The sequence below is a fragment of the Phyllostomus hastatus genome, unplaced genomic scaffold (assembly GCF_019186645.2).
Source record: "Phyllostomus hastatus isolate PE091 unplaced genomic scaffold, TTU_PhHast_1.1 phas_scaffold_442, whole genome shotgun sequence".
Taxonomy (NCBI): domain Eukaryota; kingdom Metazoa; phylum Chordata; class Mammalia; order Chiroptera; family Phyllostomidae; genus Phyllostomus; species Phyllostomus hastatus.
The window spans coordinates 3890868-3948731 of NW_025334030.1; the positions used below are offsets into that span (position 1 = coordinate 3890868).

Sequence of the window (57864 nt, forward strand, 5' to 3'; positions counted from 1 at the left end):
GAGAGGGGAAGGGAGGGAGAAAGAGAAATATTGATGTGAGAGAGAAACATCGATTGGTTGCCTCCTGTATGTGCCTTGACTGGGGACCCAAACTGAAACGCAGGCATGTGCCTTGACCAGGAATCGAATCGGCAACCTTTTGCTTTATGGGACGATGCCCAACCAGTTGAGCCACACTGGCCAGGGCTGTCTTCTCCCATGTTCTCAAGAGTGGTTACATTATACTGTGTCCTCTTTAAGAAGAGCCTCAGGCCCTGGCTGGTGTGGCTCAGGGGACTGAGAACCAGACTGCGAACCAAAGGGTTGCCGGTTCGATTCCCAGTCAGGACACATGCCTAGGTTGCAGGCCAGGTCCCCATTAGGGGGCACTTGAGAAGCAACCACACATTGATGTTTCTCTTCCTCTCTTCCCCTCGCTAAAACAAAACAAAACAAAACAAAACAAAACAAACAAAAAACTCCAGAGCATTAGAAGAAATTCCTGAGTCTCAGTACCAGAACTTATTATTTCACTTTTCCCAGGCAGTTGGCTTGTTCTTATTTTAAGGACAGTGTGAATTGGCAAGTGATCAAGTTACACACATGTGAGGGACTTAAGTATGTAGTGCTGTTTGCTTTTGTATCAGCCTTTTGTGAATGACTCCGTTTTGTGTGCTTGGCTTTTGTGTAGTTTTCTTCTACTTTTGCTTCTAGTTCTTGCTTTCTTGCTGTATTTTATGAGTACTTAAAAGTCACCTATATGCTTTTGTGGCATTGGGAGTAGGTTACAATAAACTCCCACTTAGGCTGATGTAGCTCAGTTGGTCAGAGTGTTGTCCTGTACACCAAAAGGTCACAGGTTTGATTCCTGGTCAGGGCACATGCCTAGGTTGTGGGTTTGATCCCCAGTTGGGTCATGTATGAGAAGCAGCTAATTGATATGTGTGTGTGTGTGTGTGCGCGTGTGTGTGTGTGTGTCGCTCTCTCTCTCTCTCTCCCCCCTCTCTCTACACCCCTGCCACCCTCCTCCATCTCTAGAAATCAACAAATGTGTACTTGGGTGAGAATTTAAATTAAATTAATTAAAATGAGAGAGTTTTCAAAAAATATAAATAAATGTTCCTTGTATCATGATGTAGGGCATCTTTGGCAGCACACTAGTCACCCCAGCTCTGAGATGTTTGAAGGGCCATTTGGTGAAACGGGCCTTCTTGTGACCTTGGCCTGCTTTAGTGGTTGATTAACTGACTCAGACCAGTATGTAAAGCACATGCAAATTCTCCAGTTGCCTCTTGGAGGGGGCTGGCCATGCATTCCTTAGCCTCATATTTTTGTTGGCTCAGGCTCCACCCTGTCCCACCCAAGTCTGTCCCACTGTCCCTTCTTTATCTAGCTGTTTTCCTGTGCTTTCCTGTATGCTATTGTCCCTGTGGTATTTGTCTTTTTCACTCTCTTCAGTTTTGTGTGCCCTCCTGTGCCCTACAAGTCCTGGACTGGGGTGGGGTTAGCGCCATCCCCTCTCCTGGTTCCCTCTCTTCTCCTGCCCTGCTGAGTTGCAGGTTTCTTCTGTTGATTGACAAGAGCATGTGCTGACCTAGAGCAGGGGGTAGGACTAGGGGCTGCAGGGCAGGCCCAGCCCTAAATCTCATAGCTGCAGAAAGGAATGAGCTCCCACACCCTCTGTCGCCTCCACAACCCTAGTGTTGGAAGGGAGCTAAGAGTTACAGCTGCAGAGTTTCTTCACTTAGGGGGCCCAAGTCACAGGGACCATCCTTCTGTGCAGCGTGTCTTGATGGACATCCTCAGAATCAAATTAGAGAGGAAACAGGAAAGTGCTTTGAGAAGGCTGCGGGTACTACACATGTACCAGAGATTAGTTTGTTGATACTTGTCTCTCTCACATTGCCTCTTGCCTTGTGAGAGATACAGAGGATACTCTGAAAATTCTGGTTGCAAAGAGAATTGATGAAAATCTCTTGTTTCCTTGTACGTAGGTGAAAATGTCAGTCTGCCTGGCCAGGCCTTGGGGGTTGAAGGGCTGCTTATCTGAGATCAAGGGTGAGATAGTCTCCATTCCCTACGGGATCTTCAAGGAGTGTGTCTCTGGCTGTGGGCGGAAAGCTGAGGTGGCAGGTGGGGAGGAGATCTAGAGCACTGTGGCTTATTCTAGACTTCATATCATATCCAAAACAGTGGAGTTGCTGCCCTCTGGTAGTGAATTCCTTGTCACTGAAGATATTCAAACAGAGGCTGGGTATGTATCTGTCAGAGTTATCGTGGAGGAGATTCCTGCTGTGGTTGGGAATTTGGGTCCTTCACAGGTAGGTGACCTATAATTACTTAGATAAATGAGAAAATACTCCCCATGAGGGTTACTTGCTATACTGCATTGGTGCTGAGTGTGAAGCAGATCCAGACAGTGGCCTGCATTGTCACTGTTCCACTTGGTTTCCCCAGCTCTGAAGGAGCTGTTTCAGGTATGGGTTAATTTAGCAAGTCAGTTGCCGAAAGAGGGATCAGAATATAGAAAATATCGGAGGGTAAGGACCCTTAGGCTGAGGACTCTGGCAGCTTCTGTTTGTTTGTTTGTTTGTTTGTTTGTTTGTGAATTTAGTCCTCTACTACCACAAACTATGCGGTTGAGTTTCCCACATTTGGGGAAGTCCCAGGGGGCGACATATCTGGAGTGTAATCGATAAGCCTCACCCTGGGAAAACCACCTTCATGATCATGGTATCTCCCCTGCCAGGTAAGTATGGCAGCTTCTCTGTTCATAACTGGGCTAGGAGAAGGGGAGGTCTTTGCTCTGGGAAGGTGGCATAGTGGTGGTGTGATGTGGGATGAAACCAGTGGGGAGATTTAATAGGCTAAGTGAGGTCTGTTTAAGAATTTGTGACTTCTGGTCAATTTGGCAGCATAGGTAAACATGGCTCGTCTCCTCTCACAACCACATCAAAATTACAACTAAAATATAGCGCAACTGTCACTCAGAACCATCAGAAATCAAGTTAAATGGAAGTCTGACAACTACAGAATTAAAGAAACCACATTCATCCAGACTGGTAGGAGGGGCACAGTTGTGGAACAGGCTGGTCCCATATCCATGTATGGTGGATAAAAATTTGGGAGGCATATCTTGGGAGTGAGGAGTCCCAGCCCCACACGAAGGCCCCCAGCCCAGGGTTCCGTTGCCAGGAAGATAAGCCCCCATAATTTCTGGCTGCAAAAACCAGTGGGGATTGAGTTGGTGGAAGAAACTTCTGGAGTCCCAAGCAGTTACTCTTAAAGAATCCACACACAGACTTACTCAGACTTACTACCTCTGATTAGCACTAGGGTAACAGTTTGAATGGCACCAGTGGCTACAGGGAGAAAGTGAAGTGTCTAGCCCTGGCTGGTGTGGGCCAAACATATATATGGCATGAATTTTCTGTGTGTGTGTGTGTGTGTGTGTGTGTAACATAAAAGTTGCCATCTTAACCATTTTTAATGTACAATTCAGCAGCATTAAGTATATTCACAGTGTTGTGCAACCATCACACTTACTTCAGAACTTCGTTCTAAGTAGAAACTCCATACCCATTAAACAATAACTCCTGTCCCTCTTTCCCCCCAGCCCCCTGAAAACCACTATTCTACTTTCTGTCTCTATGAATTTGTCAAGTTCTAGGTACCTCATATGAATCGACTCCTACAATATTTGTGTATTATAGCCTGAATTGTGTATCCCTTCAAATTCATGTGTTGAAGTTCTAGCCTCCAGTACCTCAGAATGTGACTCTGTTTGGAGATAGGGTCCTCACAGAGGTGATTGAGGTGAAATGAGGTCATAGAGATGGGTCCTAACCTGATATTACTGGTGTCCAATAAGAAAAGGAGGTTAGGACACATAACGCAGACTGAGGGATGAACATGTCAGGACACAGTGAGAAGGTGGCCTTTTGCAAGCAAGGAGAGCAGCCTCAGAAAAAAACAAACCTACTCACACCTTGATTTTGGACTTCCAGCCCTCAGAACTGACAAAATAAATTTCTGTTGTTTAAACCCTCCAATCTGTGGTATTTTGTTATGGCATCTTGAGCTGGCTGATACTTTAGTCTTTTTTGTAACTAGCTTTTTTTCAGTTAGGGTAGCATTTTCAATATTCATCCATGTTGTAGCATGTATTAGAATTTTTTTTTTAAGTGGCTGAGTGGGTAGACTACATTCAGTTTATCCATTCATTTGCTGATGGACACTTGGGTTGTTTCCACCTTTTAGGTATTGTGAGTAATGCTGCATTGACCATGGGTATACAAGGATCTGTTTGAGCCCAAACGAAGTATCTTTATTTAGTTATTTTAGGAATCTGGGTTTTTTCCCATTGGAGAACCAGTGTAACAAACTTAGGCTTATTGAAGATGAAATCAGTAACTAAGACTCTGCAGGGCCCACCCCCAGACAGCACCAATAGCTGTGCTTACCCTGACCCCAGTTCCTCCTGCCCCAAAAAGGACAGCCGTGTGAAGAACCCAGGGTCAGTTGAGGCTACTTTCCACAATTGCAGCCCCCTTCATCTACCCTCAATTGACACACACCCTCTGGATCAGCAGGCTGGGTTTAGGCCTAAGGAGGGAACAGTAAGTTTCTCAGGGTGGCAGGGAATCACAGGTACAACTCAACCTGCTCAAAATCCCAAGTTAGCAAAGGAAGACGAGGAAAATTGGCTTGCCCACCCACAGTCCTTCCCCCAGCCACCCCAGATGATATTGTCACATTCTTGATAAGTAACACTGTGATTCTGAGGTGCCAGTGGGGCTCCCCGTGGCTTCAACACCCCAGAGGAGATTACTGCAAAAGGCTCAGAGCCCAGGAGAGGGGGAAGGCATTTGCCCCACCGCCTGCTCTCTGTTAGCTAGCTGAGCTGCTGCCCTCAGCTTGTGCCTGGGGTGCATGTGAGTCCTCTTCCCTCTGGAATATCCATACTGGGAACCAGTCCTTCTGTCACAGAGAAATCAGTTCCAAGAGGCTCATTTTTCCCCAACCTGTGAGGAAGGAAGGCTACACTAGCTTCTTAGCTTCAAAGAAGCTCTTGAAATGTCACATCTGCCAGACACTGATGGCTAGGAGGATGAGGGTTTGCAGAATTGACCACCACAGCACCTGCTGGTTGATGCTTTCACTAATCTGCTGGAAGCACTCCTCTCGCTACCGCTGGTAGTTCTAGATCTGCTGCACTTGTTCCACCATTTGACATACTTGTAGCTGCAACTCACTCAGCTTGTTTTTGGCAGCAATTTCTGCACAGTCATTGGTGCGTTCACCCACCTGAATGTTTAGATGAACTCTCAACACGCCTCCAGCAAGAAGGGAGAACTTGGTGGAATTAAAGATAGATCTGATGGTGGCCAGGGGTGTAGGTTGTGAAAGTGAACCCGCCTTCAGAGCCATACTGACAGGCCAGAGTGACCTTGTCTTCTCAGTCCTTCACCTCCATGAACATGCCAAGCCTGGGGGTGGCTGGCTGGTACTTCTGCTGCTTGTCATACAGCTGCATGTGGTACTTTCTTATAACCATCGTCTTGTCTGGAATCTCCTCTTGAAAGCACTTCTTCTCTGTCTCCCTAATGTGGAAGTACAGCATGCCACCATGGGTCACTGGACCTCACAGGGAATCAAACAAGGTATCTTTAAAGCAAATGCAGTTAACCCTTTAAACAGTACTAGGCTCACCCTTTCCCTTCCTGCCTGGGTTGGGGTTCTGTGGTTTTCTCTGATGCTTCAGCCTGTGCCCATTCTCTGTCCCCGTGCCTCCCACACAGCTCTCCGCATCTTTCCCTGACATGCTGGTTCTTCTCCTCCCCTGATGGTGTTTGCTTGGACTTATGCGAAAAGTCATGGGTTTGTGAGTCAGACAATCCAGGTTCCAATGCAGCAACTTCATTCCTTGTCGGTGATATTAAACAGGTCACTTCAGCTCTCTGAACGTCAGTTGTCTTCTTATAAAATGGTAATGTGTGCCCACCTCTTGTCACATGTGAAGCACAGAGTGGACACATCATCTAATTCCTATCCTCTCCATGATGAGGTGCTACCTTCTCCTCTCACGTTGGCCCCTCTGCCCAGCCATGAACATGAATTAGAAGATTCAGTATTGGTGTGTTAGTCAGGATTCTCCTGAGAAGCAGAACCAATAAGATGTGTATTTATAGAGAGAGACTGTGGGGCCTGGAAAGTCTGAAATCCACAGGGGAAGTTGACAGACTGGAAATTTCAGCAAGAGTCGATGTGGCAGTTGGAAGGCAATCTGAGGCAGTTCTTTTCTCCTCATGGAAGCTCAGTGTTTTCAACTGATTGGATGAAACCCACCAGTCTAGTGGAGGGTGATCTGTTTTACTTAAAGTCAACTGTTTTAAATGCTAATCACATCTAAAAATGCCTTCACAGCAACATCCAGACTAATGTTTGGCCAAACAGTGGGACACCACAGCCTAGTCAAGCTGCCAGAAAATTAACCATTGCAATTGGTGACTTGTCAGTTCTCTTCAAGTTAATCTGTAGTTCCATTGTAATTCTAGTTAAAATCCAAGGAGGCTTTAAAAAAAACAATTGGCAGGCTGATTCCAAAGTTCATATGGTAGGAAAAAGTAACTAGAATAGTCAAAACAACTTTGAAAAAGATCAAAGTTGAAGGGTTCACACTAGCTGATTCCAAGACTTACTGAGAACTCATGGTGATGAAGACAGGACGGTATCACTGAAAGGACAGACACACAGATCAGTGGAACAGAATGTGATCTAGAAATGGATTCACACACATCAGTCAATTGATTTTCAAAAAAGTTCAAAGGCAATTCAGTGGAGAAAGGATAGTCTTTTCAACAAATGCTGATGAAACAATTGGGTATCCATATGCAAACATCTCAATTTGTTCCATATTTTGCAACATATTTTAAAAAATAGCACAAAATGGATCATACATCTAAATGTAAACCTACAACTATTACACTTTTAATTTTTTTTTTATTTAGATAGAGGGAAAGGGAGGGAGAAAGAGAGGGAGAGAAACATCAATGTGTGGTTGCCTCTCACATGGCCCCCACTGGGGACCTGGCCTGCAACCTAGGCATATGCTTTGACTGGGAATCAAACCAGCAACTCTTTGGTTCATAGCCCGAGATCAATCCACTGAGCTACACCGGCCAGGGCTTCAACTATTACACTTTTAGAAGAAAGCAGGGAGAAATCTTGTGACCTTGGGCTAGGAAAAGAATTCTTAGGTATGACATTGGAAGCATAATTCAAAAAAGAACATAAAAGATGTGATGAAAATTAAGAATTTTTGCTCTTTGAAAGACACTTAAGTAAATGAAAAGACAAAACACAGACTGGGAGAAAGTACTTACAAAGACACAGCTGAAAAAAGGCTTGTATCCAGCATATATAAAGAACTCTCAAAACTCAATAAAAGAAAACCCAGAAAAATGGGCAAAAGCTTTCAACAAGCAACACCAAAGATGCGGACGACAAATACGAGCATGGAAACTTTAGTCAATAGGAAGATGCAAATTAGAACTACAGTGAGATATCACTATACACTTATAAGAATAACTAAAATTTAAAAGACTGACCATACCAAGTGTTGACAAGGATGTGGAGGAACTAGTGGTGGGGAACATAAAATGGTACAATCTTAGAAAAAAGTTAGACACCTATAATGTGACCCAACCATTTGACTGCTAGATATTTACCCAAGAGGAATGAAGGCATATGACCATATATTTATTTGTATATGAATGTTTATAGCAGCTGATTGGTAAAAGCCCAAACTCGGAAACTAATGTCTCTCAACAGGTTAATTGATAACAAATTGTGGTACAGTAAGTCTTCACTTAATGTCGTCAGTAGGCTCTGTGACCTTAAGTGAAACAACATAATGAAACCAGTTTTACCATAGGCTAACTTTTTTTTTTTGTCAACACGGACTGGATATTTTACTATACTAAGAGATTAATAAGAATCCCTGGCCGTGGTGGGGAGCCAGCTGGAAATTGTGGGCAGCATTTTCTCTCAGACTTGGGACCTGATTTGAGCTGGGGTATTGAAGGAAACCCCCTCTGGTTTGACATATATAATGTCTTTCCCCTGCCGAGGCCTTGCTTGTGATATGGCAGCGCCAAAGTTTCCTTTCAGAACATCTTCTGCCACAAGTATCCATTGAATTAGAGTACCATAGGCTAATTGATATAAACAAGAGTTAGTTTACTGTGGCATCTCATCAATGTTATCAGGAAACAATGTTGAATGAAAGGACATTCATTCAAGGACCTGCTGTATATTCACACAATGGGATACCACTCAGAATAAAAAGGAATGAACTATTGGTACATGCTACAGCATGAATAATGTTAAAAACAGTCGTGCTGAGTAAAAGAAGACAGATAAAAAGGAATCATATGGACATGATTCCATTTGTATAAAAATCTAGGAAACGCAAACTAGTGTGTAGTAACTGCAGATCAGTGGTTGCCTGGGAAGGGGTAAAGGGAGGGACTGTGAAGGGACAAAAGGAAAATTTGGGAGTGAGGAATCTTATTTTTTTACTGTCTCCGATTAGATGTCAGTAAAGCTGTTCTAGAGGTAAGTCACGCACAAGATACCTAATCGATTCTTGTTCCTTTTCAGGGGTGCTTACTGTTACCCTCACAATGACACCTTCCCCAGGCCAGACAAGCTAGTGTCTGCTTTACCTCAGCTTTTTAGAACTGGCTCTCAGGGGTTGTCACATGCTCTTAGGAAAATCGCATCAAATAGCACATCAAGGAGGTGACAGAAGGTTCTGGAACTCCTGCGCCACTGGAAATGCATCTCTGTCCTTCCACCCTCTGGCTTACAGCATCAGATGTGTCTCTTAGCTCCTCCCCCCAGCCTGGCCAATCAACATTCTGTCTCTTCCAGAGGTCTGGGAAGTTTAACTGCTAGCCATTGATCTCAAAGATGAGACATTGAGGCTTTTCCTTAACTAACCATTATGACTTTACCCTCCTGACCTTTGGAGAGGGGCTGAAACATATGTCTGTGGTTCTCAAATAGGGTCCTTGTTGCTTGGCCCTACACACTCCCTCCTTCAGAAAACAGACAAGTCAAGGTCGTGGACTTGCTGCAGACTTTGGATTAAGTTAGTGTGAATACTGGGAAGACTCAGGTCCCAGACCTAACTCAAGAGACGTCCCACTTTCCCCCCCTGCTTCCTCCACCCTGTGACCCACGTCATGTGACTTCAGGGCTGCTGTAGGAGAAGCACCAGCCAGGGCTTTGCCTTCCAGAGCCTGGCGGCTGGCACAGCAGTGGCAGAGCAAGCCTCCTCTCGGCCTCACAGGGCTGGTGCTGCTTCCGCATCACGCTTGTCCAGTTGCCCTAGTGACTGTGTGACCCTTCTCCCCCGCCCATGCTGCCACCAGCCCTATAAATAGAGGCAAGGAGCAGCTGGGCTCTCTTGGCAGTCACCATGAGGGCGCTGGTTCTGCTCTGCTGCTTTGTGGCGTCGTTCCTGCTCCCAGGACAAGCAGGTATGACCCCACCCCTGTGGGCCAGGCCAGACTTTGCTCCCGTCTGTGGTGTGGTGGGCTCGAGTGGTAGCGGGAGAATGAGGCTTCCAGGATTCCTGGGGCTGATGGCCGATCTAGTTTCATTCTCATTCTCTTCTCCCCTGGGGCCCAGGAGAAAGAACTGGGTGTGGAGAGAACCTGAGAGCATTCAAGGGGCTCTTGGGGAGGCCAGAGGGGGCAGAAACAGTGAACTGAGCGGTACAGGAAGGGGTGAGTTCTGAGCTAGGGGCCAGAGAGAAGGTCTGGCCAGTAGATGATGGAGAAGAAGATCCCAGAAGTCAAGACTAGAGGAGCCTCCTAGCCAGACAAAAGATCCAGTCTTGGAGCTGGAGAGGCCCCTGGAAGTCACTGAGTTGACTCTCTCCCCTGGTGGAAAGCTGGCAGGGGGCCTGGCTTTGCATAATTGAGGACAGGGGACAGAGTGGGGGTCGTCTGGGGAGCAGTGGGATAGAGTGGGGATCAGCTTGGGATGGAATTGGGGAGAGAGTTGAGGAATAGCTTGGAAACAATTGGACAGTGTTCATAAAAGGAACAGGACTGTTCTGGGCTTGTCTGGGGCTTTGTTAGAAGTGGCTGGGGGCCTGTGTGCCATGGTTTTTCTCTGACATCTCAGCACTGTGTGGCAGAAGCAGCTCTGGTTACAACATGGGGGTTATTTATAGGTGTGGAGGGAATACCAGAGCATTTTGCCACCTCTCTGTTCCTTAGATTCCTGGGGCGGGTTCCCCTTGGGGATGCTTTGGTGGGGGGTGCTCTGGGGACCCCCACAGGAATCTGGGTCTCTGCCTTGTCTTCCTGTGATTCTGCAGTCCTTATCTGTCCAGGGACCATGGGGGCCAGAGCTCTAGCCTTTCTGATCTTTGAGGTTCTGTTTTTGAGGTCCTAGTCCCAGCCAGGAGAGCAGGTGGTGGGGGCATCAGAAGCCATTATCTCAGGAGTTAGAGACCAAGATGGGGGGCTCCAGCTTTGAATGTGCTGCCGGGCCCTGCCCTTGTCTGCCCTTGAGTTAATTTGGGCTCCATGGGGCTGCAGTGGCTGGAGTGTAGAGGATTCCAAGCGGCTGTCAGGTGGCTAAGTATGGAAACAGCCATGTAATTGGATCCTGAGTCCCGATCCACTGCTACCCTCTCCCCTTCGCAACCCCTCCCCTCCTCTGCCCAGCCCCAGCTGCCACCTCTCTCTGCTTCCACACGACAGGCCCAGGAACTTTTAGCCTTTTAGGGACATCCTTTATCTTTCCTTCCAACAAGAGGAACTGGATGCGTGGAAAGCTCCTCAGGCTTGCTGGAGGACTCTACGATGGGGAAAGGAGGGAGTCTGGTGCTTTGTGCAAAGATTCTCTCTCTGCATGCTCTTTCCTTCCTGGAGCCTGAGCTGCACCCTGGCCTGGGTTCCAGGGAGGGGTTGTCCACCAGTGGGCAAGGTTCCCTCCCTCCTCACCCTGCTCACACTTGGGCTGTGGGTTCTTACCCATATGGATCTGATTACTACTCAGTTGTAGGTTGTATACCCCAAAAGATGGCTTCCTCCTGCACCCACTGGGAGGTTCCAACCATAAGGGTGGTTTCCCTCCACCCCTATAATGACTGTCTTTCCTACTGGTTGATATTCTCTCAGAATTGTGCCACCTAATAAATGCCACTCTGCCCACAGGCAGCAGCTTTGCTCCTAGACTTCCACCTCACCACTGGGTCCTCATTTCCATGCCCATGTAGCTTGCCTTTCATTGGGTGGCAGGTGTTCTTTCTACCCTCCCATTCCTGCCTCCTGGGGGCAGGGGTGCCATACACAGTTGACTTCCTTCTTTTGTCCTCATGTTGCTCTCATGGCCCTCTAGGCAGGATTGATGGACTCCACAGCCTCCTCTTCTTATCCCCAAGTGAGGAACCCCCTCCTTATGTCAGGACACAGGTAGAGCCACCAGACACCTCCCAGCCTTCTGACCACAGTCCTCTGTAACCACTGTGGTCCTCCTCTTTGTCTTGTGGACCTGGCCTGGGAACAAGCCTCCTCAAGTACAGGGTAAAGCAACCTTGAGTTGATTTGCTCTGTCTCCTCATTGTCAAGGTAAAGCAACAAAAGCCAGAGAAATGAGATGTGTTCAAGATTAGACTACTAGTTGGTGACAGGCACACCCAGCCTATGGCTAGCCTCACCCTACCTGGGAGTGCCTGTCCTCCCTTGGCCTCCCTGAACTACTCTGCTCGTCGGGGCATGTGAAGGGTGGTAGAGAGGCTGCTCGAGGGTAGCTTCTTCCCTTAGGATGCAGGACAAGAATGATGCCATTGGTTCTTTGACTATTTGGAGGGTTGGGGTGGGGGGTGGGGGTTAGGAAAAAACTTTTCTTTGGGTTTAAGCCATTGGCTGAATTTGGGACATCTTTGTTCCCTGTTGTCTGCTGGATGCAAAGAGACACTGGGGGTGTTGTGAGTCTGTGCATCCCCTGTCCTCCAGCCCAGTCCCAGTTGCAGATGTGCAAGTCTGCTCTGGCCCCCACCCAGAGATCCCAGATGGTGAGAGGTTAGTGCATGTGGAGGCTGACCCACCCTTCCATGAGAGATGAGGGTGCATGGTGACCACCAGGAAGTGTGCCCTCCTAAGATCCCCTCCTCACCCACCTCAGTCTAGTTTCTGGAAAGAGGCCCATTTACATCTTCTCACCAGGGCTGTGCAGCAGCAGCTGCGATCAACCACGGGGGAAGCTGCTGGGAAAAAGTCATGAACTCAGGGGTCCTGAGAAAAGAGCAGATGCCAAAGACTTTCCAGCCCCTGTAAGCTGTGTCTCTAGCAGGTTCCTGATTCCTAGCCCAGTGTATCTTGGTGAGCATCTTGTTCACCATGTCCCTCACTAAGTTTGTGAAGTGCCCGTCTGGGATTTGGTAATGGATGCTCCCTCCCAGATGTGGATGCCTTGTTTGATGGCCTGTGAAATGGCATTTTGGAAGTGCTGATTTTGTTCCATGTCTGGGTGTGACAGTAAAGGTCACACAGCTAGTTCATGGTATAGCCAGAGCTGGAATTCAGGTTCTCTTATTTTTCATCCAGTGCTTTTAAAAGCTACTTACACCCTCAGAAGGAGGTCCCCATGAGGCTAGTAGCATTGAGCTGGCAATTTGGTGCTTACTTAGGTGTGGTGGGCTGGGACCCAGCCTAGTCCTTATGGACACAGAAGGACAGCTGTTCTTCCTCTGACCTGATCTGAGGGGCTGAGGACAGGGCTTAGGTGCTGTGCCTCCTGACCTGGAACAAGGGTGGTACCTAGGGGCATGAGAAGGGGTGCGGTACCTAGGGGTCTGCCACTGTAGGATGTGGGGTTTAACCCTTTCTCCTGGGCACCTCCCCTACTCCAAATCCAAACCCAGACCCACTTATTGCAAAACCCCTTCATTTAAGTATTGGCTGGAGTATGTGAAGCCCTTTCATTCAAACACTTTCCCACATTTCACCATTTACTCATTTATCCCAGACTTATTATGTGCCTACTATTTCTTGGGTGTCCTACTAGAGGAATTCAAATAGAAATCTTGTCCTTGGTGAGCTAACAGTTCAGTAGTAGAAACAGGATGTCTTCTGCTTTAAGGCTGTACATGTGAAGATCAGACATATGGCCCTGACTAGTGTGGCTCAGTGGATTGAGTGCCGGCTTGCAAAGCAAGGGGTTGCTGGTTTGATTCCCAGTCAGGGCACATGCCTGGACTGCAGGCCAGGTCCCCAGTTGGGGGCGCATGAGAGGCAACCACACATTGATGTTTCTCTTCCTCTTTCCTCCCTCCTTTCCTCTCTGAAAGTAAATAAATGAAGTCTTTTTTTTAAAGATTTCATTTATTTATTTTTAGAGAGGGAAGGAGGGAGAAAGAGAGAGAGAGAGAAATATCAATGTGTGGTTGCTGGGGGCCGTGGCCTGCAACCCAGGCAGGTGCCCTGACTGGGAATCGAACCTGCGATGCTTTGGTTCGCAGCCTGCACTCAATCCACTGAGCTATGCCAGCCAGGGCTAATAAATGAAATCTTAAAAAAAAATCAGACATATGGAGGTGTCAGAGAGAGGAACAGGTGAATTGAGGTGGGATGCAGGTGAGTGGGGAGGTTGTTTTTAACTGAGTGGATCAGGAAGTGTTTTATAGATGAGGGAATGTTTGAGTTGGATCCTGAAGAAAGTAAATTCAGACATGAAAAGATGGAAGGAAGAGAATTCCATGTAAGAGAAGGGGGTGAGCAAACTCATGGCATCAGGAAAGAGTGGAGCCCTGGGGAGAACAGGAAGGGACACGTTGTTCCACCTGGGATAAGGGCAGGCAGAGAGAAGAGAGGGTCATGGGGAATCTCTCTGGAGGGCTAGGTTGGGGCCAACGTGTCAAGGGCCTTGAGCACCGGACTGAGGACAAGGGCTTTGCTCTGTGGGTAGTGAGTAATCACTGAGGGCTTCAGAAGAATCCATCTGGCAGTTGTTTGTAGGGAGGAGTAGAACAAGGGAAGATCTATTAGACAGCCACGTCAGAAATGCATGTGTGAACTTGGGCGAGGGAGCAGGAGTGGAGAGGAGGGGCAGACATTACAGAGCTGGGTCAGAATCACTCCTCAATTTGGGAGCTAGATGGGAAGGAGCCCTTGTGGGTTTAGTGCAGGTTACATGATCTTGCCAGAAAAGGAAACCAGGAACATAAAAGAAAATAACAGATTTTTTAAAAGTTCAGTTTGGGTAGTTTTGAATTTTGTGTGCCAATTGGAGATATATAGTCAGGAAAGTGGGATTGGAACTGAGGAGGGAAGTCAGGCCCAGGGATCTGGAAGTGAGATTCGTTTGGGTAAAGATGAGGGTGAGGTTGTGAGACTGCTGAGGGAGCTACAGATTTGGGGAGGGGGAAGAGAAAGAAGATAAATGGCCTCCAGGAAGAGACAGTGACCTGGAAGCCAAGGGAAAGGATGTTTCCTAGAAGGGGTGGCCAACAGGATTTGATACCAGAGATGCTGAGGAAGAGATCATGGACATTATGAGGGGCCATGTGTATTTAGTGAGGACAGGGAGGAGGCAGCATGTTCAGAAGGTAAGACTGTTAACATTTTGAGTTTGGGACGGATAGAGGACAGTAAGAGTGAGCGGGGGTGGTTGAGAATTTTCTTTCTCATACTAGAGAAGACTAAGTGTGTTTGTGGGCCAGTGGAGAGGGGGTGAGGAAGTGACTGAAATGCCAGATGCTTGAGGAAGGTGGATGAGGTCTGAGGTAGATCTTAAGGGGCACATACCACAGCACTGTAGAGCCCTCAGAGGTTCCTGAGTAGCCCTGCTATCAGCCAGGGAGCTGAACTAGTAGGAATCCTGGTCTACACTGGGGATTGCTACAGAGGATCTGGAGGGCCTCAGAGGGGAGGGAACTAGACTGATCTTCCCAAGAACCCTGTGGGGTGGAAAGGGAGCTGGCTGCTCTGAGTTGTCAGGTATTGGACTCAGGGCCAAGATCAGAGCCTGGTTCCCAGAGTCTCTCCCCAGTACTGGAGAGACCCAGCGCCGGAGATGAAGTGAGTGAGTCAGCAATTTAGTCTCAGTGAATGTTAGTCTTGCTGTTGGTGAGCCGGCCCCTCAAGCCAGGTGCTGTAGAGAAGACAAAATCCAGGCTCCACCGCCTAAGGCATTCATTCAGCAGATGTCCACTGGGTCTACAATGGGTACCAACAGAGTACTGGGTTTGCACTCTGTCGGGATTAGTGGTTTCAGTGGAAGTTGCTGCAGAGGCACATGGCCCGAGTTTCCTGGGTAACAACCTCAGTTCTCATTCTTCCTTATGGAATGGATGGAAACTGCCCGGGCGCAGGTTCCCTGCTAGGTCTTTTCCTGGCAGGAAGGCCTCTACCTCCTCCCACCCCCATAGCCCATCAGCATGGCTCATTTTGGGATAAGAAGGGGACTGAGTGAGAGGAGCTAGTCGAGTCAGTGGGCTGGCTTGTGTTCTCTCACCACCTGCTCTGGGGGTTCAGGCCCCTTGAAGACTGCTCACATGCTTCTCAAGGGCCTTCTGAGACTTGAAAACTAGAAGTCTATCTTCGGACTCCTGCATTAGCTCTGTAGGGTCCTTTTCTTTTGGTGGTTCCCTTCCCTCCTCCCACACTGGCCCTGCACTGTCCCCCCTCCTAACATGTGCCATTGGCAAAGGTCCTGAAACTCATTCTAATAAGTGCCAATGGCTCAACACTTAGACTGTCATTTTCCCAAATTCCTTTTTGTTTTAAAGGAGTTAGAAGATTTTAGCTCAAGGAATGCACATCTAACAAGGAATTTCCCATTGCTTTGGTGGGTGAGGTCTCACCCAAAGTCCCTAGTCATAGCATTGTGAGGCAATATATAGTCCACTCCACCTGAGCACAGAGGGGCTGAACTATGGAGTGGGGCTTTCTCTACCTGTCCTGAAAGAGTGAGTGAATGAATGAACTGGAGCCATGGTGGACACAGCTGTAAGCCTGCCAAACTGGATTTGACCAGTGCTCTGCTCACTCCCAGCCCTGGTGTCCTCAGTAGGAGGCAAAGGGGGCAACATAATTTGTCAAATGGGATGGGTCACATTTAGCTGAGTTTTTGGAGCCATTTTCCTGGTGTGTGTCGCCTGTGCTGTCATCTCTCTCTGGGATCAGGAAGTCTTGTCCCATATTGGTTTCAGTTTTATACCTCTTTAGCCCCAAAGGTGGGTTTTTGCTCAGGATCAAGGTCCCAGGCACCCTTTTGCCTAAGGGACATGCCTGTCCTTGTCACTTTCTAGTGTTCTCTCACAGAGGGCTTTGGAGCAGGAGCAGCCTTTCCTGAGCTGCCCAACCTCAGGAAGGGGGGCTTGGGTGACAGAATTGGCTCCTGCCTTTTAAATTCCCCAAGCTATCGGAAGTCAGCCATTCATGGGGAAGCCAGCCTTCATGGGGCCTACAGCAGCCTCCTCTCCCCCAGCCTCCAGCTCTTCCTTAGCTGGTGTAAAGGGGAGGCTGCATGCTGGGTTGAGTTGGTGGGTGTGCCCAGAGGCCCGATTCTGAAGAAGACCATGAGGCTCTGGTGCTGGTGTCAGCTCCTGCCTGGCCATTCCAGAAGCCTGTTCCCCTGGGATCATGTCATTGAGATCACAGGAAATCAGAGTCTCCATGGCTTCATTCAGTTCCAAATCCTGGGGCCCAGAAGGATTTCAGGTAGGATGTTGGTCCAGCTGGGGCAGGCTCCCTGGGCTCATTGCAAGGGTGTGAAGGGATGACAAGAGGATTTCTCTTCTGACTCGGGTGGATGCCAGCCCCCTGCCCTACCTCTGCCTAGGTCTTTGTCCTTCACAACCTTGAAAGCGCTAGTCCTCTAGTCCTCTGACAGCTAAGACTGACAGAACGAGTGTGGGCTGGAAGGAGGGCTCAGCGCAGAGTCCTGGGGACGTGGGAGATGTAGCTGTCCCTTGGGAACCCACCCTGGGTTGAGAAACCAGGATGGAATCATGCTTGGGGTAAGGGGCAGTCTATGAACAGCAGGAGCCAACACAGATTGGGTAGCTGCAGGACCTTAGAGGGAGAAGAGTAGGGTTGATTAATCATACAAAGTGGGTGCTTGAAAGAGAGACAGGAAAGGTGAGGAGATGAGGGTCCCTCTCTGAAAGGCCCAGCTCTTCAGCCTGAGGCCATGCTATGCCCCTCATGAGGTCCTGGCCAGCCACACTGTGCAGGCAGGGACTACCGACATTTCTGCTCCCAGGAGCTGACCTATATGGGGAGATGACACGCACTGAAAAAAATGTAACTAACACCGCAGCAGCTCTGGTTAGAGTTCAGAGGAGGGCTGGAAGGTCGGCCTCTCAGAGGAGCAGGGTTCCCACTGGCCTGGGTTGAAGCGGATGGTCACTGGACTGTCAGCTCCAAGAGGATAGAAGCTGTGTGTTTGTTTTATTTACTCACCACTGCGTCACCAACACTTAGCATGCGCTTGGCTCATTGAAGGCCTTCAACCATGTAGATGAATGAGTAGATGATTTGTGCAGGCAGAGCTGTAAGAACATCTGAAAGGTGATCGAAGCCAGGAGTAGGGAAGCTCAGAGCATTGCACTGGAAGGGACAGGGTGAGATCAGCTCTGGCTAGAATGTGGGGCTCCTGTTTGGGGGCTGTCAATCTACCTTGATGGGTTGGGGCCCTTTGCAAAGCTCCTTCAATGCTGAGCCGAGTGACTCCCTAGAACCTCAGCATACCTATCCTGCTCCCCTTGTGGCTAGTCCCTCCCCCTTCTCTTTCCCAGATATTTTTGGATACTTCTAGAGCAGGGACTATATTCTGAGCTGAAACAGGTGCACACAAAGTCTGGCCTGGAGTTCTGTGCCCACAGGAAGTGGATTGTGCTGGGAGCTCAGCCCAGAACCAGGCCAGGGAAGAGTCCTGGGGTTTGGGAGCCCCCCTCCCCACTGCCACTTGGTTGCTGCCAAAACTGCAGCCCCTGGTCCTCCTCCAAGTGGCCATTCTGTTAGGACCTCAGCCAGCTCTGTTGTCTCCCATAGAATTTTCCCTAGATGGCAATAGGTAAAGGCTTGATGAAACTGTTGCCTTAAAAACTCTCTGATAGGATCTGATACCACAGCTGCCTTCCCTGGGCATCTGTATCTAGCAGAGAGGCTGCTGGCCACTTTGGTGGTTACTTGTTTTTGTTTTTGTTTTTTCCCTTGCATTTCCTCCTACCCTCTATTCCAAGTGTTAGGTAGTACAGTGTCACTTATTTCTCTAGTTTATCCCAGGAGGTCAGGATACCAGGAGTGTTCTCTGGGACCTGGGAAGGCTTCTGGAAAAATTAGGAAAGGGTCACAGTGTTCACTGTGGCCTGGGGGAGCCCACCCTGGCTTTGGATGTCCAGCAGAGTGAGCTTAGATACAAGCTGTGACAGGTGGTGAATACCTTTTTCTCCTGTCTTTTCCTCCCTCAGTTTCCTTACTGCATTGGGGGTTAGGCTGGAGGCCTCTCCACTCAGACCCCCTCACCTGAGCCTGCCCACGCAGGAGCAGAGCAGCCAGCCAGGGGTGGGGTGTGGCGGGCATACCGGGACTCAAGAACAGAACAAGTGCTGGCTTTGTCACACGTTTGCCACCAAACCCCTTACCATCTTTGCACCTGCTTGTTGGCCTGTAAAACAGTATAATAATACTTTGCCCTATTAACAGTGTGGGGTTCTTATGTGGCTAAGATAAGTAAATGGCTATGGGATGCTTAAGATATTTTTTGACATCAGATACTTTTTAAGGTTAAAAGGCCTGTGACTGTAAGTATAGGCTATCACTACGGTCAGTATTGCTGTGGCTTAAGATCTGCCACAGGTTTCCTCAAGTATCATGAAATATGAACAACTAGGGGAATCCATCTACATAACTGCTTCTCAGGACTGTTAAATCGTCAGGATTCTCTGTCCTCAAGGAGCTTACAAACCAGGAGGAGAGACAGGCCCTGCTCGTGATATGAGGAGGGAACCATATAAGGCAGCTGTAATCAAGGGCTAAAAATAAGTAGCCTAAGAGTGCAGAGAAATGGGGAGCCTCAGGCTGGTGAAAGCACCACCTGCTTAGTGTGAGGCGGGTTGGGAAGACTTTGTGGGACCAGGCTTAGGTGTTAGTTCCTACATTATTTTCTTGGGGCTGCCATAACAAATCACCACAAGCCAGGGGACTTACAACGACAGAAATTTATTCCCTCACAGTTGGGAGGCTGCAAGTCTGAAATGGTGTTGGAAGGGTCACACTCCCTCTGAAGGCTCCAGGGGAGGATACTTCTTTCCATTTCCAGCTTCTAGTAGATCCTGGCAGTCCTTGGCTTGCAGATGTGTCTCTATAATCTCTGTCCTCATGTGGCCTCTTCTCTGTGTGTCTCTGAGTCCTCTCCCCTTTTTATAAGGACACCAGTCATTGGACTTAGGATCCCCCCTAATTCAGTATGACGTCATCTTACCTAATTACATCAGCACAGGCCCAATTTCCAAATAAGGTCATTCTGAGGTTCTGGGTGTCTATGAATTTTGGGAGGAACGGTTCATTGGTGACAGTCCTTAGCCTTGGACCCAGACTGTTGAGCAGTTGCTGGCTCTGAATATTTAGTTCTTGTTTCTCTACTGGGTGGTAGTCTTCTACTGGGCACAGATGGCACCTGTTTCCTTGGTCGTCTCTTGCCCCATGGCCTATGCAATTGCCCCAGCACCTAATTTGGAGCTCTGCTGATACACCCAGGGCAAGTGTGTTGAATGAATGGATGGACAGCTGGCTGGGGGCAGGGAATTCCAGGAGCAGCCTCCTAGCTTAGTGGTGATGCTGAGGAGGACAGTGGGGAGAATTTTCCAGCTCCTTTTTGGGTGTGCTCAGGTGCAGACTGAGTTGGAATTGGCACGTCCTGAGGGCAGGGCTGTTTGCTTCCTGGCTGGTTGTGTGATGGAGAGAGCAGTAGGCTGAGAACCCAGAAACTCTTCCATGTGTGTCCCCATATCCAGCCCCTCACAGTCTCCTGCCCTAGGCACAGCGCACAGTGGGAGGGTCAGCAGTACACAGGTACCTCCTAATGCTCTGCAGAAGCCACTTGGAAAAAGAACTTCAGATGAATCCTCTACTGAGTCCATGAGAGGTTCGCATCTTGGCACCGTTGCCTTTCTGTGCTCTCTACCCAGCAGCAGGAGCCCCCAAATGGAATGGCAGGTATCTGGATCTCCTCATGGCAGAACTGGGGGTCCCCAACCTGGAGTTGGTGTTGAGGCATCTGTGGAAGCTGGTGGCTACAGCTCTGTTGCACTGTCTGTGGTTTGTCTCAGTTCTGAAGAACAGGGGTGGGAGACAGATGTCCAGGGGCTTCTAGCCTTTCCAGAAATGCTCATCAGTGAATCCAGTCTGCACTCCTTAGTCTGATGTACTACTCTCCTCTGTCCAGCATGTACCACCCTCCTGACTAATGTTTCCTGCATATACTTGGCTTGGCTCTTGCAGCCATTGACCCCAAATGTCCTACCCCGCTTCCCACCAGGAGCCTCTATGATGGGACCCTGGGTCCACATCTCTATGCAGAGTTGAGGCTCTGCTCTCTGTTGTCGGGAGAGCCAGGAGTACTCTTCATGCTGTCCACCTCCCCTCCAATTAAATGCTAATGTCTTTAAAGGGAAGATTTCTTTTTTAATCCTCAGCAGAGGACATTTTTTTCATTGCTCTTTTAGAGAGAGAGGAAGGGGGAAAGAAAAACATTGATGTGTGAGAGAAGCATCGATGTGAGAGAGAAGCATTAATCTGTTGCCTCTGATATGTGCCCAGACTGAGGATCAAACCCACAACCTAGGTATGTGCCCTGACCGGGAATCAAACCCACAGCCTTTCAGTTATGGGAAGCAGCTCCAACCAGCTGAGCCACACCTGTCAGGGCTAAAAGGAGGATCTTTTTTTTTTTTTAAAGATTTTATTTATTTATTTTTAGAGAGGGAAGGGAGAGAGAGAGAGAGAGAGAGAGAGAGAGAGAAACATCAATGTGCGGTTGCTGGGGGTTATGGCCTGCAACCCAGGCATGTACCCTGGCTGGGAATCGAACCTGGGACACTTTGGTCCCCAGCCCGCGCTCCATCCACTGAGCTACGCCAGCCAGGGCTTAAAAGGAGGATCTTAAATGTGGGAGTCCAGTTCATGGTTATCACAGCAGCCTTCTGAGCTGGTGAGGCAGTAACTTCTAACCCTTTGATTACATCACAAAGAAATAAACCCAAAGGGGTTAAGTGACTTAGCCCATGGGTACTTCTCTGGTTCTGAATTCTGGCCCTGAATCTCCTTACTCCCGGAAGGAACCCCCTGCCACTAAGGTGAGAGTTGACCTCGTATTTTGCCATCATCATCCATTCAGCCATCTCCAGTGGTGGTTCTAGATGCATAGATACAAAATTCCTGATAGGAAATGAAATAAGTAAGTTGTATAATTTATCAAGTATTTATGGAGAAAAAGAGACTAGGAAAGGGAGATGGGTAAGTCTAGTTAGAAGACAACATCACAGGTGGCCGGGGAAGGACTGGCAGAGAATGTTTTAGAGAAAAACAAGAATTAAAGACACTTAAAAAGCAGCTTCATTGAGATATAATTCACATGCCATATTATTCACCCTTTTAAATTTAATAATATTTATAATATTTAATATTGTACAATTCAATAATTTTTGTTGTATTCACAAATATATCTAACTATTAGCAAAGTCAATTTTAGGACATTTTCTTTTTTTTAAGATTTTATTTATTTTTAGAGAGAAGTGAAGGGAGGGAGAAAGAATGAAAGAAACAGTGATGTGTGTGAGAAACATCAATTGGTTGTCTCTTACACACTCCCAACTGGGGACCTGGCCCATAATCCAGACATGTGTCCAGACTGGGAATCAAACTGGTGATCTTTTGGTTTGCAGGATGACACCCAGCCCACTGAGCCACACCAGTCAGGGCAATTTTAGAACATTTTCATCATCTCAAAAAGCCCTGTACCCACTCAGCAGTCACTCCCCATTCCCCACTCCCACTACCACCTCCTGGCCCCTGGCCACCACTAATTTCTATAGATTTGCCTATTCTGGACATTTCATACAAATGGAATCATCAGCATGTGGCCTTTGGTGACTGGCTTCTTTCACTTAGCATAATGTCTTCAAGGTTCATCCATGGAGTACGTGTCAGTGCTCCATTTCTTTTTATGGATGAATAATATTCCATTGTATGTATATACTATGTTTTGTTTACCCATTCATCTCTTCATGGACATTCACATTGTTTCCATCTTTGGCTGTGTGAGTGGTGCGGCTGTGAATTTCAGTGTTCTTAGGAGATATGTTTTGGGGAGATTTTATCTTAACTTGAGAAATACCCTATACTTTTCTACTACTATACAGCTTTCAGAATTCCATCACATGACATCTCACCCTCCCACTATCTAGCACGTAGTAGGTACTCCCATCAATAGCAATGGGATGAAGGCACAACAGTCCTGGAGGTGGGCAGGGAGGGTATTTCTCTTTTCTGTTTTATTACTGATGAAACAGGCACAGAAAAGCTAAAATACTTGCTCAGGGTCCCACTACTGGTTAGGGGAATGAACTCAGACTTCTTACTCTGTTCTCCTCTTCCTTTCCCAGAGTTATAGGTCCCCAGGGCAGCTCCCCATGCTGCTCCACTGGGCAGCTCTTCCTGACTACCAGGGTTTTGCCTCATGGGCAGTTTCTGTGAGGGCCTCCACTTCAGAGAGATGTCCATTCCTGCCTATTTATACTCTCCTTCTGGAGTATCCCCTTGCAGGGTAGCAAGGCCAATTAGACACCAGACCTGTGATGTCCCTATCAGCCCCTGTTGGCCACCTGTGGTTTTGGAGTGGACCATAGCATGGGCTGGCAGGGGTGGGAGGCTGGGGAAGGCTTAGAACAGCTTCCTATAGGTGGGTACCACCCTTTGCAACCAGTAGATCTCTGGGCATGGGTACAGTTTTACTCCATAGTCAAGGCCCAAGGACAGTGTTTCTCAGATACTATAGCGTTTGAAAATCATTTGAGTGCTTGTTAAAAGGGCAGACTCCTGAGGCCCCACCCACCCTGAGTATGATTATGAGGGTTTGTGGAAGGGACCCAGGAATGGAACATTTTAAATTTCATTTTTTATTAATATGAGAGATTTTTAATTAATATTTTTATTTTTATTTAATTTATTTAAATTAAATATTTGATTTATTTAATTTATCAATTTATTATTTAATTTATTTATTTTCATTTTAATTAATATTTTAAATTTCATTTCAGTTTTTATTAATATGAGAGAGGGAGAGAGAGAGAAATATCAACTTATCCATTTACTTATGCATTAATTGGTTTCTTCCTGAATGTACCCTGACCAAAGATCAGACCCACAGCCTTGGCATATCTGGATGATGCTCTGACCAATTGAGCTACCTGGCCAGGGCAGAACATTTTATGTATTTTATTTCATCATTATTATTTTTTATCCTCACCCAAAAACATGCTTACTGATTTTAGAGAGAGGGGAAGGGATGAGGGAGAGAAATATCAATGCAAGAGAGAAACATCCATCAGTTGCCTCCTACATCTGCCCTGACAGGGGGACCAAACCCACAACCCAGGCATGTGCCCCAACCAGGAATTGAACTTGTGACCTTTTGGTTTATGGGACGGTGCTCCATCCAACTAGGGCCATGGCAGAACATTTTAAACCAAGCTCCTCTGCAATCTTTTTGCAAATGGCCTTGGGCTATGCCTTGAGCCATACCGTGAGAAGGGATGACCCAGGGCAGGAGGCTACAGGTGCTCTCAGGGCATCTAGCAGATAGTCCCTGTATAGGGATATTTACCAGGCCCATGCTGGACACCAGCTATCTCACTGGGGACAAGCTAGAGATGCTAGCCTCAAGGACCTTATTATTCATGGGGATACAGGTTAAAATAAAGGCTATCATACAGGGTGACTGGTGCTGTGGGAACACAGAGCAGAAGCACCTCAGAACTGAGGGATCAGGGGAGGCCTCACAGGTGATGGGCCTCAAAGCTGAGATCTGAAGTATGAGCCAGAATTAGCCAGGCCAAGGATGTGGGGCAAAGAAGAGCAGAGTGGTGTTGGCACTCAAGGAGGTTGATTAGAAATCCACACAAACTAAAAGGACTGCCTCTTTCTTTCCCTCCCTCCCTTCCTTTTTCCTCACTTGAGGATGTGCTTATTGATCTTAGAGAAAAAGGAAGGGAGAAAGAGAGAGAGATCGATCAATGTGGAGAAGCATCGATCGGTTGCCTCTTGCACATGCCCTGCTGGGGAACCAAACCCACAACCTAAGTATGTGCCCTGACTGGGAATCAAAGCTCCAACCTTTTGGTGCATGGGGTGATGTTTAACCAACTAAGCCACTTGGCCAGGGCTAAAAGGATTTCTTAAAGAATTCTGTAGGTGGTTGTCATGTGAATCTGGATGTTTAGCACTTTTCCTGGTTCTGTGGGGACATAAAGAGGCATTGGTTCAATCTCTAGTCCCAGAGGGATGACAGCCTAGAAAGGAAGCTAGGACATAAGCACACCTCCTGAAGGTCACAGCCACACAAGGCAGGGGCTGTGTCATTTGGCTCAGTGTGGGTGGTTATAGATACTGAGTCAGTTGAGGTCAGCAAGGGGACCTGTGTGACCTGGAGGGGTAAGAACCAGAAAGCATCACAAAAGGAAGAGGGGACAGGTAAGGTTGGAGAAGCAGGAGGGCATAATGCAGGTGGTGGTGTGGGCCATCAGAAGACCTACTGTGGATTGGATTGTGTCTAAAAGATACGTTGAAGTCCTAACCTCCAGAACCTCTATTAATTCCAATAATGTCACCTCTAATGTGACATTATTGGAAATAGGGTCATGACAGATATAGTGAGTTAATCTGCTGGTGTTCTTATAAGAAAAGGAGACGAGACATAGATTAGAAGCATAGGGAGAAGGCCATGCATGCTGGAGGTGGAGATTGGAGGAAACACACATTGACAAGCCAAGGATTGCTAAGAATGACTGAAAACTGGGAGAGGCAGGAAGGTGTCTTCCCTAGAGCCTTTTGGGGGAACTCGGCTCAGCTGACACCTTGATTTTGGATTTGTGGCACTCAGAACTATGAGAGAAAATATTTTTATTGCTTTAAGTCACCAGGTTGTGGTGCTTTGTTACAGCAGCCACAGGAAACTAATACATGGCCAGGCTCAGGCTTTTGCACAGGGATTTGGGGCTCTTTTCTAGCTTGGGGGTGAGGGACCCTTTAAGCATGTGGGCTGTTGGAGTACCTCAGATGCAACCTGGCAGTGGCCTCATAGAGCCCTTGGCACTGACCAGGAAGGGTCACCCTGGGGACAGCAAGTGCGGAATGTACACCTCATTCGGCCCCACCCTCTGGCCTGCCCTTGGCCCTAACCTTCCTCTTCCCAGGGGAGCACTGTGGGAACCAAAAAGGAGTAGATGCCTGCCCTGGCCTTCTGCATGGCCACCAGGCTGCCAAAGGAAAAGAGAGTTCCCTGGTGTTGAGAGCCTCTTCTAGTTCCAGCATTGAGGAGATGAGGGGGAGAACCCAGGCCCGAAGTAGCACTAAATCCACCTGAGAAGGATGCTACTCTCAGTTTAATTGCCTGTAACAATTCTCCCTTGGGGAGGGGATGTCCAGAGAGGGAGCCCTTGGAAGGGCTAGGACCCACTGCTTCCCTGGGAAAGAGTTGATCACATCCCTGTGGTTCAAGGGTTTAGACAACTTGGAAATACAAACTGGGAGCAAGTCTACTCCTAAGGGAGATATGGGATTTCCAGAATGTTCCACTACAGAGTAGCTTGGGTATTCTAGACATCTTTGCCTGTGGCATTTTCCAAGTCCTGGGGTCATAACTGATTTTAATGGATGGATTTGTTGGGAGGCTTTGAGAATTTGTCTCATTTACTGAGCAGCAGACAGGGAGGCAGTCTTCTCTCCTTTTTGTAATGACCTGCGGTCTGGAAGGCTCCTCTGGTCCAGGCTTCTTGTGGTCTCTGCCATCCTCACTTCAGATAGCTAAGTGCTTGGGAACCAACTGTCCTTTGTTTCCTGGTTATGAAGACAATGAACCTCTCCTTTCATTTTTCTGGTGATACCAGGAGTATTGCACACTAACAGTGAATGTGTGGCCTGATGAAGGTGACCTCTGGGTAGTTAAACCCCACCCTGGTCCTTCCTCAAATCTCTGTACAGAGCTCTCTTCAGGGACCTAGCCTGACATCAGGGCCCTCAGTGGGCATTCTTTATAGGAACATTCTTCATAGGAACAACTGGGGGAATGGATGGGTAATCCCAGGAATTCTGGGTTTCAGGGCTAAGGCAAGATGTGGACAGAAAGGATTAGAAATGTCAGGGAGAGAAGGGAGTCATGGCTGTTTGGAACCCTGCAGAACAGACCAGGGTGAGGGATCTGGAGACCTTGTGTTTTTGTCTGTGTTTGACCTCAACTTGCTAGGTAGCTTCTAGCAGGTTCTTTTCCTTCTTTGGGCCTTGGTCTCATTTGTGAAATGAAAGAATTGAGCTAGTTAGTTCTTAAGGTTTTCTTCCAGTTCTAGAAGTCTCTACCAAAAAAATAACTGTAGGACTAAATAACAAAATATTTGGGGTCAGAATGTCTGGACCCCAAAATGGAACCCATCTGTTGCAAATTTGGTGAAGACCTGTGGGAGAGAAGGTGGGAAGACTTGGTGTGTTGGTGCTTGGATAGCAGTTTTTCTGGAAGGGTTTATGGATGGGAGCACACAGGGTGGAATATTTGCTCTTGTTGCCCCAGCTTCTGCCCTTGACTTGACCTTCTTTGAGAAGACTTGAGGATGGGTAGCATCTCTGGTCTTTTGGGCAGTTGGGCATGAGATTTGCTAAGGACATCAAACCGCTGAGAGGGTATGGGGGAGGCTTGGTGCTGCTAAGTGGGGTAAAGAGGTGCCTGTGGCTGTGCAGGCCTATGTGTTAGGCCCCTCAAAGCCATGTAGACATTAGGCCTGATTTCAGCCGAGCAGGACAAGCATAGCTCTATTTGAATGGGAGCTAGAGCCACTCTCACTCTATCTCTGTGGTGCAGTCAAAGCTCTATTCTTGAGGCCCAAGTTGGTTCTGCACCCTGTGCTCACTTATCATAAGGACATGAGGCCATGCTGGCACTGCGAGTGGCCTCTCTCTAGTTGTGTTGCCACTTCTGAGAGTTGTGAAGGGCCCTCAGTCACTCTGCCTCCAGCCAGGGCTTCTCATCCATTCCCTCAGACATGCCTCTATGAGTGGGTGTGTTTAGATGACCCCTTGAGTGTGCATTTGCATTTGGGTGAAGTGCAGGGATCACCTTCTTCAGTGGCCAGATGAAAGAGGTCTAGGAGGTAGAGGGGAGAGGAGAAACCATGTGAGGCCTTAGAAGTTTCTGCATGAGTAAGGGCTGGCTGAAATCAGGAGTCAGTGACTGTGGGAGTTAACTTGGGGCTCAGCAGAACAAGATCTGGGCCTGGGAGTGTTGACAGCTAAGATTCATTCCTGTCCCAGGCCAGCTGGAACCTCATGCAGAGAATAGGGCTACCCCCATGGTGCCTACAGCTCCTTGTCTGAGCTGCTGTTGGCTGGGAGAAGGGGAGACAGCCCCAGGTAGAAAGACTTCTCTTTGTCTACTAACTGACCCCCCAGAAGCTGAGGGTCAAAGGAGTAGAGAGAAGGTGAGCCAGCTCAGCTTCTGTCCAAAGCTGTTTCTGTTTTGGCCCACTCAGTGACTGTGGGATTTGGCCTGGCATCTTTGCTCTTCTAGGAAATAATTATTATAATACTTGACAATTATAGAATGCTCTAAAACATCACTTGCTGTTTAAAATACTCCAAAGGGAATGACAAAGTAGGTGCTATTATCTGCATTTTCTGTGGGTGAGTGGAGTTGAATATAGGCAGAATGAGGAGCAACTCAAGGTCATATTACTCGTTAGTAAGAGAGTAAACAAGTAGGTCCCAGCTCTCCCGACTTTCAGCTGCATCCAGAGAGACCAGTTTGGCTCTGTGACAGGTGGCAAAGGAAAGCCCTGAGATGTTCTGGCCCAACCGGGAAGGTGTCAGGTCCATTTCCAAGCTTGAGAATCCAGCAGACTTCCTCCAGCTTTCCTGGGTTGGGAAGAGGTGGGCCTGGGCTCATTGTTCCCTCAACCTGCTAAGCCCATGACACCTTTGACCCGAGCCCAACTTTTACAGGGACATTAGGAACCAGACTTCTTTGGCTCCTAGTTGGGTCTCTCCCTGCCTGGTGCCCCAAAGTTAAACCATCAATGTCCTAGAGGTCATCTTCACAGATCCCAGGGGAATTCTCTTTCTTTGGGTGGGAGGTGGGAGGAAGCCAGCCACCTGCCTCAGTTTATCTCAAAATCTAGCCTGTATCTCTCTCTCCTTCCTTTCCTCTCCTGTCCAACTCAGCTTCTCTCAATGTAGGAAGTATGGTCTGCCGGCTCCTGTAAGGACTTTTGTTCCTTCAGGCTTATCTCCAGGAACACTGGGGGCTCCACAGGTTGTTCCTTTGATAACTGAGTCTCACTAAGGGGTTAGGGCTTCATGTCTCACTTCTTCCAAAGGTATTAGCCTTTTGAAAGTGATGTTCACTGAGTCATTAATCCCCTGGGCATCAGTATACACAGTGGTTGTGGGATTGTGGGCACTTCTCTCTCTGTACCTTCCAGATCAAGAATTCCCAGAAACTAGAGGTGGGACAGGGATCTGTCAATTCTCTGGACTTTGTAGGTTAAAAACAATTGTCTTGAAGTCTTAAGCAGTCCTTTTTAAAGGGAGGGAGGAGAGGATAAACTAAGAAGTCGCTGTCCTTCTAAGGCTGACGCACCCCCTCTTGTTTCTGGGGGCAGTGTCCTGTTGCTAGGGAAGGTTATAGGACTTGGAGTTGGTGGTTAAGCTGGGTTCTAGAACCAGCCTGCTGCTAACTAACTTAACTAGTCCTGTGGCTTTGGGACAATCACTTATCAGGGCTTTAGGATTCTCATCAGTGAAATCAAAGAAGTTGGTCTGTGAGGTGGTCCCCTTTGACCCCCAATCACATGACTCTCTTTGATTGCTGCCTTTATCATTGTGTTCTATCCCTGGATCAATAATTTTTGGGCTCAAGTTCAGCCAGGGACAAGCTGTTCAGGTGATATTAGTCTTGACTTTAGGAGCTTGGCCAGGAGGACAAAAAACCTTCTGAGAGTGGCTGCCTTGTTCACAGCAACTTCATCCTGTTGTCTGAAGAAGAAGAGGTAAAGGCTGACAGAATGATGAGAGAGAAGGTCTCAGGGGTCCTGGGAAAATGTGGGTAACCCTTATCTCTCGAAAGTATTTCCCTTCTAAGGTTCTTTTTGGCATTGGCATCTACAAAGCTGCCTGAAGGCTCATCTAAGTAGTGAAAGAAAAAGGGACCCTAAGTGGTGAGCATTAACTCTGTAATTAAGGTCAAGAAACAGTAAGATTCCTGAAGAGGCCAGTGACCATTTTTCCAGTCCAGGAGTGTTCAGAGATAAGATCTAGAGCATGCAAGGATTGGTGGGCTTGCTCCTGCTCTGTGAACACTGTTTCTGAAGTACTGTCAGCTGTACTTGAGGCACAGCTGATAAGATGTCCAAGTGTGGGAGGAGGATAGCCCAGTGACAGATGTGGGACTCCCTGGATGCCAAGACTGACCCTCTGGAACAGATATGTCCTCCCACATAGAATTAGAGTGTGATTGTTCCCCTGGGACTTTATTAATGGTGACTCATTTGCATAATTGTGTATAAGTAATGGCCAAAGGTATTTTACCTGCATTTGACTTTGGACTTGATAGTTTCAGTTCAAATGGATGAGAAGTCATGTGGAGGAATAACCTTGGAAGATCGTTAAAAGTATATGCTAAAGAGACTTGGACGGTTTGGAATTGAGTTTATACTCTGTTCCACCAAGTTGGAATCAATTCAGCACTTAGAGGTGAACTCAAAACAGGTCAATAAAACTCTATTCTGAGTAGACCTCTCTTCTCCCAATCTCAAGACAAACTCTCTGACAGTTGGTACTGAGGGCAGCTCAGGGCTGTGATTCTCAAATGTTGGTGTTCATTAGAATCACCTTGTGAACCACCAGATTCACACTGACACACCCCTGCAGATGGGGCATTTGTACTAGGAAAGCTCTCTGGTCTTAGATGCCACCTCCATGTGGGCCAGGGCACTTTGTTTTGTTTTTTTGGCCTGTGTTCCATCCCATTCCTGGAATGGCTTGTTGAACAAACAACTTGACCCTTCTGTGTCTGGTTCCTCATTTCAAGAGAGGTTAATAATCCTTGCTATCTCTGCCTCAGAAGACTGCTAGGAAGATGAAAGGAGAAAAACATGAAACAACTTTGGAAAGCATGAAGTTCTATGTGAAGGCAAGACATCATCTAGCTCAGTGCCTGGCACGTGTTGATTAAAGTGAAAAGATAATGTAAGGGGGGCTCCTTGGGATGTTGGAGAAAATGATCCAGAGGAGGTTACGGGGATTTTTAGGGGAAAGGTGGGGGAGGCAGGCTTAGTGGTCATCAACCACCTACCCTCTCCTTCAGTGGTGAGACAGACCCAAGGAGAGCTGCTGGGCAGGAAATACAAAATGGTGACTGAACCCCAGCTCTTTCATCATCCCTTGCCCCCTAGTCACTTCCATGGACCGCTCTCCCTTCATGGGACATGGTTTACAAACTACTTGGGAGCAGAAAGAACTCAGGCTGAGAGCCATGAATTTGGGCTGTGTCTCAACCCAACCCCTGACCTTGGGCAAGCCTTTAAAGCTCCCTGGCCAGAGCTTCCTCCTCTATAGTTGGATCTGCCAAGGCCTTTGGCTACTCTAAAATTATCTGAGCCCACTTGAGAAGTGCTTTGGAAGGAGTAAGAAGCTGGGAAAGTAATTAGGTGTTTTGTTGGTATAGGAGAGAACAGCCTGGGACCACTGCTGAGGCTATGGATGAGGGGAGCAGCTGAGGCTGACCCCCAAAGAAAGGTTGATGGTAGAGGGGGTGTTGGGAGAGAAAGCAGAACCAATGCATGCTGTGCTGTGTCTGGAGTACCAGCTTCTTAGGTGTATGGGCCTTCCCCTGGTCTCCAGTGCTGACTAGGGGCTTGCTATTCATGGACGCTGATGTAAGCATCTAGGCTTGTGTGGGGCTGGGGCGGTGGCTTTGGCAGCAGCACATACAGTACAGTACTACATGTCCTGGGATAGACCACAACTCATCTTACCAGACTCTTAATCTGTTCAGGGTGTCCTGGGTCTTCTGCACTCTCCCCCATATCCTCCTCCAGGGACCAACGTGGAGCCTCAGTGAGATGCAAGGGAGGTCGGGGAGGGAGGGAAGACACTGTTTGACTTCACAGAATTGAACTGAGTTTAATCAGAAGCTCTCAAAGCCTCTGACTGTGCCTTTCAGAGGAGAGATTGGGCCCAATGGCACAGCTGCTTCCTGGGGACTTACCTCTGGGGCCCAATGACACAGATTTTTTTCACTGACTTTGTGTCAAAGAAATTATTTTTAGCCCAAAAAGGAAGATCATAGGGCATGAAGCCATCATACTTGGTCTTTTTTACCCCAAATGGCTTAGCAGAAGGTCAAAGGCATCTTGGCACTAAGTCGTAAGAACTAGGGAAGAGGACAGATGTAAATATGTATACACACGTGCACATACTTAACTTCTATTTCTACCTAGGAGTGGAAATATACAACACTGTGAAGGTCATGGTAAACCCTCACAGTCTGGGATCCTTATCTCCTTTGGGAGCATGCAGCTCTCTCACCCTCCTCAGGATCAGAGGGTGTTTTAAGAATATTAGAAATACCACAGTCCTGGCTGGTGTTGCTCAGTGGACTGAGTGCAGACCTATGAACCAAAGGGTCACTGGTTCCATTCCCAGTCAGGGCACATGCCTGGGTTTCAGGCCAGGTCCCCAGTGTGGGGGTGGCTTGTGAGAGGCAACCACACATTGATGTTGCTCTCCCTCTCTTTCTCCTTCCCTTCCTCTCTCTCTAAAAATAAATAATCTAAAAAAAAAAAAAAGAAATGCCACAGGTAGTCGGACCCAGTCTGATTTACCCAGTATCATCACCATTGCCATCATTGTCACCCTCACCACTGCCACTATTATCACCACCATCATCATCATCACCACCATCACCACCACCACCACCACCACCACCATCACCTTCACCACCACCATTATCACCATCACCGTCATTATCACCATCATCACCATCATCACCACCATCACTACCACCACCATCATTATCATCATCATTAGTAGGCAGCACAGGAACCTGTGGAAAGGGCTGTATTCCCCAGAGGAGAAGCCTTGACTACTGCTGTTGGTCACGTTCCAAGACCTGGTTTATCCATCCAGTTTGGGAGCCCTCAGTGCTCACATGAACAGGGAGAGGCTGGGAGCAGAAGCCTCAGGGTCAGGATTATTTGGCTGAGCAGTGGTTTGCAGCTTTGGCTGAATATTAAAATTACCCAATAATTTTTTTGACTTAAAAAATTATTTTTATTGTTGTTTGAATATAGTTGTCTGCATTTACTCTCCACCACTCCCCACCTTCCCCACCTCCTTCTCCTGATTCCATCCTCCTTGGTTTTGTCCATGTGTCCTTTGTAGTTGTTTCTGAAAACCCTTTCCTCTTTTCCCCGCACTGTCCTTTCCCTGCTCCCCTCTGGTTAGTGTCAGATTGTTCTTAATTTCAATGTCTCTGGTTATATTTTGCTTGCTTGTTTGTTTTGTTGACTAGGTTCCACTTAAAGGTGAGATCATATGGTATTTGTCTTTCACCACCTGGCTTATTTCACTTAGCATAATGCTCTCCAGTTCCATCCATGCTGTCACAAAGGGTAGGAGCTCCTTTCTTTCTGCTGAAAAGTATGGAACGCTTCATGAATTTGCGTGTCATCCTTGTGCAGGAGCCATGCTAATCTTCTCTGTATTGTTCCAGTTTTAGTATATGTGCGCCAAAAAGAGCACTACCCAATAACTTTTTTGATAAAGTGTTGATGCTGGGGATATACCTTACTTCACTCAGAACCTTTGAGGAGTGGGAGAGAGATGAGTCCAAAAACCTGAGGGTTTCAGTGCTGAGAACATTGATTTAGAGGGAGTTTTATCAGGCTTTATAGAGCTTCTCTAACTGTAATGTGAAAGCAGATTGTTAGTTCTGGCTGGTGTGGCTCAGTGGACTGAGTGCTGGCCTGTGAACCAAGGGGTTTGCTGGTTCAACTCCTGGTCAGGGCACATGTCTGGCTTGTGGGCCAGGTCCTCCAGTGGGCGTGTGCAGGAGGCAACTACACACTGATGTTTCTCTCTTTCTCCCTCCCTTCCCCTTTCTCTAGAAATGAAAAAATAAAATCTTAAAAAAAACCCCAAACAGATTGTTAAAATGAGGATTCAAGTTCAGTGGGTGTGGGGCCTGAGAGTCAGCATCTCTACCATCCTCCCCTGGTGGTACTGATGCTTTGGGTGCTGCTCTCTGAGCATCTGGGTATAGAATCCCTCCAGGGTCAGGCAATCTCTTCTGCAACTCTGGAGTTAAATGGCCTCAGCTAGTTGCTATGTAATGTTGGGCAAGACATTTAGTGTCTGATTCCAGTGCTCTCATCTGTAAGATGGGGAGAAGAATAAAACTTGTTTTATAATAGCATGTAAGATTCAGTAAGTTAAGTAAGGTAAAGTAAATTAATGTTTTACATATAAAGTGCTTCAGCATTATACAGATGTCTCTCATTTGATGTTCATGTGTCTTGCTGCTTAAAGTATTTGCAGTTTCCTTGGGTTACAACAAGCTCCTGCAATAGTTTCTTTTTCCCAGAGGGTGATGGCGGGGGGATAGCTATGCAGGTAAAGGAATCAGGACATATAGGGGTTCAGGGGTTACCAAAGAAAACTTTAATGAGTAACATTCAGCTCCTTCACTAAAGGACCATGAATTCTTATTGTACCCAACTCTCACCTCTTCATAGCATTCTCCCTGGGTCAGGCAGGGTCTGAGCCCTGGGAGCACAGGGAAGATTAAACCTTGGTTCCTGCAGTCCAGGAGCCAGGAGGGGTCTGGAGTTTGAGCCTGGAGAGAAGATGTGTGCAGGGAGGGGCGAGATACCCATGGGGAGGAGCATCCCTATGCTTCCCTACGCACACTGTGGCATGGAAGGTCTGGACAAGGAGTATGTAGTTCTGGGTTCCGGTCACCCACTAGCCAGACACCTGGTGTCCTGAGTTAAGTCAAAGACTTCTCTGGACCTTCAGTCCTGAAATGTGTCTGACAGCAATGGGGGAGGTTTGCAAGTAGTCACATACGTGAAAGTGCTTGGGGAAGTATATCAATTTACAGGGCTCCTTTATAATATAAGGTGCTCAAACTTCCCATTCTTCTGAATTTGATAGGTTGCATCTGTGGGGACTATTGAGAATATATTTGTTCCTGGTGCCTGGAGGCTACCCCAGCTTTTGGGGCACAAGGTGCATGTGTACCCTGAGGCAGAAGGGTACCACCAAGAAGTGGCTTTTCTTTGTTGAGGCAGAGACAGGAAGACCAGGCTGTGGCCCAAGAGAGGCTTATCTGGCTCAGCAGAGAGGAGGGAGGTTGCTTCCTCAAAAGAATCCTTGTGAGTCCAGGGAGCCCAGGGATTGCCTCAGCTGCCCCAGGGCAGACAGCCCTGTGGTCCCTCATCGCTGTGAGCCAGCAGTGTTACCCAATCGCAAGCCTCCTCCTTAAACACGTCTCAGTCTGGTTGGAAGGGGGCAAAAGGGATAAGCTCAACCCTGTCTTCTGGCCCCATTTTCCAAATAAATTAAACTTGTCCCTTGACAGAAGTCTTAGCACAGACTAGGCCCCTACCTTGTTCTTTCTTGCTTTGTTCTCCCTGTGCCTCAGCTTCCTAGGTTTTATAAGGGGATCCCCTCAGAAGAGGTTGCCTAAGGCCACTGGGAAGCCCTGGCCCTTCTAGTTTTGGATATCTTTTTCTTGTCAGGCCACATCCCCCCTAATCTAAGGTAGCAAGGCCAGCAAATGCCTGCCCTTAAGGGGACAGTTGGATGTGTGACTTAATAAGGCTGAGAGCCACAAGTAATCCCCTAAGTACTCTGCTGTGTAACCTAAGATTATCTGGCATGCACACACCTGTTTGCACTCCTTTACTGATAGCAGTATAAAAAGCAGGCTGGTTAATGACTCTAGGAACTGACAGGGCATCTGTCCTATCTTGGAAAGATCTCCTAGTGAGCCAGGCTGCATGAGCCTGCATGCCCATGACAAGGCTGAGGAAGGAGTGGAAGGGTTCATCCAGTTTCCATCCCTACACAGTCACTGGGACCCAGCGGGAGGCTCAGTCAGGGTCAGGGGAGGAGCTGGGGGTGGGGGTCAGCTGCTCAGTCTCAATCCGGCAGTGACAGACAGTGGGTCTGTAACTCCCTCAGCCACGGCCTTGTAAGTTTTAGGAGGCTGGCAGAGTAACACTCCGGCTCCCGGCCTGCTGCTCAGGGCAGTTATGAAGACCAGGGAGGGAGATGCCACTGATACCAGGTTCACACCTCACTGCTGGAAGACAGGAGCTAGGTTGTTAGACTCTTTTGAGAAGCGAAGCGAGTGCCAACCCTGTGAAACTGACCAATCGTGTTCTAATCATTTAGAACTGCAAGTTTCTGCTTCGGGTGGCACAGAAGATGTTGGCAATTTGTTGGAGAATCATTTCTCTGCTGGAGATGCAAGTCTAGAGGAGAAGGAAAGGGCGCTTCTTGCAGAGGCGGCCCCTCAAGAGAAGAACCTGCTCCTTCACTCCCCAGATGGCAGGGAGGCTGAGAGCTCGGAAAAGACTGCCACAGGGGCCTCCACCGCTGCCCCCAGCCCAGGCTCTGATCCTGAAGCCAGCCTCTCCAATGCCTCAGCCTCAGCTGCCCCGGGGGACCCTGTGGAGCTACCAGGAGCAAACTCCTTCACTCCGGAAGGGGAGCGGGGAACTGGGGAAGAAGGGAGGCCAGAGCTCAGTTTGAGAGAGGGCCCAGCAGAGGAGGCAGAAGGACAGGCTGGGAGTGGCGTGGTCCCTGAGGAGGCCAAAGAGGTCCTAGGGGACAACCCTGTACGGGGAGCAGCTGTGGGCACTGCAGAGCCTGAAGGCACAGGGACCTTTCCTGTGGAGGTAGAGACAGCAGGCGAGGGCATCCCAGGGCCTGATCAGGGGCCAGAAAGGCCAGCTGGAGTCATGGACGTGGACATAAAAGCCAGGGAGGGGCCTGAGGACCAGGGGGAACCCAGCCCAGCTGTGGAGACAGGGGGCACCAAGGAGGACCATCCCCCAGAGGGCCAAGTGCCAGGGACGTTGGAGGAGGATTTAAAAGCTGTGTCTTCTGAGGAAGAGGGTGGTGGCCTCAGCAGAGGCGAGGAAGGAGGAGATCCATCCCAAGAAGAATCAGAAGAGGACAACGACCACGGGGCTAGTTCAGAGGAAGCAGGGGACACCTCCGAGGAAGCGGGGGAACACCAGGAAGCAGCAGGAACCCCAAGCCGTGGGGATGAGGGGGCCCAGCTGAGCTTCGATGAACTGAATCCAGGGCCTGAGGGGGACGAGGTCCCAGAGGCCGAGACAGAGGAGCCCATGGAGGGGCCTCAGGGTAGGGACACCAGAATTGCGTCAGTACTTGGGCAGCTGCATTCTTCCTGGAAGTCTTGTATGTAGGGTCAGGCAGGGACAGGGTGGAGTGGGAGAGCCCCAGCCAGCCTGGGTTTGCGGGGTGGAAGCCCAGTCTAGGGTATCTGGCCCAGCGGGTGGCTTTAGACTGCTCATGAGCTACTTCTTCCCAGTTTGGAGGGACTCAGTGACAGGCCACACCATGGAGGGCCCAGAGGAGCCTGGTCACTCTTGAGTTAGGCCCTCAGGAGTCTGCCCTTTAGGATCCATGATACAATTTAACGCCGACCAGTGCCTTGGGCTGGAGGATGAAAAACATGGTAGCAGGGTTTGAGGCCCTGTGCAGAGATGGGTGAGGGGTGCGGGCGGTGGGGCAGGAGCGCTCCTGGTGGAGAGATGTACAGGTGGGGGCATAGGTTGGGAGCCCTCCCCTGGGACCCCATTACTGGGCTGACACATGGGGCCTCCCCTTGAAGACTAGGCCATGCTAGGTGGGGTGAACTGGGACTGGGGTCAGGATTGCAATAAGAAATCTCTCTGGCTGTGACACTGATATCCTGCAGTTGTCCACCTAGGGCAGCAGCCGCTGCTGACCACAGGACTGGAGAATAGGGAAGGGGGAGGGCAGACCAAAGCCATCGGGCAACATTGGGGAGGTACTGAATCCCAGGTATGGCCAGGATGCCCATGGCCACTTCCACTGAGAATGGTGGTCTGGACCAAGAGCTGGGCATTTAGGAAGGAGAAACTGGGGTCAATCTTCACCCTCCAATGTGACTTTCCTGTGGTTTCCCTGCAGAGTTCGGTTTCCATACCTCTCATCAGCTGTTTACACCGTCCATAAGTGGAGGGCCTGCAGTTAGCCAGCCCCTCCCCTATCCCTGTTTTTCCTGTCCAGGGTCTTGGGTGGGACCTGATATGCTCCACAAGACATATAGATTCTTCTCTTTTTCCATCCCTGGTGGAATTAGTCTCCCTCTTTCCCACAGGCCCACGGCCAGGCCACTTCTGATTACTTAAAATCCTTTGTGCAGCCATTTGGGTAGAAATAGTCTCCCCGGAGACCTGCAGACAGTCCTGGGCATCTCTTGCTTGGTCAGAAGCAACAGTTGAAGCCCTCTTTCCCCAATGGCTCCTCTTGCGTGTGCTTCATGGCAGCCTTGTAAACCTGATCACATGCTCATTTGATCAGGTCAGTTTGCTTAGAACCCCTCTCTGGCTTTCAGTGCCACTAGGATGAAGTGTGGACTCCTGTGGTCCTCTCAGACCATGCATGCTAGCTCCTGTGGAGCGCTCTTGCCCCACCGCCCACACCCCTCACCCACTGAGGCCCAGCCACCCTTCCTGCTATGTCACTCCTGTCTCCTCTCCCTCTCATCGCCTAGTTAACTTCTCACACAATGGACCTCAGCTCACAGGTGGCCTCTCTGGGAAGTTTTCTGACCCCCCCACCCCATAAGACTTCTTAGGTACACTACTTAGGCCCTCAGAGCTTCTGGAATCTTCCCTCCCATGGTCCCATCACTGTTTATAATTACTGCATTACTTTTAAGATAATTTCTCCCCTCACCCCACTATACTGTAGGAAAACAGTGCAAGGTCAGGAGCTGTGTTTATTTTGGGCACTACTGTATTCCCAGCAAGATGCTTGGTGCTTGGCATATCACAAGTGCTTAATCAATATTTGCTGAATACATAAAATGGATCGTGGAGCTTCACAGAAGTTGAGTTTGGATTTTCATAGTCCTCCCTAGAGATGGAACTCCATTCAGTTAAACTTGGCAAGCCCTCTGTCAGCGCTTCTTCAAGGCCCCTCCTGTGCTGTCTGTGTTGAGAGGGGCTTAGAGCCCAGCTGGCTCTTAGCTTAGCTCTAACCCTGCTTTCTGCTTCCATCTCCAGAAGAGGCAGAGGATGTGAGTGAAGAAGCCCCACTGAGGGACCGCTCCCACATTGAGAAAACTCTGATGCTGGATGAGGACAAGCCAGCTGACGATTATTCTGGTAATCAGAGGAAGAAGGAGCCGGGCCTTGGGCTGGGGCTGGGAGAGCCTTCAGGGCTAGGGCTCTGAGGCCAGTGGACACCCCAGAGAGGAAAGCCCTGGAGGTAGGGGGCTTGGCAGAGGAGGCTCTGCAAGCAGTGTCCAAGGCCTAGGGGCTCTGGATTGGCAGGGAGGAGGAAAGGCAGTCCAACCAGAGGGACCAGGGAAAGGGTAAGAGGACAAATCCCAGTGCTGTGTCTGAGGATGGTGCCAGCCTCCGCACTGTGTCTGAGGAGCGGCATTAATAGAGTTTATCACATTTGCTTTGATTTTTTACAGTTTATAAACCCCTTTTATGCCCGATGTTTCATTTTACCCTCATAATGATCCAAGGCTTTCAGCAGAGCTTACTCTCTCCTCTTAGTTGAGTTAGTGAAAGCTCAGAGCAAGGCAGAACTTGCTATGGTGCACAGCTAGAGAGGCTACCCCAGGTGTGGGCTCTGACCCTCAGGCCCTCTTCCCCACTCTGTACCTCACACCCTGCTTCACACCCTTTGAGCTCCCAGCCTCGCCCCTGTGAGTCACTTCTCCCTGGAGTCATGCATGCTCTTCCTAAGAAGACATTTGGCACTCTGCATCCTTCCTGGGGCACCAGGGAGTGTGGCTAGGGGCCAGGGTTGCCATCCTGTGGGCTTGCTTAGTGCCATGCCTCCTTGCCCTCTGAGCCTGAGGCCAGCAGAACTAGAGATGAGGGCAGAGAGAAGGAGATGGGGTTCTTCTCTGCAGTTTAAAGGGCCTTCAGTTAGCTGAAGGCTGACGTGGTGTTTCAGGGCACACTACTGAAGAGAGGGAAGAGAGGGTTAGATTAAAAAGAAATATCCCAGGAGACTTTGGGGGATGCAGAGAGAATGCCTTGGGTTTAAAGACTTCTGAGGGTTGGGATGTGGACCAGCTCCCTCCTTGAATGCTAATATATGGACAGTTGCCAGGCTATAAGATGTTCTCTGCTCCCCACTATGGTGGGCTGGAGCTGCCTTGGGAAGTGACCTGGCCCACGGTGGTCAGCAGTCTGTAGCACCCCTTACCTGATGCTCTGCTTTCATCCTTCTCTGTCCCCAGTGGTCCTGCAGCGGCTTAGAAAGATCTACCATTCGTCCATCAAACCCCTGGAGCAGTCGTACAAGTACAACGAGCTCCGGCAGCACGAGATCACAGGTACAGCTTGTGTCCCAAGGTTAGGCCTGTGCCTCCAATATGTCTGCGCTCCCCATGTCCGTGAGCGCCCTGAGCTGCGTATGTGGTGGGCTCAAGGACACTGGAGCTGAACTCAGGATCCTAAGTTCTTGGAGACCTCAGTCACGTGAACCATCCTTTCACTGCAGGAGTACCCCAAAACTTGCACAGGGTTTTCTAGAGGGCATTTCATTTGTAAGCACTCCTGCTTCAGTAGCACAGCTTTGGTTTCCAAGGGCAGTGATGCCAGTTTCTATCCCTTGTGTGCTCAAAGGCCCGCACAGCTCCCTGTGCTCACACTGATCACATCTTAAGTGCCCTGATTGGCCTGGAATCCTAACCTCCTCCCGTGAACTCCTCTTGGTTGGCTTCCCTCAGGCTGGATTCTTTTAAAAATTGATTTTCAGAATAATAAAATATGGTGTACTTGTTGCCAAAAAAAATCCCCCAAATTCAAATAGTATCAAGTAGTATACAATGAAAAGTAAAATCCCCTTTCTTGATTTCCATTTCCTCCAGTTTCATTCCCCAAGACTCCCACTGTTATGGTTCCTCATGAATACATTTCCTCTGTATACATGAGCATATATAAGCTTGTCTTTTCCAGTTTGTTTTACAAAGATGGGATGATGCCACAAAACTCTGTGTGTGTAGCTCCTCCTGCCCTTTCTGATGCCTGTGTGGATGCATTGCACTGGAAAACCACGTAGTGATAGAAAATGGGGTGTTTGCCATTTTTCATTTTTAAGGATATTATAAGCATTATTATAATTGCTGCATATTTCACACAGGTATATTTGTATGATAAAATTTTAGAAGTGGAACACTAGAAATTAAACATTTTGATGGTGGTTGCCAAATTGTCTGAGGTTGTACCAATTTGTACCCACAATGACAGGATATGAGGGCTCTTATTTCCCCACACTGATGTCTTTTTGAAGTGTTATTCATCTTTGAAAACTTTAATAATGGTATCTACTTGTTTGAATGGTGAGTGGTATTAACACGTCTTTTTATGTTAATTGGCTCCTTCTGTATTATCTGCTGTGATGCTCTTGGTGATTGTAAAGCAGATAGGGTATTTCTTCCCTATACATTCTCCCTGCTTTCCAGAGGAAGGACCAGATGCCCAGAGAAATGCTGGGCTAACCAGGATCATATAGGGAGATGAGGGCTGTTACTCTCTCCTTTCCAAGAGAACACTGTTTCAGTTATCTCTTTTGTTTTGTGCAAGTCTAAGAGCCAACGATGCTCTTTGGCTTCAGAGTCTCCCAGTTGCTTCCCTCTACTTCCCTCTTGCCTGGTCCTGCAGCCGTCAGAACTAGCAGCTTGGCCCTGAGGCTGTGGGCTGCCCCAGGAATAGCGCTTAGTAGGGAGGGCGTCCTGACTCCTGACCTTGCTTTCCAGGCTTGGCTCATCTCCCCTTCTCTCCCACCACTACTGGGACTCCACTGTGCCCTTGGGCAGTCTCCTGCAAAACCTCTGCTCCTCTCTTCTCAGTGTCTCACCTGTGGCCTCCTGCATGTGCCAGTAACGCCCCCTGCTGCAGAGGGTTGAAACAACAGCTCAGGAAAGCCTTGGTGGTGATTTGTCTCAGCAAAGGCTGAAAGTCCAGGTCCCTTTGGCATGTCCTGCCTGGGTGGGGGTAAAGCAGATTTTTTTTATAGGATCACAGTGTTATCATTGGGAATTCCCACCACCCCCTTTACCTGCCTATTTCTTCCTGTCCCCGAGCCAGGGTTTGATACCCATAGAGATGCCAGCGACTCATGGGGCAGGATCATGGTGTTGCTTTCAGGCAATAAATATGTGTCTGCCACTTATGAGATCCCATCCTGGTTTTCTAGGACTTGGTTCCACCTTAAAGAAAGAAAGCTAGTACATCAATAAACAATGTGCAGAAAAAGAATACCATACTCCTCTTTCTATAAAAAAGATGGAGAGCCCGCTACGCTCTCTAATGTTGCTTATAAATGCATGGAAATATCTGAAAGAATATGTAGGGGTTGTTGTGGCCTAGGTAGACTGGAAACAGGGATGTGAGACTTCTCACTTTGTGCCTTACTATACTTTGATTTTAGACCCAAGAAATTAAATACATTAAAACAGAAAAAATAAATGGAGTGCCTACTGTTTTGAGGCCTATCTGCCAGGCTCAGGGAGACAAAGAAGTCTGGAGAATTTTACATGCTAAATTATATAGGACTGGCCCTATGTGACTCAGGGAAGGGTTGAAAGATCTGGGGCCTGAAAGCCGGTACAAGGGTGATTGCATCTTGTCTCGAAAGCCTCTCCCCTTCACCTTCCTGACTGCTGGTTTGGAAAGCACTGGGACCCCAGCTGGAGTGGTCTATGCAGAGAGCTCTCTCTAACATTGGGCACAGGGCCCAAGGACCCACAAATTGCCTGGTCAGTGCTTGGTCTTGGGACCTGACAAATATGTCATGGACTTTGGAGGCTAATTGGATACTGGCCCCAGACCTCAGCGTCAGGCTGAGCCTGAGGTGGGATTTAAGAGGCACAGCTAAGGGGATGGAGTCTGGCCGCAGGCAGCATCAGAGTCCAGGCTGCCCAAGATTGTATAAGCCTTCCTCAAACCCTTTTTTTTTGTTACCAGTCAAGATAGCAGAGTTTTCACCGTTCCCCATGTGGCAGCTGTCTGCTCTCCTTTTATGAACTGTTCTTTCCCAGATCTAAACCAGGAGGCCTCATTCAGAGTGAGCTCTGCGTCAGTGTCTGTTGATTTCACTTAGTGCCTCCTTCTGGTGCTAGTGTGCTGAGGATCTGTGCAAGGCCCAAACGGTGTCTTCTGGTGTTTTCTTAATTGAGAGATTGCACCTGTGTAGCAAGAGGTGTGCTGATCGCTGGTCAATACCTGCTACTGACCACTGATCGCTACCTGCTATCTGGTCCAATGTAGAATTCCACAACCCAGTTAGACGGACTGGGATACAGCATGAAGAACTGTGTCACTCCTGTAGTGAGAAACTTTGTTCCATCTCTAACTCCTGCTGCCCACAGATGGGGAAATCACTTCTAAGCCAATGGTGTTGTTTATCGGACCGTGGAGCGTCGGTAAATCCACCATGATAAACTACCTCCTTGGGTTGGAAAACACTCGCTACCAGCTTTATACAGGTAAAAGTGAGATTTTTTGTGTGTGACTCTTGGTACTTCAATGTAATGTGTAGAATCACTATGAAAACATCAAAACATTTATATGTATCTTCAATATAATAATGAATATTGCATACAAGAAATATTGCATACCAGAAGCTACATTCCTGTTGGTAGCAGCATTATTCACAATATGTAAGAGGTGGACAACCCAAATGTCCATTGATGGATGAATGGATAAACAAAATGTGGTTCATCCATATAGTGAAATATTTTTTAAATGTATTCTTAAAAATGATATTACTTATTTATTTTTAGAGAGAGGAAAGGAGAAAAGGAGGGAGAGAAACATCAATGTGTGGTTGCCTCTTGCATGCCCCACCAGGAGCCAGTCCACAACCCAGACATGTGCCCTGACTGGGAATCAAACCAGTGACCTTTGGTTTGCAGGCTGGGGCTCAGTCCATGGAGCCACACCAGCCTGGGCCATACAGTGAAATATTATTCACCCCTAACAAGTTATAAAGTTCTGATACATGCTGCAACATGGATGAAACTTGGGGATATTATGCTCAGTGAAATAAACCAATTTGTCACATGACTCCACTTATGTGAGGTCCCTTGGGTCATCAAATTCATAGAGACAGAAAGTAGAGTGGTGGTTGTTGCCAGGGGCTGGGGAAGGTAGGAATAGGAGTTAGTGTTTAATGGACATGAGTGGGTTTGGGGTGATGAACACGTTCTGGAGATAGATGATGGTCATGGTGGACATAAATGTACTTAATACCACTGAACCGTACATGTAAAATGGTTAAAATGGTACATTTCATGTTACATATATTATCACAGTTAAAAAAGTCACTAGCTTAGCAAGCATAATATCCGATTCTTGTGGCAAACCCTCTCTGAAACACCTTGCTTACCCACTGTGTGTAGTTCTCTTCCCCAGAGCTGACTGTGTTCCTGCTAACCTTGTGCCTATGTGTGCAGGCGCTGAGCCCACCACCTCTGAGTTCACGGTCCTCATGCATGGGCCCAAGCTAAAGACCATTGAGGGTATTGTCATGGCTGCTGATAGTGCCCGGTCCTTCTCACCCCTCGAGAAGTTTGGCCAGAATTTCCTGGAAAAGTTGATTGGCATCGAAGTTCCACACAAACTTCTAGAGCGGGTCACTTTTGTGGATACACCAGGCATCATCGAGAACCGCAAGCAGCAAGAAAGAGGTAATTTAGCCCTCATATCTGACATAGGGTGAGCTTTATTTTAGAAAACTATTTTTTTTTAACAGTGGATGATAGACAGTCAGGGGAGAGGAAATGTGGCCAGCCTTGTCCAACACCAGGGGATGTGTTCTCTGCTTCCAGCCCCTTCTTGTTGTCACTGTGGTGTCACTTAGGTGTGGAGTACCTTGTCCTTTTACCTCCCCAAGGATTGATCTGGTGGAGAGGTGATCATTTTTTCCCAAGAGGAAACAGATGTTCTCTGTAAGTAGCTCTTCAGGGTCCATACTGGGCCTGAGCTGTCTTTGGGAGACCCAGGTTGTCCTGGCTAATTAAGAGCCTAGAGTAGTTGGATCCCAGTCCAGGTGTACTTGACCTTTGGCTAACATGGGCCTGGGTTGAACCTGACCTTTAATTCTTCCCGCTCTACCAGGCCTGCTTCAACATAAGCTTGTAACAAAAGCCCCACTTGCCTTCAGGTGGCAGGGAAGTGGCAATTTGTGCCCAGCAGGCACTAGACTATAATACGGGCCACTGAGAGTCACCATGACCCAAGGTTATCTGCAGAGAATGAGTCATAACGGCATTTGTAGGGTATGTGACCGGAGATGACAGATCTCAGTTAATGGCTATCACTCCCATTTTGGTTATAACCAGACACTGTTTTATGGCTAGTAATAATATTATCACTAACAATTATAATAGTAAATTAACTTTTATTATGCTCAAGTACGTGTAAGATAATGTTACGCATTATTGGTTAATTTTGTAAAAAATTCCCAAGAGAGGTATTCCTAGTCTCCTCATTTTGGAAAGAAGAAGTTGAAGGAATGAAAATGTATTGAGCACCTACTATGTGGCAGTTTTAGTTAAGTGCTTTCCTATATTTGTAGCAACACAGCGATCTTTATATCAACTCAGGCTCCATAGTTCTTCTTGTCATTTTGTAGCTGAAATGTTAAAGCTTAGAGGCATTTAGTACTCAGCTGGCTGCTGACAAAGCCCCAGTTCCAGTCTGGGTCTTATGCCTGGACACTTCTTTCCCCTAAACGATGGATCCTCTCTTTTTACAAAATTTTTTATTAAAATAAAAAAAGTTTCAATTACAGTTGACATACAATATTATACTAGTTTTAGATGTATAAAATAGTGATTAGATGTTTATATAACTAATGAAGTGATCACCCCAATAAGTCTAGTACTGATGGATCCTCTTTCACATCCTTCTAATTCCCTGACTTCTTTCCTTCAATATCTTCACCAATGCCCCAGATCCTTTTGTTATTATTTTTTAAAGATTTTATTTGTTTACTTTTAGAGAGGGGAAGGGAGGGAAACATTAGTGTGTGGTTTCCTCTCATGTGCCCCCCACTGGTGACCTGGCCCACAACCCAGGCATTTGCTGTAGACTGAGAATGGAACCGGTGACCCTTTGTTTCACGAGCCAGCACTCATCCACTGAGCCACACCAACCAGGCTGCCCCACATATTTTTAGACAGTAAGAAAATCTCCATTTCAAAAAAGCATTTTGGTCCCCTGGAGACTTGGATTCCATTTAGATTAAAGCAAGGATCAGGCTGTTCTTGGTTGAAGGTTGACAATGGCCAGGAGATATGCAGTTAATTCTTTCAAAGTATTTAGAAGACCAGAACATCTTTAATGCTGTTGTTTCCTTCAGTCTGTGGAGTGGTTTGGTTCTGGCAAGAGGCACAAGGGGCTTGGGCTAATGCTTGCTCAGCCTGACTTCTCACTCCCTCTCCCCAAGGTTACCCCTTCAACGATGTGTGCCAGTGGTTCATTGACAGAGCCGACCTCATCTTTGTCGTCTTTGACCCAACCAAACTAGACGTGGGTCTGGAGCTGGAGATGCTATTCCGCCAGCTGAAGGGGCGGGAATCCCAGATAAGGATCATCTTGAACAAGGCCGACAACTTGGCCACACAGATGCTCATGCGGGTCTACGGGGCTCTCTTTTGGAGCTTGGCCCCACTCATCAATGTCACTGAGCCCCCAAGGGTCTACGTCAGCTCCTTCTGGCCACAAGACTATAAGCCCGATACCCACCGGGACCTGTTTCTCAAGGAAGAGATCTCCCTCCTGGAAGACCTGAACCAGGTGATTGAGAACAGGTTGGAGAACAAGATTGCCTTCATCCGCCAGCATGCCATCCGTGTCCGCATCCATGCCCTCTTGGTTGATCGCTATCTGCAGACATACAAGGACAAAATGACCTTCTTCAGTGATGGAGAGCTGGTCTTTAAAGACATTGTGGAAGATCCTGATAAATTCTATATCTTCAAGACCATCCTGGCAAAGACCAACGTCAGCAAATTTGACCTTCCCAACCGTGAGGCCTATAAGGACTTCTTTGGTATCAACCCCATTTCTAGTTTCAAGCTCCTGTCCCAGCAGTGTTCTTACATGGGGGGCTGCTTTCTGGAGAAGATTGAGCGGGCCATCACCCATGAGCTCCCAGGCCTCCTGGGAAGCCTGGGGTTGGGGAAGAATCCAGGTGCTCTCAACTGTGACAAAACAGGGTGTGGCGAAACCCCAAAGAATCGCTATAGGAAACACTAGGTTGTTGTGTGGCCATTTTCGGGTTCCTGTTGGTGAATGAGCTTGTGTCCTAACTGTCTGAGAAGTCCTGGTTTATTAGCCCTTTGAGCCACACTGACAAGAGTCATCAAACATTGGAGATTTGGGAGTTGAGGCCAGTGGTGGGGGAAAGTGTGGGTCGAGGGAGGAGACTGGAAACTGTGAATTATAGTGTGCTTGTCTCACTGCTTCAGTTAGGGGGCCTGACTGAGGCAAGTCAGGCCACACTTGCTTTTCCTGGGTCCTATCTTGGAGGGACAAAGAGCAGCTAAATTTTAGTGTCTACTGAATTAATGAGCATTAAATAAGCTAAAGGCAGGTGAAGTCTTTTTCACCCTATAAGCTGACAAAAGAGAAGACTTGAGTTCTGTAGGACTGCCCAGGTCCATGGTGGCTGCCTTTCACACACAGTCTTCTGTTTGTCCCCCAGCCCTCAGCTGTCTCCTAAACTTGGGTTGACTTAAACAGGGCACAATCTCTTGGGCCTGAATCAACCTGGGTTCTGAGCCTACCCCCAGGCTCTCTTCCCTGTTTCCTCCAGGGATAGGGGTAATGGGTTAGGATACCAGAACACTAAGAAAAAAATAAGAGTTCCCATGCTAAGAGAAGGATCTGCCTCCCCCATGCCATTTCTCTGATGTGGTCTTCTAAGCCAGCTGGGAAGCTGGGGTCCCTTTATTTGCCCAGAAAGGAGGGTCAGTGTTCTGTGTATTCAGGTAATTCACTGGAAGCAACTTCAGTGACTGTACTGGAAGGGCTCAGAGGGTTAATTGGTTTGCAGTGTGTCTTTGTCTATTGCATGTCTTGGAAAACTTGGACCCCAAAGGCATTGGGTTTCAGAAAGGACAGTGGAGACCTTGCTCCTTTTCACCGGGGACTTCTCTGGGCAGTCCACCTCTCCAAATGTAAGAGGAGGCTGTTTCTACAACTTCTCTGTGGAGGCATTCAGCAAAAGAATCGTTCCTTCCTGGTTTTCATCAATGTGGCTTTTCCTTTCCCTTCTTCTCCATTCCCTGATGTGCCAACACTCAAAACTCACAGGAGTCAGAACCAGCACCAGCCACTCAGTGTCAGTGGCAACCAAGGCTTAACCTTCAGTTTCCTACTTGAACTTGATGCTGATACCCACTGGATGCACCGCAGGAAAGCCTGGGCCTTCAAATACCAGTAAGTGTGGATATGTGTGTATTATGTTGTCCAAGAGAGATTAGGGAAATAGCAAATGCCAGAGGGCATAGCGAGAGAACTTGTGAGAGTCCTGCCTGGCTGGTGTGCCACCCTGGAGGGTAGTGAGGGACAGAGGATGGAGGAAGGACCCTGGAAGGAAGAAGCCATTTGACGAAAAGTGGGTGAGTGAACAGTCTGTGCAAATCCTGGAGACCTGGCCCAGGGCTGCTCTCAAGGCTGCCTGCTTGGGAGCTTTACCAGGAGGCATGGGTCAGGACCTGCCAGCATCAGGAAGCCATCTTGGTGCAGAAGGAAAGTGAAAATGAAGGCAGAGGAAGAGCACTCAGGATTAGGCAGTGGAAATAGATTGGCAATCAGATTAGGTCCATGCGGAGAACTGCAACTTCGGAATTCCTGTTTCTCAGAGTTATTAGCACTGTGGTGCATGCTGCAGAAGAGGCTGCTACTTTTGGTTTTGTGGAGGACCTGGAACCTCCCACAAGCAAGCCAGAGGTCCCAAAGCCTCCAGGACATTGTTTCTAAGGACAGAACCAACCAGAAAAGAAAAAGAGTCTGCTAGGGGTCTCCAAGGAGCCTGGTGACAGGGCCTGATGATCTGCTTTTCGTCTCATCAAGAACCAACCCTTCATCTCTCTGTCATTTACCCTCTCGAGAGTCTGCCCTCCCTCCCGAGAGTCTGCCCTCCCTCCCACCTTGCTCCTTAATGCCCCTTAATGCACTTCAGCTCCTCTTGGCATATCTGTGTTTCTCAGTGCAGTAGGGGAAATAAAATGTACAGAACTATATGGGCATTGTCATAGCTGCCGATGTCACCATTGCTTTGGAGGAAGAAGGTGGAATAAGGCTAATACATTCACACAATATTTATTATTTTCAGGAGGTGACGTTATCAGTGTGATTTCCCCCCTTTTCTTTTATCTACCCATTTTCCTTTTCTTACTCCCGTTCCTCTGCTCACTCTTTGACTTACCGTTTTTCTAACTGCCCGCAGGCTTGTCCACCAGTCAGCTTGGACTTTAAGAGCTGTTTGGTGCCCCACTGTGTGAAAGTGGATTTTAAGCAGAATTTTGACTTTTTTAGGGGTGGGTGGATGGGTGGGTTGAGAGCTGGGAGAAATTTAGGATCCAGAGATCTCTCAAGAGGAGTATCTGTAACTATTTGTGCCTAAACAGTTGCTGTTTCTCTCCAAAGTGGAACCTTTCCGGTGTTCTTTCCATTCTGATTTCATCAGGGAGAAAGTCTCAATAAAGTTCCAATCTCTCTTTAACATCTTGTACTTTGATTGTATCCAAGCAGTTCTATCTCTTTGTCTTCCTTCATATCTAGTAGAGTGTACTAATTTTTATTAAGACCTTTTTAGAGGAGTTTTAGGTTCACAGCAAAATTGAGAGGAAGGCTGAGATTTCCTATGTACCCCTCCTCCCACATGCACAGCCTCCCCCACCATCAACACCCCACAGAGTAGGACATTTGTTACAATCAGTGAACCTACATTGCCCCATCATTGTCACTCAAAGTCCATAGTTTTCATTAGGGTTCACTCAGATGTTGTATGTTCTGTGGGTTTGGACAAATGTATAATGATGTGTATCCACCATCATAGTGTCACACAGAGTAGTTTCACTGTCCTGAAAATCCCCTGTGCTCCACCTGTTCATTCCTCCTGTCTGCCCCCACCTCCATATACTAATTTTTAATTAGGGGATAGATTGAAAATTTATAATTGGCTTCCTTTGCCCCTCCCTGCCTTCTTTTTCTATAGGACAAGGAACAGTTTATTCTCACAACCGAGCCTCTGATAGCAGCAGAGGCAGCCCCCTCCCATCTGTAGCCCCCTCCTTTTGGTGTGGCAGCCTCAGGTGGGCCAGGTCAGGAGCCAGGGTGACAGCAAGGACAGCAGCCCCTGCCCCCTCCCACCACTCACCATGGAAGCCAAGGAAGCCATGGAAGCCTTGGAAGCTGGGTTGGCCACGGAGTGCAGTGGGTGGCAGCAGCAGATTATGGAGGGGGACAGAGTGTTAGTTGGGCTGGCTGATTCCCATCCCCTGGTGAGTGGTGGTTGGTGAGGGCCTGGCCGGGGGGCTGGCCTGTGAGGTGGAGCCATCTGGAGAGGCTCATTTGGCTGTGAAGGTGTAGCTGGAAATGTCATCCAGGAGACAGCCAGTCGAGGCTGGGCAGCAGGTTATCCTCAGTGACGGAGCTGTAGCCCTAGATGCACCAGTTGTGGCTGTAGATGGAGTCTGGCTCTGGGGCCTCGTGCATGGCCTTAGAAGATAGTGCTCCAGACAGGTCCTGCTTGTTAACAAAGGTGAGGAGAGTGGCTCCAGCTAGGCACTCTTTCACCAGCACTGAAGCTCCCACTGGCAGTCCCACAGGCGCTGGAGGTGGGTGCCATCCACCACCCAGGTGACGCCGGTAGTGTTCTCAAAGTAGTTCTGCCAGTAGGGGTGCTGGGACTTCTGGCTGACAACATCCCAGAGGTTCAGCTTGAAAACTTGAATCCCTGGGGCTCCAAGGTCTTGATGTTGAAGCTGAGTGTCAGGGAGATGGTGTTGATGTTTTTCCCATTGAACTTCTTGAGGACAGTTGTTTCACCGGCATTGTCCAGCTGAGTATGAGCAGCTGTAGCTCTCACTCTTTTTGCATCACCTTCTTCAGGATGGTCAGAAGGCCCATGTTCCTGAAGCCCCCTCTCTGTGGCCGTTTCTTCCCAGTCCTGAGGCCTGCCTTCCTTTCAAGTTTCTCAGTGTCAAAGATGACCTGACCCCTCAGTTGGCTATGAAACTAAGGCCAGCTGTTGTATAATGAGTGATAAGCTTGAAGAAAAACTTTCTTGAATTTGTCATTCTTCCTGGTCTCTGTTGCAATTGTCCATTATTAGTAGTTACTGAAATCTATCCCAAATCTCTCGAAGAAGCAGCTCAGGATGTCACACTATTTGGTCCATACCCTCAGCCATGCATCTGCCCACTTGTGGTGGAGGGAGTGCCTGCCCTGAATGCAAGGATGGCCCCTCCCCTTGGCTTCTGTAGGAAGTGGTGCCTCCATAGCATAATGTGGGCCTCCTGCCCATTTTTGTCTTTAAAGAAACCTGAACTTGTCCTTGTCTTCCCAAGCCTGTGCCCTTCAGAGCAGAGCTCCTTTATTTTGAAGTTTTACCTCTGGGTTTCTCCTGAGGATATTACTCCCAATTCCCACCCTACCTCCCCTTCCCCCACACACTTGAGAGCATGTTTCTGAAAAGGAAAAGAACTGGGTTCTGGGAGCTGGTAGGAGACTGGACCACCATGCCAGAGAAGATGCCAGATTCAGTGACATGGCCACTGTCCTGGGCTTTCCTGTTAGAAGGGGCTGCTCTTAGGGCCTGATGAGTAGGGCAGTGCAGTTCGTTTCCTCCCTCAATCCTGTTCTCCTCATAACTGGGGTCCACAGCCCACTGAGCAACAGAGCAAGCTGACCTGAGACCACTGTCGCCCACGCACGCCTGCCCCAGTTTACCTCTCCTACTCATGACTGCAACTGGCATTTCCCCATGACTAGGAGACATAAGGAGCTTTGCCCTGGAAGGGGAAGGTAGGTTAGATCTATTTTGAGGATAGATATTAAAAGTATAAGGAAAAACATAAATGAAAGCAGAGACATGAGTTTGCCTGTAGCAAAGGTGTGTTCAACAGATTCTGAGGAATTCCCTGTGCCCACCCCTCATCCAAATGATAAAAGAACATGTATAAATTAGCATTTTCTTTGTCTGCCTGCACTGTGGAACATGCTCTTTGTTTTCGCAGAATGTCTGTGGGGAAAGGAACCAGCTTCTAGAATACTCCTTTGTGCCAGGAACTGGGCTGTAGATCTATAGACATTACCTCATATATACCTTAAGGTAATGGGATAGTTCTAACAGTTATGCCCCAGGCCACACATTGAGTGCTTTGTGTGCACTATGTCATTTAATCCTCTCAAGAGCCCTCTAGGGAGGGAGGCATCCAGCCCTGACAAGAGCACAGACTCACATTGTCCCAGGCTCCACCACTTACTAGCTGGGCAGCCTTAGACAAATGGCTTAACGTTTCTGTGATTCAGTTTCCTCATCCATAAAATGGAGATGTCAATTACCTTCTCATGGGGCTGTTGTCAGGATTAAATGTCTTAATATATGCAACATGCTTGAAATAGTTCACAGCCCACACGAAGCATTCAGTAAATGTTATTACCATTGTTCATATTTTACTACTGCAGAGACTGATGGTCAGAGTGGTTGAGATGATAGTAAGTGTAAGTGGGAGGGTCAAAATTCTAACTGCTGTCCAGCAGTCCATACAGGTCATACTAGGTTACTTGCCCAGGGTCACATTAGGTGACACTGGTCTTCCTGATCCCAAAGCCTTTTCCCTCCTCTACACAAACTGGCAAAAATTTAGAACTGCCTGATTTTTGAAATAGTTGCTCAGCACTTTGAAACCTGTCAAGTACCAACATTTAAATCATTTAAAAGTAATTTTCTTTTTTTTTAAATTAATTAATTTATTTTTAGAGAGGGAAGGGAGGGAGATAGAGAGAGAGAGAGAAACATCAATGTGCGGTTGCTGGGGGTCATGACCTGCAACCCAGACGTACTCCGACTGGGAATCGAACCTGCGACACTGGTTCGCAGCCCGTGCTCAATCCACTGAGCTACGCCAGCCAGGGCTAAAAGTAATTTTCTTTAGAAATGTGCACCCTGGCTGGTGTGGCTCAGTGTATTGAGTGCCAGCCTGCGAACCAAAGGGTCCCTGGTTTGACTCCCAGTCTAGGGCACATGCCTGGGTTTCAGACCGGGTTCCCAGTTAGGGGCATGTGAGAGGCAACCACACGTTGATGTTTCTCTCCCTTTCTTTCTCCCTCCCTTTCCCTCTCTCTAAAAATAAATAAAATAAATAAAAAATAGAAATGTTACTGAGGATTATTTCCTGAACAAAAAAATTATTAAACTTAAAAAAATCACAACTCCATTCCACATTTGATCTTCACCATAATCATCTCTCTCTCTCTCTCTCTCTCTCTCTCTCTCTATATATATATATATATATATATATATATATATATATATATATAAAAATTAATAATCTAAATCGAAGGGGAGGAAACTACATCACCAGAGAAATTGTTCAAGTTCATTCAGCTGGTACATGACAAATCAAACTAAAAGGCCAGTTTTCCACCCATCTCACTATTTCTAAATTCAGTCATATTGATTTGTGTTAATCTGGAGCCTGGACCAGTACATTTTTCTGACACACTAAAAAGAATGATTTTGTATTTGTGAAGAATGCAAAAATATGTTTTTGACATACTTCCATTTTCTTCAAACTTATGGATTTTTCCCCCCACCACAACTTCAAAAGGTTCAGAATTTTTACATGTTTATTCAGGCACAGTCTCTGCCCTCGGGGAGCAAACAGTGCAGTGAGGGATGTAAGGCATGGAACTGGGGTGATCAGGGAAGTCCTTAGGGATAAAGGGACCACACTGTCCAAATCATAAGTCAGAATCCATGGTCAGGCAGAGGATTTTCTTTCTCATTCGCGAGTGTAATTATCTGAGAAGACTGACCAATGCATATAGACTGTTAAATTTATTTAAACATTTACTTCGACTATTTTTGTTGAGGAGAACCCACTTAACATCAGGACTCTTCTGAGAATACTGACATCCAGGGGGTTACCAAGCTTGGGAAGGGGGTAGAATTCTAGCTACACTTCAAGGATGGGCAGATTTGGGAGGTCAGAGACCAGGGGGATGGATCCTGGGGGAAGAAGATCAAGGGCCCAGACTCAGGGAAAGGAAGACCTCTGTGTGTGGCAGTTGAGTGGTCAAGGTAAGATGAGGTAAGTTGGGGGAAAACCAGCCCTTAAATGGGAGCCCAAGGAGTCTGGGGTCCAGGCCACTGCAAATTTCTGCAAGGAGAGGACCGTGCAAAAGCAGGGAAAGATCTGGCAACCTGGATGCTGACTGGAGCAGTGGGGGCTTGGCACCAAGGAGCGTATTTTGGCAATGCTGAGTGCCCCTTGGGCAGGGCCCCTCAGATCCATGATCTGCATGCAACCTGCTGGGCAAGGGGCACTGGATTTCTGTCCTGTCCACTCCAAGGAGCTGGGAACCAGCTGCTGGAGCCTCTTAAGGAGGTGGTGGGAAGAAGCCCACCTTATTAGTCTGGCTCCACTGTTGGGCCCTGGACCCCCACCAGCCCCGTGCTGACCCAAATCTGTGTCTCTCCTCTGGACCCCTATGACATTTTGGTCACTCTATCCAGGATGACCAGGGACAGCGCACATGAGGACAGGCCGACCTGTGTGCCCAGAGCCAGGTGAGGATGTGGGGCTGCTGCTGGCCCCTCAGCCCCAGGTCTACAATCCTCTGGGGAACTCAGACTCCCCGCGCGGGCGGTGCGGTACCCATGCGCGGTAGAGGTCTCCCTGGCTCTCCTCACTGCGGCTGGAGGACCTCAGCCTTCCCCATGAACCCTTACACCTTCAAGGGGAAATCGAGGCTTCGCGCATGGCAGTTCTCTGCCAGAGTCTTGAGAGTGGGGGAGTCCGGAGCTGGGCTGAATTTGGACTCGTCCCTCAAACCCGCCTTCTCCTGCACAGAAAGCTAGTTCTCAGAGGGAGTCATCGATCTTGCAGGCCCACCAATCGCAATGGCCACGACGAGTCAGACGAGTCCCCGCTGGGTCCGTCCTGTGGGAGCCCACCACTCACGTGTGCCTCCATTGGGCCGCGGGCCGGGCCCAAGCGCCTCCAGGGCCGCGCTCCTCTTGAGTCACGCGTGGAGACTCACGTATGCGCAAGCTTGTGGTGGTGCTTCTGCTGTGGTGGGCTTAGCGGAGCTAAGTGACTTACCACGGGGGCGGGGCGCTTCTGGGACGGGATGGTTCCCTTCCCGCGGAGCTCAAGAGCTTCGCCCCTTGCGCCTTCACCGCCTTCACCGTGTCCTGTCTGGAGGGAGGCTGCCATGAAGGCCCGCAGCGTTGTGGACGCGCCACTCCAGTCCGTGGGAGCGGGGGTGTCGGAAGTTTCGATTTGGGACCGTGAAAGACCTTGAACTTGCTCACTGTTGTTGTGGTGAGAAGCCACAGATCTCCGGAGGTATTTGGGAGAACGTGAAGAATGCCAAAGACAAATCAGGGCTGGCGGTTATTATGTTGTGGTTTTCACCAGCGGCCAGCCCTCAGGTAAAACAGGAACTGAGAATTTTAAGAGGTTGTTCTGCCTCCCTTACCTCTTCAGAAACTCAGAAACTGGAATCCAAACTACCCTCCCCTCTTGCTCTTTAGGTCTAAAACCCAGCCCTACCTTGCCCACTTTCCCCTACTGCTGGGTGCCAGCACGTGGGAAAGCACTCAGGGGAGCTGAGACTCCAGATGAAGGGGACAGGAAAGGTGATATTGTCATTAGAATATCCTCCTCGTGGCTCCTGGAGTTCCCTGAGTCACCGATTTCAGAAGCTAAAAAGAACTTCAGAAGCTCTGTAATATCTCATCAAGTGGTTCCTAGCCTCCACTTGAAACATATCTGCCTAGTAACAGGGACATGTACAGGGTGTTTGGTGCCTTCTGACAGGATGCTGGTTGCAGTGGCCTCCTCTGCCCTACTCACCACCTGTGAGATGACATCATTTCCTGTTGCAAACCTGTGGAGAAAGCACTTGTGTCAAGTACTTGTGCCCCTGTTTCCCTGCTTGGACCCCCTGCACCCCCACCTCCTATACTAGAACCCAGGAGGAGGCCTCCGTGATTAAACCAGGATGACCAGTTGGTTAGTGAAAGTAGTGGGAATTTAATCTCCTGGGTTCTCTTCGCTTTTGCTTTGGATTAGAGCTCATTGGGCATCAGGTACCCTGGTAGCCTGAGGAAAAGGAAAGGCCTTGGAAAGAAGTTAGGTGATTCCTGGGGAAGAATGAGCTAGAGTGGGGCTTGGGGAAAGCCGCTTAGCTGGCTAGCCTCCACTCTGCATGGGGAAGCTTTATTCCCTTACAAGCGTCCTTTTCCTGAGTCTAACTTAACAGGATACCTCGTAGTGGCAGGGTATGTAGCACAAAAGAGCCATGTGGTTCAACTCATTCTTTTTACACAAGAGGAAGCTGACACATAGAAAAGGAAAGAGATTGGCCCAGGGTCACAGAGGCAGCTAGTGACAGAGATGGGACTCGAATTCAGGTCTCCTGAATCCCAGGCTTGTTGTTATTCTCCTATACCATGTATATTATGGCCCAGCAAAAAGCAGATGGCTCATTTCAGATGGGTAATGTGAGATAAGGTGCAGGGAAACAGAATGGATAGTGAAATATTCTGGTGCTAGTCACCGGGAGATCTTACCATTTCTGTGCCTGGAGACAGAGAGGCAGTGTGGAGGGCCATCTTCTAGAGCTGAGACTTTAGTGCAGTATAATGAAGTGCAGACCAGGGGAACCCTGAAAATAGAGCCTATTCCCCACAGCCCTTGGTTGGGGGAAGGGAGAAGCTCATGATACATGGAGTGTAAGATACTTTGCATAACAATGGCAAGTTAATACCTATGCCTTGGCTGAAGAGAAGCAGACTGCCACCCAGGGTGAACATGACTCTAAGGGCAACTCTAAGAGTATATAGTGACTCATGACATAGCAAGAGGGGGTGGATGCCCCTGTGTCTCAGGGAACTCTTGCTTTCACTAAAGATGGCAGCTGAAAGAAGGTAAAATATGTGGGAGAATTGGCAAAAGTGGCACATCATAAGAGGGGCCAGTTATGAGGTCACATAGGAAGTTCTGGGCTGAGCATTTAAAATAAGGGTGGGCTGAAAGAGAGGGGGTCGGGTCTGCCATGAGGTCTGGTGTATAAGGAGATGCCATGTGGTTTGGAGTAAGAAACAGGAGGCCTGCTGGGAAGCTGGCCTGGAGAGGACGGCGGCAGAGCTGATGGAGCTGTGTGGGGACCTGCCTAGCCATCTGGATTCATGAGAGGTACTTGGAGCTGAACTGTGACCGGGAATGCTGATCTGCAGACTTCTGCTTTTATGAAAGATGGTACCTCTGACTGGCGTATTTTGAAACTGCCCTGGTTTGGCAAAGAGAGGTAGGGCTATGTGGTTTTGGGTGCTTTAAATGGAGTGGGACTTAACAGCAGAAATCCACCATTATTCTAACGTGTATAACCTTTAAATAAACAACACCTTTTCTTTTTCACCAAACTCTGGCATTGGGAGTCATGCTTCTTGGTGGTGGGCAGTCAAACCCCACAGGTGTTCCAGAACAGCACAGGCGAGACTCTGTAACAAAAAGGCTCAGGAACACAGGTGAGGTCATAAAAACCTCTTCACTTTCTCCTTTCTGATCTGTCAAGGCACCCCAGGGACCAAACCCAGTGAAAAATCAAAGGGCAAGGGGAGTCTTAATTAGTCCATATGGGTCAATGCTACAGAACAACGTGGGGTGGAAAATGAAGAATGTACTTGGAGGGCAAATGAAAGATACCCAGCATACCATGCAACATTACTTCTACTAGTATAACAATGGTTTGCATTTCTTGAGTATTTAATATGTGTCAGGTATGTCCATTATCTCATTTCATCTTCCCATTAACTAGTTTCCTCCATTTGGCAGATAAAGAAAGGGACTAGTCAAACTTGAGAATGGAGATATGAACACCTAAGCTGCCACTTGCCTCCCTGGGATCTTATTTTGTGGGTAGTAGTTCCTTTGTGGATGTTTATAGAATGAACGAATGAACGAATGAGGGACAAACCCAAATAGGATTCGATGGTAAATCTCCCTGAACATCCTTAGCAG

General features: G+C 48.2%; 1 protein-coding gene, 1 non-coding gene and 3 pseudogenes across 3 annotated transcripts; 1 reads left to right on the forward strand and 4 right to left on the reverse strand.

Moving 5' to 3' along the window:
• Positions 1–2583: 2583 nt before the first annotated feature.
• LOC123807273 lies at positions 2584–2736 on the reverse strand (annotated as a pseudogene).
• Positions 2737–5019: 2283 nt separating this feature from the next.
• LOC123807115 lies at positions 5020–5803 on the reverse strand (annotated as a pseudogene).
• A 3484-nt stretch (positions 5804–9287) lies between these two features.
• SRL (sarcalumenin) lies at positions 9288–49328 on the forward strand. Of its 2 annotated transcripts, XM_045820767.1 has the most exons (7): positions 9288–9527; positions 35733–36710; positions 38627–38728; positions 39826–39921; positions 42961–43077; positions 44047–44280; positions 46044–49328. In XM_045820767.1, exons 1-7 carry the CDS (start codon positions 9467–9469, stop codon positions 46853–46855), a joined length of 2400 nt encoding a protein of 799 aa, XP_045676723.1. In that variant the 5' UTR covers positions 9288–9466; the 3' UTR covers positions 46856–49328. The 2 variants fall into 2 exon arrangements, with proteins under 2 accessions (XP_045676723.1, XP_045676724.1); XM_045820768.1 differs by lacking the exon at positions 35733–36710 and having other exon boundaries at positions 9297–9527.
• LOC123807264 lies at positions 32969–33074 on the reverse strand. Its single transcript, XR_006783606.1, has one exon. It is a non-coding gene; the product is annotated as a U6 spliceosomal RNA (small nuclear RNA).
• Positions 49329–49469: 141 nt separating the features above from the next.
• On the reverse strand, positions 49470–52595 carry LOC123807170 (annotated as a pseudogene).
• Positions 52596–57864: the final 5269 nt, after the last annotated feature.

Excerpts from the sequence above, each read along its gene's own strand:
- SRL (XM_045820767.1), top strand. The coding sequence starts at position 9,467 with ATGAGGGCGCTGGTTCTGCTCTGCTGCTTTGTGGCGTCGTTCCTGCTC. Across the intron at positions 9,528-35,732 it reads CCTGCTCCCAGGACAAGCAG|AACTGCAAGTTTCTGCTTCG; the intron begins GTATGACCCCAC and ends CTAATCATTTAG. Across the intron at positions 36,711-38,626 it reads GCCCATGGAGGGGCCTCAGG|AAGAGGCAGAGGATGTGAGT; the intron begins GTAGGGACACCA and ends TTCCATCTCCAG.